Here is a 69,237-nt window from a genome sequence, read left to right on the forward strand (position 1 = left end):
ATCCACTTGAGGGTACTTAGGGAGCTGGTGGAAGTGCTCTCCAAGCCACTTTACATTATTTATCAGCAGTCCTTGTATCAGGGGAGGTTCCAGTCAACTGTCAGCTGGTAAATGTGATGCCCATCTACAAGAAGGGCTGGAATGAGGATCTGGAAAACTACAGGCCTGTCAGTCTGACTTCAGTGCTGGGGAAGGTTATGGATCAGATTATCTTGAGTGCCATCACAGAGTACCTACAGGGCAAAAAGGGGATCAGGCCCAGTCAGCATGTATTTATCAAAGGCAGGTCCTGCTTGATGAACCTGATCTCCTTCTACAATAAGGTGATGCACTCAGTGGATGAGGGAAAGGCTGTGGATATGGTCTACCTAGACTTCAGTAAGGCTTTTGACACCTTTTCTCACAGCATTCTCCTGAAGAAGCTGGCTGCTCAAGTCTTGGATGGGTGTATGATTTGTTGGGTTAAAAACTGTCTGGGTGGCCTGGCCCAAAGAGTTGTGGTGAATGGAGTTAAATCCACCTGGAGGTCAGTCACTAGGGGTGTCCCCCAGGGCTCAGTATTAGAGCCAGTTCTCTTCAATATCTTTAGCAATGAACTGGATGAGGGAATTGAGTGCACCCTCAGTACGTCTGCAGATGACACCAAGTTAGGTCCGGGTGTTGATCTGCTCCAGGGTAGGAGTGCTCTACAGAGGGATCTGGATAGACTGGACCGATGGGCTGAGGCCAACTGTATGAAGTTCAACAAAGCTAAATGCTGGGTCCTGCACTTGGAGCACAACAACCCCATGCAACACTACAGGTTGGGGAAAGAGTGGCTGAAAAGCTGCGCAGTGGAAAGGGACCTGGGGGTATTGGTCAATAGATGGTTCAATGTGGGCCAGCAGTGTGCTCAGGTGGCCAAGAAGGCCAACGGCACCCTGGTTTGGATCAGAAACAGTGTGGCCTGCAGGACTAGGGAAATGATTGTCCCTCTGTAGTTGGCTCTGGTGAGGCCACACTTCGAGTACTGTGTTCATTTTGGGCCTCTCACTATCAGAAGGACATCGAGGTGCTGGAGTGTGTCCAAAGAAGGGCAATGAAGTTGGTGAAGGGTCTAGAGAACAAGCCTTATGAGGAGCAGTTGAGGGAGTTGGGTTCTTTTAGCCTAGAGAAAAGGAGGCTCAGGGGAGACCTTATTGCACTCCACAGTTACCTTAAAGGAAACTATAGTGAGGTGGGGATCAGTCTCTTCTCCCAAGCACCAAGTGACAAGACAAGAGGAAATAGGGAGGTTTAGATTGGATATTAGGAAAAATTTCTGTACTGAAAGAGTACAGAAGATTATCTGATTATCTTAAAAATCATCTAATAATATCAAAGATCATCTAATTCGACCCCCCCTCCCCCTCCCCGCCATAGGCAGGGACATCTTCCACTAGATCAGGCTGACCAGGGCCCCATCCAGCCTGGCCTTGAACACCTCCAGGGATGGGGCATCCACAACTTCTCTGGGCAACCTGTTCCAGTGCCTCACCACCCTCTGAGTGAAGATGTCATTGATGTCAAGAAGTCATTGTCACTGACTGACCTGTTGATTATATGAATCATTTAACTTACGAAAAACCTTACTGTCCCCATTTACAACAAGGAGTGGAGATTGGGACTACCAATCAGAAGGTTTTTTTCCAAAGAACAGTAAAAAATGAGGTGTTAATCTGGAGAGAATCCTTTTTTCCAAGTGGAAGTAAAAATTGCATAAAGTTTTCTTCTTGTGACTAGAAGTCTAACATCTGTAAACAACGTTCTCCAAGCTCAGTCATGGAAAAATGTGAGACTCAATGTCATTTCTTCAGAGTTTTCCTTCAGGATAAATGGAAAGACCAAAATAAATCAAAATCTACAGAATCAGCACCAGATTATTCTCCTAATTTTAGGTTTATTAAGAGGAATCTGTGGCCAAAAATACATGTTTCAGGAGTTTACTTTTACATAAAGCTACCACTGAAATATATGACATGAGTTTCCAAAAAGATGGGTGGTTGCACAGTTATCTCCCTTATTAGGAAAACCACTTTATTTGCAGTTTCTGATCCTCACTGACCCAAAACATTTTTAAAGCCTGGGCCAGAATGTGTCATTTTAATCGATGTCACATTGGGATTTATTCTTCTACGCACTTTTCATTGCCCTCCCCAGAAACAACCAAGTCTCTTATCCTCTTCTTCTCCTACAAATGCTTGTCTTATACCTTCTGACCCATTACTTCTTCTGGCATGTATCTGATTTCAGTTGGAAGATGCAGAGCAGGGTGTTTGGTATTCTGCAAGGGCATATTCATCTGGAAAGGAAAAAAAGAAAGATGACAGTTGTATGAGAGTAAGAAATCATTCAGACCCCAGTCCCTGTGCATAAGATTAAGACATTATGCTGAATCAGAAAACGTCTTATAAATTTTGTTGTGGTCTGTCAGTCGTCAAGGCATTCAGTTGCAGTTCTGCACAGTCAGCGCCTAATGCACTTCTCTGACTGTGTTTGTGAGGACACATCATTACTGTGATGACATGCGATGTGGATTGGGTAGTACAACAGGCACTCCAGGGAGAATTCTCTGGATACTGCTGCTATTCTGCTGAGAGATAGTTCCCAAAGGTTATACCAATATTGAGAAAAGCTTGTGAGAACCTGAGGCACAGTTTTGATAACAAAACTGCCACAATTGGGTAATGCCTGATATATTTGTAGTTCCTTGAGGACATATCTAGAAAGGTGGTCAGGCTCTTAATATTCTAATTACGTGCTTAAGCTCCTGTTGAGTTCAGCAGGACTGTCATTCCTACTTAAGTATTTAAATTCCAGTATAGACTAGTTTTTTGACCACAGCCTACTGTGGTAATGTAAAGTTAGAGACAAGCTAGATGAGACAAGCTAGATTAGTGAAGTCATGAATGCTGTTGTATTTGGGTTACTGATTTTAACCATCATGTCCAAACTGGGGAAAGAAAGTGGAACCACGCTTCTTTCTGTATGTAATTTGTAAGAAAGCAACTCATGACGCATCACTTTCTAACCTGCTGTATGTTTAAATGAAGCAAGAAATGAAAAGATGGGGACATCTGCTATGTTTCTGCAAACCCTTTGCAGTCTAGTAACAAAAAGCAGAAAAATTGCTAGCTTGCTTCTCTAACAAAGAGAAATTAAAGCAGCAGAAACATGAAGAGAAGCTTGCACAGAGATAGTAAGGGAAAATCCACTGTCGTCACCTAGCAAATGCTGAGATCAGTACTTCGATTTTTTTCTTTTTTTTTTTTTCGTGCGTGTGTGTGTGTGTGTGTCTGCTGAGGTCACCTACCTGTTTCATAGTAATCATAAATATGTACTGGTGCTGGCTTGATATTTGACACAGGCAGGCTTTGCTCCACACTGAAGGAGAAGCTAATTGCTTTCTGGGAGAGCTGGAAATGGCAAGACAAAAAGATGAGGACTTTTTCTTTACATGTCTGCTCCTGAGGCTAAGGTTGAGTAGATGCATTTCGGTCAGACTAGGTGACAAAGTACCATTCTACAATTCTCTCCAGGTTGTAATCTTTATATCAAATCAGACAATTGTTTAACTGTTGTTGGTAAACATGTTTCATTGCTAAACCTGTGAGCTATTTTCCTTCCTTTTCATACTTCCATTGCCTATAATACAACCATTCTGTGATTACTGAAGCTTTCAGCACATCACCATTCTTCCTCTCACTGAAAATTACTGTTATTTTCTTTCCTTGCTCTTTCCCAGCTAAAACCACCTTCCTGTGAACCTTCCCATTTTTTTTCTCTCTAATCACATTGAATTCAAGACCCCCAACCTCCCCTATTGTTTTGTTCCTCATTCCATACTCTTGCAGCCAGACCCAAACTTTCCTCCTTGCTCCTCTTCCTCATCTTCAAGCTTTCTGCTGTATGTCTGGGACTGTGACCCTGCTTTCCTCTCCATTTCTTCTTGTTTTTATCTTGCTGATCTCTTTATAGGAATGGAGCCATGGACTGTAGAGCTTTCTGCAATACTGGTGCCCTGCTGGGTAAACCTTCCCATCTCAACATAGGCTCTCTGCGAATTCAGAATACTGCCTCTGAGCTTCCTTACTAGATCCTTGGAGACCAACTGATAATAATTATTGTATGAAAGGTAGATATAATTCATTTTGCTTCCTCACTCCTTCCCCTTTTGGTATTTTAAGATACCTTGTGTTTTGATTTTCATCCTTCTCTTTCGCTCCCTTTGTTAATGTCATTGGTGTGGGAGGATTCTTTTCATACATACCTCTCTCTAAAAGGGGATATTGACTTCCTGTGATACACTTTCAGCTTTCATCAAATGATGAAAAGTGTCACTTAGGGGCTCAGGAATATTATGTAGACCACGATTTTTTGCAACACGAAATGCAACTTTGCTATGTTTGCAAAATGTTATTTAATCACATAGCATTCTTCATGAAAAGTAGCAACAAAGCTCTTCACATTAGACTACAACTACTGTATTTCTAGGTAACTTACTTGAGGTTGGACAGGGTAAAGTCTCTTTAATTCTTTAAGGTTTGTATTCTTAATCTGTTTTTGATGTGATTTTTCTTTTATCTGGGAGCCTATTTTAAAATTCCAGTTTAACAAAACCCAAAAGAAACCTCCCAAACTTACCTTCTGAAGGTAAAAGAAGATGTGGTTGTTCTTGATGTCTACGCGATCCACAACAGAATCCTGGTATTGAAGCTATGAATAAGGCAAGTGATACCAATTTTAATGTAGGAGGTTTGCCAAGGAGACTTACAAATAGCTATACACTAGCAAAATGTTTAAGTGGTTGCTGTGCTCCTGTTGTGCCACCATGACATCTAGTGGCCAAAATGAAAAATGCAAAAAGTTGAGTGCTTTCATACGGTGGCAAGCGGAAATCAATCACAATGAAAAGTATCCTGGTTTTACTAGTCAGGTTTGGTGTGTGTGTCTCCTTATCAGCTTAAGCATAGTCTCATTTCAACGAGAATTTACAATCACACAATCATTTATGCATGTTGAACTAACTTGCTTTCTAGTGTAGTATATTTTTAAAAAAAATACAATAGCTCAAAAAAGGTTCAGAAAACCACATGAACAAAATTATTTTACAATAAAAAGACACAAAAATAAAACGTTTCAAATGTTAAAACCGGCTATTTTTGCCAAATGGATGCAAAGAGTGGGATGTCAATGATGTCATCATCAGGGGTTTTCATCTTCCAAAGAAAAGTTATGAATGTCTTACAGTTCTAGCCAAAAAAAAAAAAAAGAAATTCAGGCCTGAATGATGAGTGCTTTTAGATGCACCAAGCTATGAGAAGATTCTAAAATAAATTGCATTATTCTTTTTGTTTACATGGAGTTTAAGTTTCATGATTGCTAGTGTATATCAAAATGGACTAACAGATGAGTAAGTTATGTGGATTGGCAGCCAAGTATTGAAGCAGCCACAAGTCTGGGCCAAATACTGAAGAGAACAGAGGATCTGACTTGGAGGGACCAGAAGGTCTGGGTCTGTTACTGGAGACACTAATAAGGTCCTGGGGTCACATACTGGACAAGCCAGCAGTCTGGACTAGCTAGCAGAGAGACTTGTTTGTGTGTGTGTATGTATCTGCATGAGGCAACTGGGAAAACATACAAGTCCAGCTATATTAGTGACTATGTACCTAAGGTCTATGTATTGGAGGTACCCACCATGCATATGTGTAGGTGCAAGGGGTCTCAGTCCCAGACACTGGAGTGGCTGGAGTGGCCCTGAAGGTGTATATATGTCCAAGTGCCAGTATAAGGCAGTGTGTGGCAGACCAAGGAACCAGGGGCAACTACTGGTCAGACTGAGTGTCTGAGGCCCGCTACCAGAGGGTATTCCACACTGTGTTCATGCATATATGCCTATATCGCTTCTGCAAATGAGCTTTCATCCTGATCAGACAGAAAGAGGAACAGGATAAGGCCATCTGTGCTATATGTGCCTTTTCTGTTTCCATTGATCTGTGTGGCCAGTCATGTATAGATGTATAGATGTATTGTGTGCATGTGTGCCTACTGGGAATACATGCTCAGCCTTGCTTGCTGACTGGACTTGGGGACAGCAGTCTCACCTCTTTTGAGCTACTGAATTTGGCAGCCCCTAACAGATTTGCCTTCAGGAGATGAACAGCTGCAAATTTGACAGAGTATGTGACAGAAGACTATGACCAGGGACTTTGTAGAATCCCCATGGGTCCACAATTTGCTAATCAGTGACTATTTTTGTCAACTTCCTTTATTTTCAAGGTTTACCATTCACTTTGCTCCCATTCTTTACCTTTTTCAGGGAAGATCTATCGGGAACAAAACCTGAGAGCATCTTCACATCAATAATAGCCATGTTGGAGACATGGCGGTTCCCTGTGTAACTGAAACGAGAAAACCTCTATTAATGTCCAAATGAAGAGGAGACCGGTGAATGAAATTTTCAGCTATAACTCACAAACAACTCAGATAATCTCTATACTGGATGGTCCTGATGTTCCACTGGTTTACAGCAAGTGTGAGAAATTTAGTAGTGAAGCATGAGAGAGTTTCAGGATATTGTCTTGTTTGTCTTCCTGCAGGCGCACAATGACAATTAACTGCCCGTACTTAAATCCTCCCTTAGATATTTTACCAAACTGAGAATGCAAGAAGGTAGCTCAAGAAGAGGAAGTTACCTGGCAGAGATGACAAGGTCAAACTTTGGTGGGAAGTTGTTTGTGCAGGATACATTGGCTGGCTGTATGGAGAGAGAAAATCCTGCAAATTTGTTTGGTAGATGGACGTTGTATCTCAAGGTTGTCTAAAAGAGATGGAAAGCGTGAGATGGTCACAGATCTACAGATTTTGGTGGCTTTGGCATGAGGTATGGAAGGAAATGAGGTAAAGAGGGCCCCTGCTTAGTTCTCACCAGGGTTGTGGTGAGTTTCCAGCTTGCTTACCTGCAGATAGACACAGCCAGTGCCATTCACATCCATGCTGTAATTCCCTGGAACAGTGGGTAAGGAAGCCTGCTGCAGTAAGAAGCGGTTCTTGTCATTCACCTGGAAAGCCTTACTGGGGAACTGCATGAAGCTGACTTTGACTGTGTTATGGCTTTCCTTAGAGAAGGTCAGGTATCCATACTTGGCTAAAGCTTGGAGAGCAACAACAGTGTCCTGAAAAGAACAATAAGATCCCTAATTAGATAGATACACAGCTGTGAAATAGAGCATGAGATTAGCAAAGTTACTCTTTTCTGTTGTCAGTGATCAATCATAAAAGGAGGAGGCCTTTGTAAAGAGTTAAGGAGAGAAGCTACAAGTTCTGGGTTAATGGGATTGAATTATCCCAGAAAATCTGGTATAATGCTCTGTCAACAGTTACCCTTATCTTCTGCTAACTTGAAAATCGGGTAAATTCCCATTTCTGAAAACTAAAAAATGTATGAAGCTGCCTACAAAGACCATAATGTGCCCTGCCAAGGAGACTTATATGAGCACCATTTATCAAATATTATCCAAACAAATATGCAATGAAGAAGAAACATCATACTTTTGACATCCAGCTTGCAGGCTGGACTGTTCCCAGAATCTATTCTTTCTACCACACCCATTTGTCACCTGGCTGGACGAGAAACCTCCATATGGGTTCTGCTGTTTGACAAGCCAGTACACGATGCGAGCAATGTATGATAAGTCATCTGGAGTGAGTTCGGCTTCGTTGAGCAATGCCAGCAGCACATAGCTGGTCATTTCAATCTCAGCAGAAGGGGCACGGGAATAGAAGTCGGGGTAATGTTCTGCTGGTGGCTTATTTTCTCTCTGCCAGTGAACTGAACTACCTGAAAAGAGAAAAGCAGGATGTAAAAAGCATGAAAATGTTACTTGCTGGTTAATTCACTGCAGAATCACGTGGGAGATAGGCATACAATTCCCCATCTTCCTTTACCTAAGAGCTTTTTTTCAGCCTATAACGTTCTAAGCTGTATGAGTTTTAGTTTAAGTACAGAAAAGAACACAGGAAGGGAAGGGGAAAGGAATTAATAAAGTGGAGATGTACAAGTCAAAGTGGGGGATGAAGTGGAGGCAGTGCAGCAGTAGGATGCCAATATGGTCATGGACTGGAGCACATGACATAGCAAAGGGAACTGGATTTGTCCAGCCTGTAGAAGAGAAGGCTAAAGGGAAAATTATGTGTAGTCTTCCACTACCTTGGACTGGAGTCTTCCTGACATCGATTACCACCTAGATTATTTCATAATTCTAAGAACGTCAGGCCACAGCTCAATCTTTTGTGAGGCCAAAAGACACAGAGAGAGAAGATCATAGAGATCATAAACTCAGTAGCATAGCAGACAGGAAATGAGAAGGGAGCAACATGAATGAGAATACTGTACATCGGAATAATTACATCATAACAAAGGCCATTCTATCAGCTGTACTGCCTGCATCATGGCCGTACTTCACTTACCATCTCTCGTAGCTCTTTTATCCAACTTCTCAAGGAAAAATTTGGATTTTTCCTCTTCACCAGCTAAGCCATAAACATAGGCAAAGAGGGCCTGGTTATACAGGTTGTGGATCCCATTGCTAAATGCAGTCTCCAAACAGTTCATGCCACTCTGAACTACAGGATGCTAGTAATACAAAATATAGTAGGGTTGTCAGGTTACTCGGGTTTGTGTCTCGGCATCTCTTTAAAGATCTTCATCACTTCTTAAGCTGCCATCACTGACACTTCATGCTAAAATATACACAGTCCATTACATGTTTAAGGGCCTACAGTGTGTCTTCTATAAAATGTGATCTTGCAGTAGTGTTGCCTTCTTTCTGCATTTATTTAGAGGCGGCATGACTAACAGAGCACGGTTTCTTTTCCTGACTTGTGAGATGATCTTATGCAGGTGAATCCTTTGACTCTTGGTTGCTCCATTTATAAAACAGAGAATATTTTTACAGAGTTATGTAAAGTATATTGAGCACTCACGATGAAGTACATTCTCTCAGATGGGTGTTATTACTCATTTGCTAGCTATAGCTATCAAGATAACTCTTCACCCTTTTAGCCTTACAGACTCTCTCTATGAGCACTGACTGCTTCAGCTCAGATATCACCACCGCACTGTTAACTGTAGTCTGACTGCAGCCTTACTTTATAGGAGTGGCACCAGGCTTCAGAGATTCTCACAAAGACATTGGGAACTAAGTCCACAAGGCTGAATCATCCTGTAAAATGTTTTTATCCTGTCTATCTCAGATACAGAAATGATGCCTCATCTTGCAGCTTCTAGTCTTGTAAAACTCAGTATGCTTAGAACGCATTTGTCAGACTGGGAACAATTCTCTTCTTCCCTATTTTACAGAAGAACAAAGGTTCAGGCCAGGGTCTCAAGGATATACAGGAAGTATATTACAGAGAACAAAACTGAGTTCTCATTCCCCCATACCTATTAAGTATTCCAGCCAGCTAAGTATTTCAAACAACATCTCATCATTTCCTTCCATTGTTAACAATGACACAGGAATATAGAAACATAACTTGGATATAAAGGCACGGATAAAGTTGTAGGAGTGGAGATTTGGATAGTTTGGTCTTTGGACTGGGAAAATTCAGAGAGAATTCTAGACTGGACTCTGGATGGAGTGGGCAAATTCAGTCTGGATTTTACACCTACATAGACTATAATTGTTTAACACAGTTGGATTCCTCAGGGATTTTACACCTTCAGATGAATTTATACAAACTAGATAAATAATTAATCTATAATACACATCAAATGTTTCTGGCAGCTGCAGAGTTCTGTAGACAGATTTCCTGAGCCGACCATACTGTCCTAGAATCAATATTTAAGACATAGATAAAAAATATGGATGAGAGGATTATGACTTGCACATTATTTGGTACGTGGCTGACCAGACTAATAAAAGATAACAGAATCAAATACCTACCTCAACAGAGTGTCCAGCCTCCAGCAATGCTGCCACGACATATGCTGTGAGTGAGTATTCACCTTCTTTTCCACCCTGAAGAAAACAAAAGCAAAAAATAGGTCAGTACAGCTATCCTAGAAAGAAATGAAATATGAATTCATTCATGGTCCAGATAACAGTTAGAGTAGAGATCAGAAGCAACTTCCATCTCCCTGTGTGCACAAGAACAAGAAAAATAAAGATCACTCAGGATAAAGCCAAAATTGTAATTATTTCTTTTTTGTCTGTTTGTTTGTTTTTTTGCTTTTACATGTCTTCAATAAAGCACATTATAGCCTGGGACTAAATGCAGTGGTGGAAAATAAAAGCTGAGACTTTTAGCTTAGAAAGTTCTTCTTGTTTCTACCCAATAATCAATAGAAGGCATAACAATCTTGCCCAGCTTATAAACGAACAACACTAGAGAACGGTACTAGGGAGAGTATGGGTGTGATGATAAATTTGGGTATGGCAGAAGTAATATAAATCAATCCCAGTAGCAGGACTGGAAGTTTCGGAATATACTGAACTCAGTTACCTTCAAAACATTGTTGAAATGTGACCCAACATTTTCAAAGCAGCCATCTGATTTCTGCTTGCTTGCCAGCCAGATCAAAGTTTGTGACTGGACGTTGTTGTCGATGTAGATGTATCGTTTGGCTTGTGCAAATGACTTGTACACAAAGGCAGTGAGCCTGCAGGTGAACCAGAAAGCAAATAGTTGTGAACAAGACAAAGAAGGCTTACCAGCAATTGGATATGCATAGAAACAAACATAGAATGAAATCCATAATGTCTGTGGTAAAAGAAACAAGTACTTTATAAGTTTTAAATAAATAGTTAAAATCCTGGTATTACAAACTGACATGAGATTTCTCTATTACTGTGCTAAAGCCATTCCTTCAGAACAGGGGTAAAGCATAGACACAGCTTGATGACTGATGATAGTAATTTCTTATCATAACTAACAGAACTATGAAATAATCTGTGTGGGACGGAACTTCTGTAAGTCTGCAGTCCCACCATCCGCTTAAACTAGGGCCAACTTCAAAGCTTGGTCAGGTTGCTCAGTGTCTTGTCTAGTCCAGGGATCCAGGGATGGAGATTTCCACACCCTCCCCAGGCACCTGGTTGAGTGTTGCACCCTTCTCCTGGCAAAGATTTTTTTCATTCTGTCCAGTTTTCCCTGTTGTAAATTTTGTATGGAAAAACTCTTTTCCTTACTCTGTGTACCTCTGATGAGTCCGACTGTCTTTTCTACAGATCTTCTCCTGATCTAGGCAGTGGAGGGCTGCACCTAGGTTATCCATTAGACTCCTCTTCTAGAGGCTGAACAAATCTAGTTCCTTGTCTCTCCTTGAACATTATGTGCTCCAGTCGATGATCATCTTATCATTGTTTTATTGCATTCTCTCCAGTTTATTAGTATCTCACTTACTGGGTGATCAAATTAACTGAGCTATGTCCATTTAGATGATTAAAAATAAAAACCAATTAAAATTTTAAACATGTTTCAAAGATTCTGAGCTAAGGAAATAAAAAGTGTCACCACTTACCACACACTCCCTTCCCCATCTCTTGTCCCAAAGGAGCTGTAGGATCCATCCCGGTGTTTGTATGATAGCTGCTTTTGGTAGCCTAAAAGTACAATAAAGAAGACATTTTCTTATCACAGAAAAGGACTAGTCCTGCTGTTTATTCAACTGAAGCAGTAAGACTTTGGTATTTAATATTAAGTACTACATGTCTGGTGAATAATATCAGCCATTAGGATTTCTAGCTACTTTTGCTCCTGAGAGTACCAAATGCTTGTTTGGGGTGCTGTCATTGACTGCTTATGTGCAGTACATGTGGCGCTAGAATTCAGAGATCCGTGTTCGCTATCTAGAGCTCAGTGCGTACAATCACAGTGATCACAATGGAAGAATGTGAAAGGCTCTCACCTGTAATTAAATAACCAGTACCCTTGGCTCTAATCTCTTCAGTCAGCTGTCCAGTTTTATTCAGATAATCAAGGGCATAGATGTTGGGTGTGAACAAGGCCATGTTCTGTTCTCCACAGCCATAAGGCATATGAAGGAGGTTTTCCATATTCCTCAGGGCTGTGCCCAAGATGTCTCCTGAAGAATGAAAGATATAAGGAGTTCAGTTCAGTTCAAATGTTTATTTTCTTACACAGTTTTTTACATTGTTTTATTTTACATTATTACGAGCTCATTATTTTGACACTCTATATGACCAACACAGAGTAAGCACAGTAACCAAAGACACAGCTTAGAAGAAAGACTGAAGTACCCCTACTTTGATTTTGATTTTTGATTTTGATACTGAATGCCTGCAAAACTGCAAATTTGGGAAGGAACCAATCGCTGGAATCATTGATGCTGACTGGTATGTTTTCTGAGAATTAGCTATGAATGCTTAGAAGGGTTAGAATTCCCTAGCCTTTACAATGTGCTTCCCATTTGGTGTGTACATATGAAAATGAGGTTTGGGGGTATGTTGCTGATGGGCTACAGAGGCTGTATTCCACAGTACCAACACACCACACACTGACCCAGACATGCAAAACAATTACTTTTAGAAAGCAATCTGAGTTCAGAACCTCATTGAGGAGAACTGTTGGTGTTAATAATGACTTTAAGGTTCGCAGAGCTGATTGGGATGTGTAAGTCTCATTCTATGGGTATTTATAAACTGACATATGTTTTTCATTATGCAAAAGTATAAATTTGAATTGTGCAGTCAGCATATCTCTGAAGTCTTCTTTCCAAGAAATAAAAATATGTTGGTTTTGTTTTTTCAGGAAGTCTGCTCTGGGTTAATTTTCAGCTGAATCTACTGTTTTACTACACATATACATACACATACTACACTATATGCTAATGCAATATCACCTGAAATGTAATATATTGAAATAATCTGACTATTTTGTTCTATCCTCTTTTGATACAATATGAGATAATTCTGAGCAACTTCTGTCTTTGACATTCTGGAAAGTAGAAAACATTTTTTCTAAATCCAGATGAAGTATCTCCTCAACTTTAGTTTTGCATATGTATACATGGTGGCACTGGGTTCATCACAAGGGAAAAATGCTTTACTTTTAATTTTAATCTAGATACTAAACTTACCGATGACAGAGAAATAAGCTCTGGCAGATCCCTCCACCAGGTTTCTTGGCAGGTTGAGAGACACTGGTTCAGAAACTGTTTTGCCTGACAAGAAAATATAACTAAGAATTGTTGAAAACATTTTCCTCCCCCCAGACCTTTACTTTCTATGCATTACTACAGTTATTATTTGCTGTCTTGGTAAAGAAACCACTGCAGAGCCCATGCCCAATGAGTCTAAGGTATCTCTGAAAATTCTGAATTGTAGCCCAGCTCCTTAACCCTGAGACCGTCCTTCCTCCCCTGGGAAGATCTCTGTTTTCATAGGAGAAAATCAAGAAGGCAGTGAAGTATTTCCATCAATTCCTTGGAATGGACGAATAAACTTGCCTTACCTTTTGTGCAAACTAGGGAGCTCTGAGTCAATTCTTTTTTGATACCTTCAGGCTGTTTGATTGCAGAGAAGTTGTCAGAGAGAGAAAAAAAGTGTAAAATATCACTATGAAATCAGGAACAATTAAGCAGTGTAAAGCATTACATGGAAGTGGCTATCCAGAGAATGCACCCTCCTGTACCCTGTCCTGCCCTGTCTCCACTGGAATATCTCTTGAGCCGTGGCTTACTCTCTTTTTTACACCACAGACTGTGCTGAGCACCATCCTTTGTAGAAAACAGTTATAAAATAGACGGTTCCAGCCTCTGAGAAGGACTTGAGGACAGTCATGTGCCTGCTGCTTTATGATGCTCAAGGTAAATCCCATTCCTTTCATATCTGTCCTTTCCTCCCCAGTATTACAGTCACAGGTGAAACGCACATACAGGTAAGGAATTAAATCTCCCTTATGGCTACAGCTCTGCTGACATTCAAGGAGTGTCAGGGCATGTATGCTCTTGGATGCCATGGATCATCGTGAATTCCACTCTTGGATTCATGTGGAGAAGCCCTACTGCACATAGCTCCATCTGTCAGCTGTCTTGTCTCCTCACACTAGCTAACTGCCTCTAACCCACAGCCATAGGCACTGAATTTTCCAAAAAGAAGAAACCCTATGCAGATTTTCTACTGTACCTCAACTTGTAATGTTTGAATCAGGGTGTCCTTGCGAATTATCCTCTCTTCTGAGGATGTGTTCTTTCCGGCACCCCTAGTATCCAGTTTGGCCTCAGCAGTAATTGTGAATTTCACCTCTCCTGGAGAGCCAGCCACCAGCCCAAGAAAAAAAAAGTTATTTTCAGTGTCTGCACTTAAACCTGGCTTTCACTGCCTCCTACTAGTCTGATTGACAGCTGATAAATGTATTCGCTCTGAAGGCAATGTAAACAAATTTCTTTAAAACGCCACGTCTGTCCACTAGTGGCAAAGAGTACTTGCCTAGGGACATAGTACAAGGGATGAAATAGGGATGGATCCTGGCTAAACAACTGACAGTACTCGCTATCAGTTTTTACCATCTTTTAAAGAAAAGTCCTATCTATGGTTCATTTTGAGAAGAATCTTTGCTAATTTAAGTTTTTGTTTGGTTTGTTGGTTGGTTGGGTTTTTTTGTACTTCAGCTTTTGAGGCACTAACATATATAAACTTATAAACTACTGTGATTGCTTTTTTTCTAAAAAGACAATGTTGACTTCAAGGCAGTGTAAATAGACACAACTGTAAAACTGTGGAGGAGCAATATCCTGTGTCTATTGAGAAACCACTGCAAAATTATTAGCAAATTTTATTCTTATTGGATACATTTCATTAGGTGTAAAACTGTAAACTGAAGGATCATAGGCACATGAAACCCTGCCAGTATTTCATACATAACGAGGCAAGTAAACAGTTCTTCCTAAAATAGACAGGAAATGAACAACTCACTGCTTTTTCAGTGCATATAAGAGAACTTTAGCAGAGGTCCAATATTAAATTTTTGACACAACTAATGGAGTCGTCCAAAAATGTTTGCCTGTGGATTATTGATGCTTCATTAAAGAGTGGGAGCAACAAAGGCAGAAAGATAAAATAAGGATAAATAAGGGTAACCAAAAGACAACCTTACCAAGACTGAGGGGGCTGACAGCCCAAATATAGGTTTTTCTTTCATTGGCACACACCCTTGCTATGTTTCCCTCTGGTGAAAGGACTTCTGCCTTGTAGTCACTCGACTCTGCCAGTATGGCACTGACCTGAGAAACAGAGAGAAAGAGCAAGATTACAAATGAAGTAGACTGTCCCTAAAGTTAAGCTGCAGGTCACAGAAGATGGTTACTTGCTGGAGAAGCTATTTGTCATCTGATTCTGAAGGATGGTGCTGGGAAATAAGGATGGAACATTTCTCTAAGGAGCCTGTTTCTTTTCTGCCCACTGTTAATGGCTGTTTTTTACAGAAGTGTGCTGAGATGTCTGTGCTCGTTTTATCAGTCAGGCCTTCTTATGACTAACTGCTACATACTACATGCTCGGTATGTATTGTTTTGTACAGCACTGTACCCATACCCTCTGCTCAAGTTCTTCCCTCAAGAGCAAAAATAACCGAATTGTGTAGGGATAAGGAGCAAACTGTGGACTAGCCGGCCTTTTCTGATGAATCAAGAATGGATCCTGGCAGAGAGGGTGAAAGAGTAATGTGTCAAGCTACAGCATAAGTTAAACACTTATTTCTGTATTTCTAATGTGTTATGCAGGATACAGAAGCAATGTTAGGAACTCTGGGAAACAGGCAAACCATATCAGAATTGAAAGGAGACTTGATGTACCTGTATGCATTTGTCGAGGTAATTGAAGATGTTGGCTATTAAATTAAATTTTTCCCCTCGAATGACAGAGTATGGCAAGGTGAGATCCACAAAGAATGGTTGGAATGCTGTCAGCGACACAGGTGAGGAGATGCCAAAGCCAACATCATTCTGCAAACAGAAAGCACTGGCTTTCCATTCTGTGATAGTGTCAGGAATGGTGTAAAAGACATTAGCCTGTCCACTGGAACTAAGGAAAACAAGAAAAACAGATTAAGAAGTTATCCTTGGCACTTTCAAGGCAAATTACAGAATAGGCCCCTGGCTGAGTTAGTCCTTCTGTTTTCATCTCAGTTTTTATGATATATCTCTCCATATTTTAAAAGATATAAAGCTGGAGGTAAAGATGAAGGTGTTGGTGAACTATGTTTTAAAAAGCACTTGGAAGAATACTTGGTTTTTTAAATTTAGAAATATCATTTGTAAATGTTGAATATATTGAAAAAAACAAAACAAAACAAAAAAGCATTTAGAACAGCCCCTGGATGTATAGTTAGACAGCGATATTCTCTTTGCAGAAGCTATTATAATCTGGAAAGAAAAACAAAATAACCTGAGTTTTCTGCTGGTGGAAATAAAAAATGTAATGAACAATAACAAGTTTTCCTCCTGTGTTTGCCTAAACAAATTCTCGTATTTTATTCTTAGCACTTATTCTTTCTCCCCATCAGAAGAACAGTAGCAGAGAAAAGAGCAGATATGAGTCACGGTTCAGGTAGGCTTGATACTGTATACAAGACTGGGATGTCAAAGGTCTGTGAGTACAATGGAAAAACGAGACTCATATCTACTAAGTAGACATACATTCCATTGATTCTTCCCAAAATTAATTTCAGCAAGATGCGGCAACTCAAAAATCCACAAGAGGTAAGAAATGAAGGTAAAAATACTCACTCAGTATGAATCAGATCCCAAATCCATGTCTCAGGGAAGTATTTCCGAACAGTGTTAACAAGGCTACTAGCAGTAATCCTTGACTCATCTAGGAAGATTGTGTATGGTTAAGTATACTATTAGAGAGGTCAGGCCAGAACAAACAATTAAATGAGATCTGAACTGCAATCAGATATGCTTAAGAGCATAAATGAACACTAAGTGTTCAATCGGAGCATTTTTCCATTTTTTCCCATAAGAAAAATGAAAACTCTAACAAATATACGGCATAAGAAGGAACTTTTTTTTACCTATTCTGTCTTCCCATGGGAAAATACTGGAAAATGTAGGTATTTTACAAGACACTTCACCTTTTTTCACATTGAAAGGTCTCATCTAGTTAGAAAGGCATTTCTTCGTCCTCTATCACTAGCTCTCTTCAATTTGCAAATGTCAACAGAGGCCAGAATTGTCACCAAAGTATATATTGCTTTACAAATCTCCCTTAGAACTCAATCATTTTACCCTGCCCAGACAAGTAAACTAGAGCTGAATATCCACTCAACTGGAAAACTACTTTGATTAAGATGGCCAAACTACATGACTGAGATTAGGAACCTAAGACCATGGTTCTGTGGACTTGGATGAGATGTTAAACAAACAATGTAGCATGGAGGTGCTTTCAATTTCCTCAGACTTGCTAGTTATATCATGGAAATGATAGTACTTTGCTATTTTGCTGAAATTAGAATCATAGAATCACAGAATCATAGAAAAAAAATAGGTTGGGAGGAACTTCTGGAGTTTTCTAATCCAATCTCCTTGAAGAAGGACAAACTTCAGTCAGCTCATGTTGCTCAAGGGTCTTGTTCAGCTCAGTTTTGAAAACCTACAGGGATGGAAATCCCAAAACTTGGAGAACCTCTTCCAGTGCAGCAAGGCTCTCATGGGGAAGAACTTCTTCCAAGTGTTGAACAGTAATTTCCCTTATGGTAACCTATGACAATCACTTTTGCTCTTTTGCTGTGAAAACTTAACTAGGAGAAAAGAAAAAAAAAATCATACCATTTGCTGATATATAAAGTTCTATTGAGACTATTTGCTAAGTATGCTGAATGCTGTGTGAATTCTTAACATTGGGAATTTGCATTATTTTTCTGCATTGGCATTTCCTTTTATTTAAAAGGAATATATATATTTAAATATTTAATTGTGAGTTAGTGAAAAAAAATAAAAACCTTGAAAAACTATCAATTTTGAAAGTAGCGTCCCAATATTCTCTGTCTTTCCCATATTCACCCTGTAACTAAGTGAGAGAGAAGTGACTTCACTTCTGTGAGGACTGTCAGCAGGAGATCACCAGAGGCAAACTGTGAAACAGACCTATTTCCCAAAAAGCTCAGCATGCTATCTGTTATTTTCTACATGCAGCAGTTTTGAAGACTAGGCATACTGGGAATGGAGACACATCATGAACTTTCTTTTACCTGCGCCATAGGCACCACCACCGACACCATGTTCTAAAAAGATATGGTCATCTCCTCGATCTGACCTGTCTTCGTTGCACAGAACTGGCTTCCGCAGCACAGAGTTGGTGAAAACCTTCAGGCCCATATCCTGAATGTAAAAGAATCAATTAATTTTGTCACTCAGTGCATATACTAGCTATCATGCTATGCTATGCTATACTACGCTATGTTTCCCAGCTGGGTTATCATCCCTCATCTTTCTCCTCCCTCCTCACATGCCAGCCATTCAACCTTGAATGTCACAGGTCACTCTTCTCCCCTACCTCTATGTCATTTCTGTGATGCAGACACCTGGTGTTCTGTGAAGAGCAGTACCGATGGGGTTCATTGCAACTGGACAAGGAAAGTCATGGAGACATCCATGGAAACCAGTGGCCTGCATAATGGACTCGGATCTTTACTAGGAATGCCTGAGATCATGAGCCAAGGTCATTGTCCTGTTTAGGAAATGTGTGCTGAAACATGGGCAGGATCCCAGTGAACATATCTAATAGTGATTCTCAGTCTTCCCAAGTAAGACGTAGGGTTGAGAAGGCACGAACTGTGTGACTGGAGGCTTAAGGCAGTTCCAGGGATCAGAACCACCACCTGAGAAAGTTTAATGCTAATGTGCATGAATTCTTCTGGACTACTTCTCACTTAAAGAGCCACATAAAGCACATACCCTGAAAATCTTGTAGGCATCACCATCACGACTGACATTGACAGGTTCATAGTACAAGCCATCAAAAAAGGTGGTTTTGACTGGGGTACACTCCTGGGTCTTGTCATCTTGCAGGTTGAGTCCATTGTAGTAATAGCCATGTAAATCACTCAAACGAAGCCGGTAGTACACCTAGGAGGTGAGAACAACAGATGTAAAAACAAGGAAAGGTCCCAGGCAGGTGCAAAATTCTACTTCACCAAAGCCCTTGACTTTGGTGAGCCAGCTCTAAGACAGTGATACAGTATAAGGACTCTCTCTGTTATACCATGAAAAACTTTCATGACTGCAGACAGAAAATGTAGAAAGTCCAGTGAAAACAATGTGACAGGATTTACAGTGCAGTCCATTCTAAAGCATCCTCATTGTGCAGCATGTACCCACTCTCTCACTTCAAGACAAAACTGTCTCTGAAAGCATGAAATGAGCAGGATCTCTATAGTTTTTTGAAAGTATGGGTCTTTCTTTCTTTCTCCTTTCTTTTTCTTCCTTCCTTCCTTCCTTCCTTCTTTCTTTCTTTCTTTTTCTTTCTTTCTTTCTTTCTTTCTTTCTTTCTTTCTTTCTTTCTTTCTTTCTTTCTTTTTCTTTCTTTCTTTTTCTTTATTTCTTTCTTTCGACATACTGTTAAAACGTGTAATGCTGCCATGCATTACAAAATTAAATATTACACTACCAGCTTTGAAGTGTACAACTGCTATATATATATTTTTTTTAATCACTGAGGTGTCTGTTTATATACGAAAAAGAAAAACACAGCCAGCAACAGAGAGATTATAGGTGGGCATTGGAACTGTCATTCTGGATGTCCCTAGATTAAAAGAACAAAACCCGGGGGATGTAGCTTACGCTCTCAGCAGATAACTCTCGCTCAGGCTGAAGAAGAAAGACACTCTGATCGACAGCTCTCAGAGCACAGTAGGAGTTGGCAGCAGCTTCAAGGTGGAGACTGATATTAGAGCCTGGGAGACCCTGCTTCTCAGAGAATTTGAGCCGGAGCTGGAAAAGAATAAATCAAAGACAAATAGAAATTAGGAGAATCAGCTTGGCACATAGATCTAAATCTTGCCTTTCACCAGCACTCATGCTATTCTCTATTCTCTGTGGGGCAAAGCTCCTGCTGTTAGACAGCCCTTCTGAATCAGTGAAATTCACTGAAATTCAGTGAAAATTCCTAATCACTATAATTTCCTAGTCATCTCTTCCTCCCCACTCTATTGAGAACTTAGTCTGAGTCTAAACATATGTGTCAATTCCAGGGACAGCTTGTCAAGTTACAAGGCACATCTGTACCTTTTCCATTCCTAAATGCCATCCTGAATGCAGAGCTCATAATGAAGTCATTCCCTAACTCTTCCCTCAGGAAAAAAAAAAAAAAAAAAAAAGGACAGGTGTAACCCTTATAAGAAAGCAAAGGTTTTCACCTTGTTCTTGAAGCATATATCACTGCGTATCCAGGTGCTGTCAGCCACTATTTCCCCATGAGGATGCACTGTGTAGAGCAACAGTCTGGCACTGGGGGCAAGTTTCTCACTGACAGTCAATGTAATGGAGAATGTACCTCTGGGAGCTGTGGAAGAAACATGGAACAGGGGAAGAGAGACCAACAAAAGAGATTAGACATGCCTCAGCTTTGGTGGAAGGACTACATATTTGTTCATAACCTACCTGCACCTGCAACTTTTAAAACAGGGATGCTGGATACTGAGAGGTTGATCTTTCAGTGGCTGAGGAAAAACTCCTATCAGCAAAATGCCAGATACAAACTAGACAATGCTGAGAGCAGTATACTTTGCGAAAAGGATTCTGAGCTCAGTATAAGCTGGACAGCAAAATCTGGGCATGATTGCTACAAAAAGAGCAAAACTTTGCCTTTGGATCTCAAACCTAGAACTTCCTATATCAGATGAGATAGACCAGTTATATAGACCAGATAAGAGAACATTCTTTTAACACTAAGAACTATGAAGTTCTTGTCAATACGGATGACAGCTACTAGAGCAGGGACTAAGCTTTCAAATATATTTTGGTGAGTTACACATTATCGCATACCTTACTATTGGTTAGCCACCAATACTATGGGAAAACCACATGGCTTCAAGCTGATTTAATGAAGGGAGAACCATGTGACATGACTGCTTTTTGATGAATAGGATGCCTCTCTGTAAACTGTGGTGAAATACATACTGTGCAGCCATAGTGTCTGAGTACCCGGAGAAAGACCAAAGATGGCAAATACTAAACTACAAGTCCTATATGTAGAGTGAGGCTTACTTAAGACACCTACTGAAGACTGGAAATGGACCTGGTTCTGCAAGAAAATATGTTTTTAATAATGAAAAAAAAAAATTAGTTCTATTTGTTGCATTTGCAGGATTAAATACTTTTCATTCATTGGAGATTTCCAAAACTTCAATGAATTCCAAGCAGTTAATTGCTAAATATCCCTCTCAAACGGGACACACATTCTTTAAACTTCGGAAAGTTTTAATCTTCTAATTGGTGAAGGCTTGAATGTCACAGAGTAACTGAAATTGTAAATACTCCTTGAAATAAAGAGATAAAGGAGAAATAAAACAGAAAAGGTTACATTCCTCCTGTTTTCATCTTTCAACTAACAAGATCAATTTGATTATTATATGGAGTGTTAGTTAGAATCTGCATCAAAAGTGAATGATACTGTAAGTGGTGAAAGGAGATGAAGTTTAAGAGCTAACACCTGATTTAGCTGTAGTTTTCTGCTTTCATCCCATCTTGCATAACTTGCTAATGCTCTGCTGCTGGGAATGATGCTTTGAAGTAACAGCAGTAATACAGCCTAGAACTTACCATGAGAGATGCTGACTTGCTTTTGGCCACTGAGAACAATTTTTCCTTTTGCCGTCACCTAAGCATAGAAAAAACGTATGAGACGGAATCAAAAGCACCTCCTACTTTCCCCCACGAAATCATTGATATTGAGTGGTATTCTGAGAGGTTTCAGGGGCTATCAAGTCGAACTGTGATTTATAGCCACTGGCTGACCTGGAGATTTCTGCCTTATAGAGTGTTCAAGAGAAGGTGGAAGAAAAGAGGCATTGTGGGAATTGAGATAGCACTTACCACATAGTAGAAGTTTGTGTGGTTGGCATTCCTATACCCTTTTCTGTTCAGGACATAGTGAACGTTGACCTTTCTCTGCTGGCCACAGCTTAGTTTCTCCCCCACTGGCTCAATTCTTACAAAGCTGTTGGTCCGTGAGTAGAAGCGACGGACAAAGAACAAGGCTTGGGGTTCATTGTCATTTCTCCACATCAAGAAGTCTGCACAGTCATCTGGTGCCTGCCTGGCCTATGATGCAGAAGAGGTATACATGAGGAATCAACAAAGTGGAAAATAATAAATTGGCAGGTGAGACACAAAGGCATCTTCCCCCTAAAATATTCTGTCGGGAAATTGATTTTGTGGGGTTGTTTAAGCTAAGAGCAAGAGCTGGTGTGAAAAATTTGTGTTCCTTGAGTCCACAGTGGAAGCATTTCCGGATACCTCAATATATCTACACATCCATGGCACATTGCAGGAGGAAGGTTATTTCAGATTCTTGATGGACTGGGACAGGTTGTTAGGACTTAACGTTGAGTTGGAATGGCTTTGGTCTCAAACACCATGCTGATTCTCACCTCCTCCCATCAAAACAGAGAAAAGGCATGAGAACATGAGAAGAACATATTGTGGTAATGGGCATGGACGTCTGACAGCAGAAATGCAGGGAAGAAGGTGGGTGTGCAACCAAGCTGTGTGGGGAAGGCAGGGCAGGCTGTGAGGAAGGTCCTCTAGTCCACAGAATAAAAAGAAGGAAGACGGCAGCAGAAAGGGCTTCTGAGCTGAGGAAAAAGTAGGGAGGTGATGAAGATCACTGCAGCCAAAACGCTCCTGAGGTGCAGTCTGCTGCTTCTCAGGAATTAACATTTTCTCATACTAGTTTTGCACAAGTTGCAGGTGTTGGTGGACTAAGTGCCTGCTTTCCTCACCTGAAACAATTCTGCCAACATCCACTGTTTGCTTCTAATTCCTCTCTCTGATGAAGTATTTTTTCAGGAATTAGACTGGGGCTTATACTTACTCTCAGCTTAAAACTGGGATCAAAGAATTCAGACGTGTTGATGGAAAAGGCAGCAATGCCATTCTTGTCAGTAGTATAGTTGGCATGGTATTCTCCATTGACCTCCAGCACGACTATCCTGTTGGCAAGAGGCTTGTCATCCGTATTTGTCACACTGATCTGAACACAAAAAATACACAAAGGATTCAGGTTAAAAAATAAAAAAAGAAAAAAAAAAAAGAAAAATGGTGAGAAATTCTGTGCTCACCAGAGGATAATAACTTAAGCACTAAGGACATTTGCAGGGAGTAGAAATCAAGAGTGAAATGTATTTAAGAGGCAAATGGGTAACCTGTAGAATTCAGTAAGCTTCTGGACATCCATATACAACCTTCCTTCTGCACTGCTTATAAGGACAATTCTGAATAGCTCATCCTCATTTCTGTGCCTAGGTTTATCCTGAATGTGCAGGTTGGGAAGAATTTGGGTGTGCTCTAGCACTTGTATTGCTCTAAGTAAACATCCCCATGACTGTGTGATGCAATGTAGGGTAAATTTTGCCTTCAGTTTAGGCACTGCTGTTGCTGGGGAAGTTTCTTGCAGACCTGTCTTCACTACATATGACCTTTCACTTACCCATCTCTCAGGCATTCTCTAATTATGGCTGAGGGCATTATCAATACAATTTTCTTATTTTTTCTAGGAACATCTAATATAATGACAGAACTATGCAGCAATCATTGCTATGCAACATTATCAAGGGAAGCTATCAGTATATAGTAAAGGGGCAGACATAAACAGGGCAACATAGAAATCATGCTGGACCTGAGGGAGTTCTTTCTAAATGTATCTTCTCAGCTACTCACCTCACCAAAGTAAGGAATTCCCCTCTTGTAATACAGATCCATATTCCTGAACATCACTCTGTCATTTTCTTGGTTGACTGCAACATAGTCATAGTCTTTTATCTGGATACCTGTAAGACACACCCAGTATAAAGTGGAGGAAACAGAAATGGGCAGAAAACAGTTTCTTTTGAAAAGTAATATGGAGAAGTGGTGTTCTGGAGGGAGAGCTACACATAAAATGGTGATTGTTTGATGCACAGATTTGTGATTGTTTGATGCACATCTGTTTGATACACAGATTGGGATCCAGGAGATTCCTCTCAAGAAGTATTACCCTTTAGATTTACTCAACTACTTCTCAACCTTCACTTAGTGTTACCTGTCCCATTTTCAGTGACGATGGTTTCTACATTGAGCCTGGCATACATCCTGGCATAGCTGCGGTAGAGCTGGAAAGTTTTGGTGGAGATGACAGTGCTGAGACAACCATCCTTCCCAAGCTGAAAAAAAGAGCACAAATAGAAAAGCCCATTGTTCTCAAGGTTTGGAAAACTGCTCCTCGACCTGTATTATCAGGTCTCTGAAGAGCTTCATGCCTCTGCTCACATTTCCTTCAGCTTTTGCTTTCTACTCACTCCCCTTCTACCTTACACTTCTTACCCTCCAGCTCCCCACCATTTCATAGGGAATCATCTCTCCTCCCTCCCCCTCATCCTCTCTGCACTCACATCCCTTCTCAAACACATCTTGTATGATGCTTGATCTCTCTTATCAGAGCTTAGTTCTTTAAAGCACTTTGAACCTGATCTAGTTGAGAAATTAATAATCAGTTTAACAATGTATTGAAAAATTATTTCCTTTCTCCCCTTTTCTTGAAGGGGAATGGCAAAAGCCAGTCTCCTAATGAGGTCATCGGTAAAAACTACCTTTATGGTCTTTCAGCATTGCCTGTAAGATAGTGAGACAAAAATATGCCTCTGGGATTATCTCTCTGGTGTTCCCCAGGAAATGAATGGGGCCTTCATACACTGTGTTACATGTTGAGTAGTCAAGTTCTCTGGGAAGAAAGGCTTAGCCCTGTATCATACCAGTCCGGTGACAGCTTCACAGGTTGGTTTCTGGCTTTGCTTACATCGTGGGTTATAAAAGCGCTCCTGACACACATTGATTCGGACATTCCCCTGCACTGGTTGGCCATAAGTGTACCTAGGAGAGGAGGAGAAACAAGAATCCAATTACGTCAAATTAGCATGAAACCTGCAAAGACTGTGGGGTATTGCAGGCTCTAAATCTCTCAGAAGTGCCCAGAGCACAGTCAGAAGAGAAGCTAGGAATTAGGACCAGTTAGCCCTACCTGAATTCCCTTCAACTATTTTTAGACAGTCTTTGGCATCTTATTTAATTTAAAAAGCCCACTTTACCATTGATTTGGTGTAGCCATTCTTTAAGGTCTGCAGCTGGAAAGGGATGCTGGACTCAGGTTTGGGATATTATTCCCTCCTGCTTGCTCTTCCTCATTATTGCCTTACACAAAGCAGGAGGTATTGCAGTCCTTGGTGCTCAGGCTTATGCCACTCTGTCTTTCTGCCGAAAGACGAAAACGTTACAGCCAGAAATCCTATTGATAGACTGTCCTCCTGTACTATTTCTCTCCTTCTCTGTACTAGTGAAATCAACAGCTATTGAGCATGTACCATTTGATACCTTCAGACTGTTGAACACACTCAAATCCTGCCAGTTCTAATTCTTCTATGTAGCAGAGTGGAGTTGTTTCATGCCATGGAAGCCATAGCTAAAGGAATTCCTACAGTCCACACATGAATCAGCAGCAGGCTCCTTGTTTCACAGCATGTTACACCTTCCTCTTTCCCATGTTTCTTGTTCACAGATGTGTTATTCTCAGCTTTAATACTTACGATGCACAAACATTCACCCTGATTTCTTCATCAAAGAAAGAGATCCTCCTAGGCACACTAGTTGTCACTTCAAACTTCGGCAGCACTGGGAAAGCAAGATGAATATGATTGATCAGCAGTAGCATGCCATAGGCAGGTGTGTATGAGGAAGACAGTAAAAAAATATAGTTGGCAAAAGCATTTTCACCAACATGGGAGAGAGAAGTCTACCTAGGATTTTGCTGTAGAATATTATTGGACAATAAATTTAACTTAAGCGGTAAGATGAATAACTTTTAAATGCAATAATAATCATCATAATAATGATAACAGCCACAGTAGAAACTACTATAAATCACTTTAGTTGGGCATGCATTTTTTCAAGGGAAATGTGGGAGTAACACTGATGTCTAAATGTAGTTAAGCCCTGTATAGCAGAAGACACTATGCAATCCTGCCCTACTGAAGGAGAAAGGCCAATGATTAAGTGAAACAGTAAAACCAAACAGGTCCCACTCCTTTGTCACACCCTCTTTTCAGCCTATTCTTTGTCCCAGGTCACCAGCAATAACAAAAACACAGCTGGAACAGGCCTTTTTCTCATACACCTGTACACAGGAGACTGAAAGGTATGAAAGAACTCTGGAGGGTGAGCAGGAAAGGTGTTTTACTGTCATTAAAAAAAAAAAAAAAAAAAAAAAAAGAAAAGAAAGAAAAAGGAAAAAAGGCTGGGAGTTGTCCAAGCCTTCTCTAGGCATTACTAGGGAAAACCTGCCACAACCTATAAGATGAAAAAATTGTAAAATTAAAATGAATTGAGTGACTCCCCTGTAAGGGCATCACTATGAACGCTTTGGCACCTCCACTGCTCATTACTTTTCATCGTGCACTTCCACTGGTTATCCAGCCTCTCCCAGTAATGAACTGGTAACCATCATCTACTGTCTGACAGAAAACCTCTTCAGATTTCTGCTGCATATTTTATCCTAGTGCTCTTCATACAGTGATGGCCTCCATAAAACAGGACAGAAATGAGTCAGGCCTCATTAATTTTGCCTTTGAACAAGTGAAGAATGTAACACCTGAGTGATAGGACATGGATCTTAATTCCTGAAAAATGTTGTCTCTTTCAGCATTTCTTTTTTTCTTCTTGCCTTCACTTGCTCCACCCAACTCTCTCCATGTGTTTCTTTCTTAGACATAAACAGGATATTTCAAACATCAACACCTCCTATATGACTTAGACAGAGCCAGCCTCTGACGCAGTGAAGTTCACAGCACTTGCTTACCATATTCCTCCACTGTGAAGAAGTGGTACTCTTTATCCCCTGACTTCTTCTCCACAATGATGTGGTAGGACCCCAGGATTGGCTCCTGGATTAATGGGAAGGAAAGCTGGACAATGCCATGTGTAGATGTTACGTCCAACCACTGCAGAATCTGGTTTTGCTCTGGGTCCTGGAGAGTGGGATAAAAAGAAAAATGAAAACCTTTGTCACTCTCTTTTTTGTCTTCTTTTAAGTTTTGTATCCTGGCATGCTGGCTTAGTGCATTACTGTATGAACGGGAGTTTGGGCTGATGACCTGTGTTCCGATTTACCATTAGTTTTCCAGATCTCTTTGTGCACTAAACAAGCCTACGTTTTTTAAAAATTGATTATTAAAATTACTTGAGAAGGAACCACTCTTAACCTCTGCAGTAGTGTGTAATTATTTTCTATCCAAGGTGATAAAGTGCATGGGAAAAGGTGAAAACTACATCTTCTATCATCTAAAGATGTTAAGTCTTGTTGACCTAAATCAATGCTGACTTCCAAAGATTCTGGGAGAAAACTTTCCGTTTCAAAGTTGTATTAAATCACTTGTAATAGAGGTGGAAAGAAGACTCACATCTTCTGACTTACAAAAATTTGACACATTTGACATTTGTGATTCTTAAATCTAATACATCTCTATTAAGAATGAATGATTTGAGCTTTATTCACAATTCTGGTAAATATTCTTGCATAGTATTAGATATGAACCTTTTTCACAGAAACATCTGAAAGTGCAATACTTGCATACTAGAGCTGGTATCATCTAGGAACACTTTTCTGTGGGCCTTCTGCCATAACCTGTGTCTGATAAGTTTCCTAAATCGTGATGGAAATAGATTTCATTTGTTTTGGATACTCGGTACTCACAGCAGGGTTAGTGAGGAGTATGCATTTGAAATGGCAAATGAGAAAGCCATGTTTTAGGAATGCTGAAGCACTGGAAAGGCTGCGGCCTTTCCAAAGAAATTTGCACTTTAATGATGTGGCATCTCTTACCTCAATGATGATTCGGGGATACTGGAGGAGGAAAAAAAAAAAAGAAAAGAAAAAATGATCAGAACATCAAGAAATTAACTGTGGAGCTTGAAAAATACTAGACCATAAAGAACACTGTGAACCGCTTTCTCTGAATACAGAAGACTGTGTCAGGGAAATGATTTGAAATTCCTGTCTGTAATTGAAGAGATAATTCTAGGGGGATAACCTGTTTATGAATTTATATTTTCTACGGAAGCATCCAATCTCTTTCTACAGATCTGGGGCATGAGAAGTGAAGTGGTTACAATATCTGAGCACTGTGAGAGATTTCCAGGAGTGCTTTCAGAAACTTTGCCCTCTGTAAAGGCAGGAAAGAGATAAGGTGTCAACTTACAGAAGTTCTCCAAAAATAGCAGAGGCCTGTTCCAGTCCCTTCTTATTCAATATACAAGTGAGAGAGTCTCTGTGAAGAGGCACCCCAAGAGAAAGCTTGAAAAATCTTGACTATCACTCTTACTTACTGTCTCTTGAACAGGTCTGAACTGGCTATCCAAAGTGACCACACGAAACATCACTGAAAAAGATATATGACAAAAAATTATCATTTACTTTAGTGGTAAGTTACTTTCAATGTATAACTGAAACAAAATCTGTTCAGGCTTTTAGGAGGAACTAATAAGTACTTGGAGAACTAGAGAACTAGAAAGGATTTTTTTTATCCTAGCCAGTGAAAAACAAAACAAAACACTTATCAGCTGAAATGCCTTTAATACTGACCATCCAGGACTAAATTAACTTATAAAGTGAATACAAATATCCTATATTATCATCAGTTGTTCTTGAAGGATTCAGTACTTTGGAGTGTTTCCTAAGAAACTGCCTATACAAATCACTTCAATGAAACAATCAAAATGAGGGAAGAAGGTATCTTTAGTCTGATTTTAAACCCTGCAGCACTGTAACTTGCTTGTACAAAAGATACAACTAACTATAACACAGACAGTAGTCATTTAACTATGGTAATTAAATCAGCTCTAAGAATTAGATTAGCAGTTAACTATAAAGAGCTGTTGACAGGAAATGACATGCTCAAATTATTTTTATATGAAATTTAATTCCAAGCTTTACCTACTATTTTCTGTATTTTTAAGGATGCTCTTTACGTGATTGATCTCAGTAAATCTGGCAGAACTCAAAATTATGTAAATGAAATTAACTCAGAAAAGACACGTGAACCCTCTTTGTTTCTTGCAATTCTGTGAATTGGTTCTGTTTTTCACTGACTTTTGATGAGCCCAAAGTCAGATGACAATTACACACTATCTGATGACAATTATACACTATACACTGCCTTTGCAGTCTGTGGTCTTTTCCTCCACAAGAGAAGTCCTTGTCATTCTTGACCCACCCTTGCACTCATTTTCCCAGGTCACTATCTGAGTCAAATTCCCCAGCCACCTTTTTGTCCTGGTTTGTAGATGGGTTTGTCCGTCTGGATGAAGAGAGTGTTATCCACATTTTCGATTGCCACTGATCTTCTCTCAGCTAAGTTGACTGTGGAGCCTTTGGCAGAGAAAGAAATGAATGCCAAGGGGTCAGAACCAGCAGGAGGAACCTGGAGAGAAACAAAACCCCAAAAGAAAAGTGTTAAATGAGGCATGTTGAGGTGCCCTGACGCTTCGGATTCTTGAGTAAGATGCTGCCTGTGAAGTGAATCATTAATAGCTTGTGCTAAGTCATGAGAAACCCCACATTTACCAGTGACATAGTCTCTGGTAAACTATGCTGTGGAAATCTCTGTCGCCATGTAGCAAGGTTTTAAGTTATGCCCTATCCTAAGCATTTCCCCATCTCATGTAGCTACGTGCCTACAGGCAAGTTTCCTAGCTGTACAGCTTAGTTCTGAAGTGTTTATCCCGCTGCATTCTGGAAGACATAATCTTGGGTCTCCTCTGTCATATTTGTCTTGATCTTGCAGAGTCATAGAACAGGGAATGAGCATTTCCCTTCTGGATTCTCCAGTGACTTGACAATTTTCCCTTAGCAATTATGACAGTTCCATAGGACACATGCACCTGGGATGGCAATTAAAAGCATTTTCCTATTCGCTCTATGAATGGAGATGAAAAGCCTTTCTCCAGCTCTCCTCCACAGCCCAGATATCTTTCTTTTCTTTTTTCTTTTCTTTTTTTTTTTCTGTCTTTATTGTCAGCTTTTCCAACAGTTTATTTTTTTTTTGTCATATTGTATGCCTGCACTTTTCACCTTTATGCTCTCACTGACAAAGGCAGTGGCACTGAAATATTTCCAGCTTCTACACCCTCTTTAGTAGTCTCAAAAGAGAAAATACCTTGAACTCGCAACACTTGAAGAAATCATTCTTTGTTACAAACTCCTCAAAGAGAGTTGTCTGGATGTTGTTGTATTCCAGGACAACACTCAGGGACAAAGGCTCGCTGAGGCTGTGGAACTGCACACAGGCGGTCTGTGGAGAGTCGCTCCTCACTACTGTTGGTACCAGCAGCACATACTGACTGCAAGAAGGCAAGACCAGTTTAGAGAGTTCAGTCATAGAGGAAAGCAATAACAAACAGGACAGGAAAACGCCACAGAAATGCTATACATATGAAAGAAATAATGCATGACAGAGCTGACGATTTGGGTCTTCAACACAATATGAATCACAGTCTTTTCTTGGTAATCGGATCCATTCCCTCCTTTCCCTCCACCTCCAGCTTTGCTTACTCATATTGTCTTTATTGCTATTTTCACTTGCTTAAGTCAGAATGTATGATATTCAAAGATCAAAAGTAAACTAATAATTAAAAAAATAAAACCGACAGTGTATCTGAGAAAGCTAAACACTTCACAGTGCTTTCCTTTAGCACTTCTGAGAAGGGTTAAATCCCCTTCTCAAATGGTGTATTTTTGAAAACTGTCACTGAAATCTTTGATTTTCATAAAGCTATAGACACCGACAGTGCTGTATAAGCCCTCATAGCACAGCAAGTGTAGAAATAACAATAACAATAATAACAACAGGATTACTGTTTAGCATAGCTCCTTGGAACCAGACATTATCTGCCCTGTAGGACACTCTCACTCTGTACTGCCAATATGTACCTCTCCCTGATCGTTAGTATTACTTGCTAACCTAGTATTGAATGTCCTCTCAATGCACTTCAGACTTCACCTACTCTGGTTCTAGGTTTCTGTCACTCAAATCAGATTTTGTAGCAGTTTTATGATGGAGAACATCATTCCAAACCATACTTCAATGTTATCTACTTCAATTTCAAACACATTTCAGAATCTAGGTTACATTACATAGCGATGTTCCATGATAAATTAACTAGAAGGAAAAAAACCTGAAATATTGTATCATAAAAACACATAAGGTATTATCTCTTACGGTTCAGAAGACACTGTGGTGATCCAGCTCAAGCAGAAACTACTGAGAAGTATCCTTGACCACATCTCTGTCCTCGAGGAAGAAAGAAGAGAGACTGATCTCAAGTGGACAGCCTGTCTTCTGGCTTTTAAACTGGCCTGGGATGGTGCTCCTCCTTCACAGCTTCAGTCACATTCTAGCAAAAAAAAATCTACATAAAATTTGCATAGGTTCATCTTCCTCTCACCTGTATGTTCTCACACTCTTAGAATTCTCAAACAACAGATTAGGAAAGCTCTCATACTTCACATAGCTTTGTGAGCTAGCCAGACCGGTTCCTGCCAATCTGTTTTATTGAAGCTTAGCTCTGTGATTAACGTCATTGTGTGAAGGTTGCTTAATGTTTCAACTTGTTAATTTTTGCCATTGCTAAAGTATTTCCTTGTTCTGTGAAGATTTTTCCCTAGAAACATCTCACCAAACAGAAGTAATCATAACACAGGGCTATTGTATGCCTACATAGGGATCTGGGCAGTAAAAATACAGCATTCAGTACGACACAGAAGGAAACTTCTATTCCTAATCTGTCTTTGTTACTGCACACGGTACCATTCAGGAATGGTGTTGGCTAAATGTCTACCATTGTCTACCTGTCAGCGGACAGGACAAGTATATCTCTAGGGAAAGGAATTTTATAACCTTATTTTATTCGTTCACTCATCTATCTGTCAGTCATCTTTTTCTTCCACTCCTGCTCCCCTCATCATAGAACATTTAAGCCTGTTGGTGAATTTTAAGTAAATCTGACCAAGAAAGAGAAATTTTAGAATAATCAAGCTATATATATATAATCATAACATAATTTTCATTGAAAAGGACCTCCTGATATTGTCTGGTCCAATAGTCCATTTTAAGTAAGGCTAACTTCAAAGCTTATCCAGTCAAGTTTTGAGTATCTCCAGGGATGAAGAGTCCACATCATCTGCTCCCATGCTTGACCATCCATTGTTGTGAAAATATATATTTTTTTCTTTAAATCAGAATTTCTGTTACTATATTTTGTGTCTTGTCCTTTCACTGTGCACCTCTGAGAAGAATATGTCTTCTCTATAATCCCACTTTACATAGTGGAAGACTGCAATTATGTTCCCTTTTTGTTTCTCCAGGCTGAGTAAACCAGATTGTCTCAGTTTCTCTCTTTGTTCCAGACTCTAACCATCCAAATTACTTTCCACTGGACTCCCTCCAGTCTACTAATGCTGTTCTTGTACTTGGGAACAAAATCTGAAAACAGAACTCCACCTGTGGTCTCACAGTTGCTGAGTGGAGGGGAAGAATGAATTTCCATGATGTGTTAGCTACACTCTTGCTAATACAGCCTGAACATAGAAAACTAAATAACCTGTGGTGGTAGGGGACTGCATTCACACTCTCCTGTATGAAAAGAAAAACCAAACCAAACCAAACCAACCAACCAAAAACAACAAACAAACCACAACAAAAAACAACAACACGGTATCCAATCAACATGTGTGTAACTGCAGCCTACCCTAGGTAGTTTCCCCACTTTTTCCTCTTCTTCTTCCTCTTCTTTAGACAACTAAGTGATAAAAGGGGAGAGAGAGCTGAGTATACTGTAGGAATAATTAGGGACACAGAAGAGAGCTAGGGGCAATGAAATAAAGGTTAGGCAGTACAGGGTGGGCCTGCAATTATCTAAGGGCTGTAAGAAGGAAATGAGAACTATTATAGTGATGTGGTACAAATAGATGTAGAAATGCTGAAAGCCCGACTATCAATTTTATTTCTCATGATATAATACATGCTTACTAATGACTCAGCCATACAGGGGTTATTATTTCTGTCAGCACAGGCAGTACTCTAAACTACTCCTGTCTAACCAGCTCCTCTTTCCCAGAAGCTTTCTGATGACAAAGTTAGGACACAAACATAAGTGCCTAAGGTGCTGCTGGAGCTACTGTCTATTCCCAGTGAGTTCCTAGCAAGAAACATTGCACAAAGCTTCCCCGAATGTCCTGTCACTAATGTGACAATTCTGCGTGGCAGGTGGGTGTTGTGCAAACAGGGCAGAAACGTTGTGAGGAAAGCAGCTGCATTGTTTACAATCAGGGCAGAAGGCAGCTAAGTGTGTTAGAGATGTGTTTGCATTTGCAGCTTTGAAATACCTCAGATCCCATGTATTACTTCTAGCAGTCCACAGCTACTAAGCAATAGACAAAGAAGAATTAAGGAAGGAAAAGGAAATGGCAATCAATTCCTAGGCTTAGGTGTAAATCATTCCAGAACATCACCTTTTATTTAAGTGCAGCAAGCCTCTAGAGTTCTTGGCAGTAAATGAATAGACTTCAAAAAAGGGAAAGATAAGGCACTTGAAAAACTGAAATTTTATGACTTTATGTTCGGTTCAATTAAAGGGCACCTGCTTCTCTGGAAGCTTGACAATGAACCCATTACATTAGTTAAGTTACTGATCCCAGAAGACCACATATTCCAACAGCGGAGAATTCAAACTCTCAGTCAGTATAGATCTGAAGTCATGCCTGCTTTCTGTTATGTCAGAGAAAAAACAGTGTGTCCTGGTTTCAGCTAGGATAGAGTTAATTTTCCTCCTAGTAGTGGGTAGGGTGCTGTGTTTGGGATTTAGGATGAGAATAATGGTGATAACACACTGATGTTTCAATTGTTGCAGAGCAGTGCTTACACTAAGCCAAGCACTTTTCAGCTTCTTGCTCTGTCCTGCCAGCAGGCAGGCTGGGGGTGCAGCAGGAGCTGGGAGGGGACAGACCCAGGACAGCTGACCCAAACTGGCCAAAGGGGTATTCCATACCATATGGAGTCATGCTGAACAATTAATATGGGGGGGCTGGCCGGGGTGGGGGGACCGGCTGCTCGGGGATAGGCTGGGCATCAGTCAGCAGGTGGTGAGCAATTGCATTGTGCATCACTTGTTTCGTACAAATTATTAGTAGTACTATTATCATTATTATTATTATTATTTTCCTTTCTTTTCTGTCCCAATAAACTGTCTTTATCTCAACCCACAGATTTTCACTTCTTTCCAATTCTCTCCCCCACCCCAGAGAGGGAGGTGGGAGGGTGAGTGAACGGCTGTGTGGTGCTTAGCTGCTGGCTGGGTTAAATCACAACACAGTGAAAATATGTTCAGTGGAAAAATGAAAGGCTTTCAGCAGTTCAATAGGAATGAAATAGGAATGGTTTTCAGCAGTGAAGTCTTGGATTTTCCAAAAGAATGAGTAATATGTAGTTACTGGCTTCTCTTTGGCAGTTCCACTTTGCATTTGCATAACACTCAAGAACTGGGAGTACTTTCTAAGTTGTGACTTAACCTGAGATGAAGGACAAACAATCCAACCTACACTGCATTACTTCTTCTCCTCCTCCTTCTCCTTCTCCTTCTCCTCCTCCTCCTCCTCCTTCCTCTCCCTCTTCTCCCTCTCCTCCCCCACCTCCTCCTCTTCCTCCTGTCCTCCTCCTCCTCCTCCTCCTCCTCCTCCTCCTCCTCCTCCTCCTCCTCCTCCTCTTCCTCCTTGTTCTTGTTCTTGTTCTTGTTGTTCTTGTTCTTGTTCTTGTTCTTGTTCTTGTTGTTCTTCTTCTTCTTTAAACATTTGCCTCATTTTTGTCTCTAAAAGAGGTACATGAGGAGTCAGACCCCAGCTTCCATATCACTTAAGCAAATACCTTCATCAAAGGTTCCAGACTATTTGCTAGCTTTCTAAAGGAATTCTGTTGTAATCTGAGAAATGCTTTCCCATGACACATTTATCAAACCCTTTCTGACAAAACATATTTTTTTAAAGCCAACATGTCTCTTAATAGTATTTTATATATCTCAGAGATTAGATACTTTGGATGAATTTGCCTTCATTGCCTTCCACTCTTCCAAGGCCTATCCTTACCTGTAAGGTTTTAGACTATCAGCTGATGTCAATATGTTTGCCAGCAGCAGGCAATGTGTAGTGCTATTGATATAGTACGCTGCATCATTTCAGGTTGAATGATGGAACATTTTCTGATATTGGATGTTTTCTGTAATAACAAAGATCAGATAACATTAAGCATGGTACCACTTATATATGGAAAAGTAAACAGAACACTGTTCAGTTCCCACAAGATCTTTGTTATAGGTAGGCTATTAGTAAATATACTAGCATGCTATCAACATCATCTTTCTGGAACATTTTTTAGACCTGCTTATTAAAAATGAGGTTTTACAACCTCATATGGAACAAAACACTTGAAATACCATTGATTTTTCTTAACTATAAAGTTTAACATATAAGGGCATCTCAAAAAAATCCTTCTGTGTCCAAAACATGAAAATAGGAGGACATTAAAGTAGCAAGACAGGCCAAGAGAGAGTTTATAAAAGAGTAACAAAGGCATTCAAAACTAATAACAAATCTTTCTTCAAAAACAATAGGAATAGGGAGAATTCTTTTGCCAGAGAATCCACAGGGACTCATGACAAAAAGGATAGAAGATAAGGTCAAGAAGAGTGCAAGAGCAGTACAATTACTGTTACTCACTATTGTTTTAGTTAATCTAACACGTGTTAAATATAATTGTATTTAAAGAAACTATTCTATATAAAAAAATCCATTTCTCAAATAATAACCAACAATCTATGGACAATGTAATTCTGATGCTTTAGTTACGTCACTGCCATTCTGAATTAGCTTAAAATCTTCAAACAAAAGCATACTGATTTAACTTAAGGCTTGGTTATTACAGACTTTTGCCATAAAGGACCGTGAACATGTATTTCACTTGATCACAGAGCACAAAAACAGAACATTTTGAAGGGCAAAAACCAAACCAAACCAAACTAAACCAACCAACCAACCAACCAACCAAAACAAACAAAGAAACAAACAACAAACAAACAAACAAAACAACCAAAAAACTTCCTTCAACAGAAAAGTTTTCCAGTCTTTACTATATCCCTTGTTCTTTTACTCAAATTGTTCTTTGTTTTAGGTGGAGATAGACGAAAAAAGGCAAAGAGTAATTGAGTTAAAATAAAGAAACAGACTTCAGACTTTCCTTTTTGAAAAAACAGCATCTCAGATTTTGTATTCTATTATAAAGAAAATGTATTAGAATCAGTTCCTCCAGATTCAGATTTTAAATAACCTACCACTCTCTGTGGTTAAAGGAGTTAATTTGGGGTCTATATCTAATTTTTCAAAGAGAACAGTAAGTCTGCCCCTACACTAGCCCATTCAGCAATCACCCATTTCATGAGATACCCTTCTTTTCACTCTCCTGGAAACTTGCAAAGTCTGTAAGTCAAAAGAATATTTTGCAATTCCAGGAAAGCAGAGCTTGACACATGAAAAAATTGCTGTTCTTACTGCTTTGAGATGATTCTTGGTAATAGAGATTTCACAAGGTATGCTCAGTGTGAAGTTGTAGCTGAGCCATGAGCCAGAACAGACCCTCACTCCTTAGTCTGTAGCATCAGCTAGAATCAAGTCAGAACAGACACCAGACAGCAACAGTTTCCTAGCTCTTTGGTCCAATGGATCACTACCAAAGAATCACAAAGACAAGTGAACTACCACATGCAGGTAAACAGGCATCTTGATCATGAAACTGCTAATTGAAAACACTACAAAGACTATATGACATCATGGATAAGCTAAGAACTAGTTAATAAGTCTTATGAGATGCCAGTGGTTCAGGCGAATCACTAGTTTAAATAAAAGATACTATTTAAAGTGATGACATCCCACTTTGTATTTTAAGACCTGCTTTTCCCAGTCTTTTGAGTAATGTGTGAGTAATGGCTACAGCACGCCTCTCAACTCAGACTTCCATTTAATACAAGATGTTTTTTTCAAGCATGTTATTTCCTATAGCAAAGGCTTACAGGCTGCTGAAAATGTCTTCCTGATGGTATGACCTAACTGCAGTTTGCCACATGTACCTCCTGTGGTACCCACTGTAACTTTGTAAAGGGTGACACTAAGCAAGCTAACCTGTAAGTGACCAGAAACTAGAAAATACTTCAAAAGCAATTCTTCAGGCAGCAAAAACAAGGCTTTTGCATCTGCCTGAAGAGCTTGTCACTCTTGCAAGGATCAGGGAACAATGATTACCCAGCTCAAATTATTTTGTCCACCTCACCTTTTCTAAACAATGGGATCACCCTGCACTCATCTTCTTGAAGAACCTTTATTTTGCAGGAGAAACACCTTAAATGCTACAAAGCCCCAAGAGAGTTTTACAACCTTTCTACACCTGTATATTCTCACACATCACCACTGCCACAGGTACACATCATGGGGTCATGATCTGCTCTTTCACCAAAATCTCATTTTCTGTGTATCTGGGTATCTTCTGCACTATCAGATCACCTGGCTCCCATGACCTGGTTCCTAGTTTGTCCACCTTAGATGATATCAATTCACCCCAGTGAACCATTATGGAATGAACTAACCAGTTCTGTAGATAATTCATGGCAGGTACCAATACTTGAGTCATGAGGGGTTGGACCCATCAACATTAGGTCTGCTTTTTGTTTTGCCAGTAGGCTTTGCACTTGCAGTCACCTCCACATGCCTCCATTAGGCATGTCAGGACATGTAACACATAGACCTGTGGATTGCAGCAAAGTCCTCATGTTATTTCTGCATTTACAGAGGAGACGTGGCCTAAGACTGTGCAATTCAGACACCAATTTGTTCTAGAGCCCTGAGTTGGTGGACATAGGACATTTATCATCACATGGTTTGATCAGAGAGCCCTCCCTAAGGAAGATACATTTAGCAGTGGAGATACTGTCTCTGTTGTCTCCTTTTGACTGTCCATTAGTTACAGCAGGAAATACTGGTGCAGGACGTGTGATATTGAGGAAGGTCACTTTTCTCTGGTGAAGTGGAGGCAATCTATTTACATCTCTCAGTGGAGTCTCTCTTTCTGATTGCTGACTTGAAAATCTGTAGTTCATACTGAGTAATTTGAGCCCTACAGATCTGCTTGTGGGGTAGTGACCAGCAGCAGCAGATTAAAAATTACTTCAGTGTGAGATGCTTAGATAACACACAAGCTCCAAAATGCAATACAGGCCATCCTATTTTCATTGTCTAAAATAAAATATTCAGCCTATAGAATGAAAGAAAATGAAGCACGGTACAGTCAAGGGTTGGGATCTTAATCACAATGCGTCAGAAATAAAATGAGCCAGAAATAAAATGTGAAACACATTTCCGTGTTTTAACTACCAGATTTTTCTTTCTCAATCAGCTTGTTGATAGGACCTGATGTTTGGGAAGCACTGGGTTGCATCACAGCTGATCAGATGCAACAACAAAAACTTGATTAATAGCTGCCTTCACTCAGTAACAAAAGGAGCTCAACACTAAAACTCATCTGATGTCGAAAGCTGGATATTTTCACTGTTATGAGGACAAGAAGCTACTTTTGACAATGAGATCTCAAACCAAATGACAGAAATATGTCAAAAGCAATTTTTTAATTCCAAAGTTACTTTTGGAATTTCATCTATCTTTATATAGCATATCCAAGCCATGGAAATCATTGCCTATCTTTATTAAGTGACTTGATAATATTTTGGATTTCAAGGGAGTGGTAAATTGAAGGAAACAAATAAAAGTTAACTAGTCTTACATGTAAGTAAACTGTCTAAATGAAGTGAAGGCTATCTTTGCTTTCTAGGCATATTTGTTCTTGGTTCCTTCTGTACAGAAGCTTAAAACAGTTGCTCTTTCCTAAGCTATTAATGATCAAAATTATATCCACATTGTCATGGAGAACAGCTCTTGGATTTATCCAGAGAAAATTAAGAGGAGAAATCCTTTATGAGAGTTTGGAAACTGAAAGATCAACGTGAAAACATTATAACAATCAGAATATTGTGTTTTAAGATGAACAGCAGGAAATGGATATTGTTAGTTTATGTGACAAAAAGCTCCTCTGCACATCCATAAAGGAGCAGAGAGAAACAATGGCAGATGGAGGAACCTAAATAATACTGTATCCCAGCTAACCCTTGGCCCATCAGCTCATTAAAGGCCGATCTCCAAGGGTACAATGGCATCAGGGAACCCAAATTAAGGACTCAGAAGAATGGACACCCTTCCTGGGCCCCTCCCAGGGCTGTCTCAGCCCCCATGTTCCAGGTGTGAAAACCATCACTAGACAAACTGAGTTTCCAAGCCCAGCTGCTGGAGGTACCTTCTACATATGCTTATGTGCTTCCCACCAGTGGACCTCTATCCAGCTCAGCCAGAGAGGGAAGCAGGAGGGAGGCTGTTGGTGCTGTTTGTATTCTTGTGAGTGCTCCGTGTGTCTGTGTAGATCTGTGTGGCAGCCATGTATTTTTATATATATATATATACACACATATATGTGGTGTTTGTGTGTGTAATAGGAATAACATGGTCAGCCTTACTGCTGGCTGCACCTGAGAGTAAGGAGCTGCAAGAACTTCACCTCTGTTGGGCTTCCAGATTCTGTCCTCCCTAAGAGAGATCTTTTGCAATGTATCCAATATGCGGTATGTTAAAAGACTGAAACACAACAGAAAGCTCTGTATACTGATTAGGGAAAGACACGTCATAAAAGATGTCAAAGACATGAAATACCTATCTTAGGAACTGCTGAGAGTAGTGACATTTGTACAGAACTCAGTGAAGATTAGCAAATTCATCCAAGACAGCAGGAAAAATAGAAATGGAGCTAAGTAATGTGGCTCTGTGCTGCTGTGGCTATTTAAGCAGAAGGTGGGGGTCTGCATTTCAGTTTTAACTGCAGTACATATGATACATTGTCTACTGCACAAAGCATGTTTCAGAGTGTTAATCATGTGGTCTCTGCAAAATATAGTATATTGAAAGACAAGCTATTGCAAGTTTGTGACAAAAAAGCATGTTATGTGAAATTCACTTCTGTGTAAACTTGAACTTTCCTAATGGGAATGGAAGATGGACAGAAGCACCAGTGTTCCAGCATCTCTCTGCTCATCCCTATAAATATAAGGAATTTATTAACACTCCTAGCTGCTGAAAGCAAATGTTTAGGGACACTGACAACTGAAAGAAAATCTGAAGATCCCCAGAACTGAGCTGTGTCACCTTCCAGTCTGCAACAGTATGCCTAGGGACTGGTGCTACTGTGGAAAAAGCTACTGAATTCGGACTGCTAAGACTCAGACAGTAAAAGGATATCCTGCATCTGAAGGAATAAGCCCTTACCACCACAGCGACACTGATCACTACATGGTTTCCCCATACTAAAATCAATGCCATCCTCACCATGTGTATAATCATTATAATCCTGGTTACACTGTTGTGTTGTAGCCATCTGCCCTTTGCTCTTCAGGCTGCAGAGAAGTAAGTAAAAATTGTAGTTCCTGAGTGAACACAAGAACTAGTCCTGCTGCATGTCAGCATGGACAGAGAGGAATGAGACCCTCCAACCACAGACTAAAGCTACGGTGGTGGTGCTGCAGCCATAGGATCTTCCCCTGTGGCTCTTGGACAACAGTGCCAAAATACCCTTACAATATGTACAGAGTGGCATCATTATAAACCATGATTACAGTTTTCATAATCTGGGAATGATTACTCAGTAATTAAGGAGCTATCACACACAGCTCTCTGGATGACGTGCTTGCGACTGCCAGGAATTGGGAGTGGTGAGCACAGGCGTGGCATGAAGTTCATGGATGAGCAAACAGGAGGCAAAGGGAAACTAAATAGAAAGCTGACATTGGGTAGATGCTCCTGTGTCAAACAGAGCAAGGCAAATACTGAAAAATGCTGAAGATAAATGCTGAAGAAGAGGCAGATGGGGAAGACTGCTAAGGAGAGAGAGGAGATGAACGAGCAGCAAGTTGGTGGGGGTGACTGTAGACGTATCTCCTGTCAGCAGGCTGGAGCTGGGCAGCGGGCAACCAACTTCTCAGGGACTCCAGGAGCTGCCTGAAGACCTGCTCTGCAAGGCTATGACACCTGCAACCTCCTTGCATTGTGCTAATGGAGAAGCTCTGGCTTTCCAGGCAGCAGGCAAAGCTTTTCAACCAGAAGAGGGGAGAAGGTCATACCATAGTACTATGTGGAGTCAATAGTCTCTGTAATTCATCTACTTCTTTTCTGTATTGCCCCAGAAGAGAGCTGTTGGGCTGTGGGGAACCCCTAGCTTTGTAGTGCTGTCCCTCCCAGTGGGTGAGGAGAGCTGAGGGGACAAATCCCAGTGGAGCATCCCATGGAGTTCATGGGAAAAGTGGCCAGGCCACACACCCCCAGACCCTGGGCTGGACTGCCATGACTGCTACAGAGGGGAAGTGCCCAGCCCTGGACTGGCAGGGAGGGATGTACTGGGGATAGGGCTGGGGGTAGCACAGTCCGTGAGTAGTCTGCACTCTGCATGTCCTGGTCCTTTGCACTGCTGACAGGACAGGGCCATCAGGAGCTGGCATGTTCCCGAGCTGCACCCTGCCCATTGCCACCCTGCCAAACCCTGGTGGGATGAGCTGAGAGGCTCAGTCAGAAGCAGGAAGCAGCTGTCATGGTGGGGCACCAGCATTGTGGGACTTGTAAGGTGACTGAGAGTGGCAAGGTAACTGCAGAGAGACAAGGAGGAGGTTTACAGCATCAGCATCAACCCACAGAATGGAATCATCTCACTGCAACTTCAGATATGCTGCCCTTCCACAAGGAGATTTAAAATAGCTTTTGTGCCTCCACTAACCAAACCATAATGAAAACCCAAAAGTGCTGGCAGTGAGGTTACAATACACCTTTCTGGCACAAGTGGGCAAGTTGTGCCCCACAGGAAAATGCTCTGTAAACTCCCAAAAAGAGGTACCGAAGAAAGAAGTAAGTAAAATTTGTTATCTGTGTTAGGGAGTGTAACAAGCACTTCAGTGAAAAGCCTGAGAACCAAGCAGACCAAAACTTCCAAAGCTGTGAGTGGAGTAGGAAGCATCAGCTCCCAGATCATTTAAAATTTTTTCTTGCTATTGGTGTACCTTTTACTAAATCTTTCTGGCAGCGTATTCAGACTCTCACAAGACCTCCTTTATGTCACCTACTCTCAGAGAAGGGCAGCTGATTATTAATTCATAATCCTGCACTAAAATGGGCTGGCAGGCTAAAAGCAGGCCATTAATAAGAAAACAAAAACAAAAATTAAAAGTGGAGAGTAGTCTCTGCTGCAGTGTACTGAAATTAATAATCTTCAGTTGAGTTAGGCAATTAGTGTTTCCACGTGTGCATTTTTTCCTGAAGCCTAGCTCTGTACTGTTGGGCCTCCTTTAAAGGACACTTGGTTCCTTCTGGGTCACAATGGTTTCCCTGCTTTCACCTTCCACAAGCAGAGATTGTTCCAAGTGAATGAGTTTTTTCAGGCCTTTGCTGACTCAGAATTTACATCAGATTTATTTTATTTTATTTTATTTTATTTTATTTTATTTTATTTTATTTTATTTTATTTTATTATATATATATTTTTATGTTTAATATCTTGCAAAGACCTTGAATTTTAGATTTTGTCTCTTGCAGATGGTCTCCTTCTCTTGCTGAGTTAGCACAGTGGTGTCTCTCAGATGAGATAGAATAATGCAGCCTTTGCCAAGCCTGCTCTGAATTTTTTATTGAATGTTGAATTTGCAACTTGATATGAGCTGCAAGTGTTCCTCTATGCACTTGAATTGCAATGGGATGTGCTACTTCTCTGGAGGAGTGAGCAGTAAAGTGAACTATATCAAAATGTACCTTTTGGTCCCATGGCAGGGCAGATATAATAAGCAGGCCAGTTAGTTTCTCTCAAGATTTACAGCACAGCCTTTCTTATTAGCAGTGTTTTGAGGGAAGATGGTGAATTCTCTTTCCAGCTTAGCAGCTTCCTGTAGTTTGTAAGAAATGTTGACTTCTTTGTTTTGGACAGCTTGGATTCTGTTGTGCTGTCTTATGGCTGATTCAAAGCATATTTTAATTAAAAGCTACTTGTGTAATCTGTTTAACGTGCAAATATGGTTTCCGAGGGACTTAATGAAACTGCGTTGCGTTCTAGAGTTCAATCTCTTCAGCCTGCTGGAGAAGGGAAACTTGCATGTCAGTTAGTTGAGCTCTGATGTTTAAACACCAGCTGTAAGAAAATGTGTCCAAGTCACTGTACCTGTTTTCAACACGTAGCACTACTTGACAATTAGTTGACATGTGGCATTGAATGAAGTCGCAGTCTCTATGAACTAGAGAGTAACTGCAACAAGGTTATGGTAACTGCAACATACTGAGTGCAATGACACTTCTCAAATACGTGGCTCATTTATTGAATGTCAGGTTTTCAAATCCCTCTCATGTTTCAGATTTTAATTAAAGTAACCAGTTATCTAAAACTGTCAGTTTTTTATCAATAAATGAAAGAAATATGTTCTGTATGCTGTCTATATCTGCTGAATGTAAATCTGCTGTGTCTGATTCAATCTCTATGGCACTGACTTTGGATTTGTTCCTTTCTGTATTTTGCATAATTGCAATATTGTCTGCTTTGAAATGATTTCACAGTGATAAAACTACCCATCTGACTTCTCTTTATCACTGTCTTAAAGTACTAGCATCCAACAAGGGAGGCTGTTCCACTCTGCTACTGCTTGACTTTGGGGAGAATACAGATCAACACCTGAGTGATGCTTACTGTCCAGGGCTTGCAGTCTGAGCTGCACTTGTATTTACACAAGTCAGGAGGAGCATAGCTGAGGATATCTGATTCTTCAGTGCACATAGATGATCCAGCATTCAGCTACTATCTCTGCATCAGCATGACCTGTAGGGGCAGGATGTGACTACAGTAGTTTTGTCATATCATATGCTTTTATTCCTTCTGAAAACATGTACTATATTAAATCAGACTTTGAAGATGTCAATCTCCTCTTTTCTTTAAAAGGGGGATGTAGTATTTACAACGGAGTCCCACCTTTCCCATAAGTTTGTGAAAATCATAGTGCTGTAGGTAAAATACCTGCAGCAGGCCAGCAGATGAGCATTCTCATCTTAATTTCTTTCTTGGTGTAACAGTTTCTTTGCTGCAAAAACCTAGGTGGACACTGCCATTATATGCTCTGTTCTGCCCTCTTGGCTGTCTAGAAAGTTTATGATGAGGTTTGGAAACAAGTCTAAAATTGAAGACTATGTTCTGTGTGACCTAACCCATCATTGCACGGAGAATCTCTAAACTGCTGGAGATCACTGCCGCTAGGGTGAAGTACCTGACTGATTGTTTTGCAGTTGTCTCCCTACAGATGTGCGTTTGCTAATGCTGAGACAGTAACCATTTCTTTTTTCCTTGTGTAGTCCCTTTGTATGACAGAGAAACAGTTTGAGCTGAATGATAGAAGAATATTCTTGCAGTGATTTTTTTTTGCAGAGTTCCACAGTGATTTGATACCACCTGCAGTCTTGATATCAGTGATAGACAGGAATTATGTTTATTCTTGGGTAACAGGTGGTCATGTTGGAAGCCTGCCTGAGTATGGGAAGGTTTTTCTCTCCCTTGAAGATAGATTTCTGTTATCCTGATTTCAACATGGACAAGAGAGGCTTTGTTCCACCTTACCCAAGAGGATCAAATGCTGGGTGAGACAGACCTGTTTTTCCACATTGGCATTGAAATGCAACCCTCAACTCAAGCTTCATCTCTTCTTCTGACAAGGCAGGTTTAAAAAAGAATTGTCTACTAACACTCCTATCCTAGTGGAGCAGGTATTTCACAGTTGGGGGACACTGAAAGACTGTTTGGTTTAGAATAACTGCTGACATCCAGGAAGTGAAATAACAACATGTATGTACAAAGCTCAAATATATGATACCTCTTGTGCTGGTATATTTTGATCCTAGAGATACTGCCTCCTCCCTGAGTGACTGATGGAACTGAATCACAACATGATTTAAAATTGGGAGCTAAGATTTTTGAAAACTTTGCATTTCAATTGGCTCTTTAGTTTCTCAATCATGACAAACATAGGCTGCTGTTCAGAAAACATTCTTGAGTCACTCATCTCATTCAGACAGAAATTAAAGTGTTAGATGCAGACTGATATTTCTGTAAGTCGTGTTGGTCTGATGTGCTCATTAGCAACATACAGTACATCCTAAATATTTGCACATTCAAATACTGTTCTTAAAACAGCCTGTTTTAAACTGAACCATCTATTTATGCATCAAGCTGAGGGAGAGAGCAGAAATAGAGGTACCAAACCCTTCTGATTCCCTGGACCTGGTCTGCTTAACATGTGATTAATTAAAAGACCAGTGTTTTGTATAAAATTTCAGTGTAAGAAGTTTCAGTTGTTATCTTGGCCTATAGTACAAATTGGCATCAGCTTCTGGAAAAAAAATGGCAAAAAATGACTGGAGGAGGAAGGACATAAAGTTGAAAAGGTGAGGGACTGTCTGTTACATCTAGAGATAAGTGGCAAGAAACCTCTGATTTCTTTGCTCTTCTTTCATGATGAAAAGGTTATTCTGATGGACAGAGACTGCCTGTTTTTACCCCGGGGCCAAGAACAATAACAAGACTCACAGGAATGGCGTGTGCCAGGTGCTTTTTGAGATCAGACTAACTGGGATTATTGTCACTGATGCTAAGTGGATGGAAATATTCATTTATATTGACTATCATTATTGACTTTTTCTCTTCCTCCTCTGCTCTAATACAAAAGGAAAATATTATTTTCCAACTTTCCCATGCTCTGGGTATTTTTCCTACCTGAATAGCAGACCATTCATCTAAAGAAGTAAGCATATGTGGCAATAATCAGTTGCTAGATTCGGAAAACTTTTAGAAAGGAACTCTGTAAGTGAAATGGGTTCCTTTGAAAAGGTAGTTGGGCTCCTCAGTCATTTCAGTACTCCAGAAACTGCTGCCCTTGGTATCTAGCTTTCTGAATGCAATTTTAAAAACGTTTTGGCAGGGGACATGAATGTACTGCTCCCATGTGAGGCAGCTGTTCTCAGGACAAGTTGAGGCAGAGCTAGGCTTGTCCTGCCCTGGATTGCTCCAGGCCTTCTCTTGGCAGTCAAACACTGAGCATTGCTAATGACGTAGGCTGGGTTTGCAGTCTCAGCTGAACTGGAAGAAGTAAAAGTATTAGGGCACTTGGGTGCTGCAGATAAATCAAATATACCTGTCTTATCATATTAGTGGGGGATGAATAATTTGGAAAGGTGGTCAATTTACACTGTGCCTGAATTTCAGAGGCAGATTCTGGACTTTAATGCTGTTCTTCTGATTTTCAGCTGAAAAAGGGGCACATTTTTGCACGGTTCAAGTAGGAATGTGCATATACATGCATGATTTACACCAACTAGAATTAGCTGGAATCATGGTTTTAAATAATAATAATAATAGTAGAGATCAAATGCTAACAGTTTTTAACCTTGTTTTCAGTGGAGAAGAAAGTTCATTTATTCATTTATTATATTATTCCTTGAGTGTTCTGACCATTTTTCTTGAAAATCTGAATCCATACTTCCAAATGTGCATCCAACTTTATTGAATGGCTTGAATTTGATGTCTATAATAGCACCCTGCTCTTTCGTGGGTGCTAGTTTCAGTCATAGCTGAATACTGCTGCTGTGCTCCAAACATAACTCTTCAATCACGTTGATGTGACCCTCAAGAATCAAAATATTTCTGGTGAAATGACACCTTGGGTATCAAGTTTTGTGAAGTAACTTCTGATGTGAGCATTGTGACCAGAACTGACCTGCTGACCTTCTCCTGTGTATTTGCATGTATGTGCACATGTATTTGCATATGGCCAAGCAGTTAGCCAAGTGGGGTGATATGGAATGAAATTAAATCTTGTAGCTTAGTTCTATGTTGAATCAGATCAGCAATACAGCATGCAGTTAATTTTGTAGTTTTGTGAAAGTTTGTGGAGGTACACAAGATGTTGTGGTTTAACTCCAGCAGGCGGCTAAGTACCACGCAGCTGCTCTCTCCCTCTCTCTATGGCAGGATGGGGGTGAGAATTAGAAAGTTAAAAGTGAGAGAACTCACAGGCTTAGATAAAGATGGTTTATTAGGTGAAGAAAAATCTGTGTGTGCAAGTGAAAACAAGATATTCATTCACTACTTCCCATTGTCAGGCAGATGTTCAGTCACTTCCAGAAAAGCAGGGCATATCACATGTGATGGTTTCTTGGGAAGATAAACACCAACACTCTGAATGTGCCTCCCTTCCTCTCTCTTTCCACCAGCTTTTATTGCTGAGCACAACATCATATGGTATGGGATATCTCTTTGGTCAATCTGGGTCAGCTGCCCTGGCTGTGTCCCCTCCGAGCTCCTTGTGCACTCCCAGCCTCCTTGCTGGTAGGGCAGCATCAGTAGAAAAGTCTTTGACTCTCTGTAAGCACTCTCTGCAACAGCTAAAAACATTGGTGTATTATCATCACTATTTTCATCAAAAATCCAAAACACAGGATTATGCAAGCCTCTACAAAGACAATTAACTCTTTCAAACAAAGCCATGACACAAGAGTAAGCAGCAACTGCTTTTTGTGATTTAAATTGGCCATGGGATGGCAGCTTTCTGGTGTTAATCCACAGTGGAAATTTGGTTATTAAGTACGTTATATATGTGTCCGTTTTCTGGCTCATTACTATTGGGTTACGTAGCAAGAAGATTTTTCAAGCACAGGCTACTCAATGTCAACCTCCACCTGTTCTGAAGAAGTCTGCTAAATGGAGTATCCTGGAATATCAATATGGATTACAGAGCTGTGGGAGCAGCAGTTAGGGACTGAAGAGCACAGGCAGTTTTTTCATCAATCCTCCTGGTTAAAGGGAAACAATTTGAAAGGGCCAATTGAACCTGGCAAATCAACAGATGGTTAAAGGACTGATGTCACAGACAGGAATTCAGCTACACAGACCATGGGACTCACTTTGAGAAACCTGGTCTGCTAGGGGCTGATGGGGTCCACCCATCAGAAAAGAGGAAGAGCATCTTTGGTCATAGGCTTGCCGAACTGGTGAAGAGGTCTTTAAAGTAAAGTTGCTGGGGGAGTGGAACCTCAGTCCATACCATTCATGCCAGTTTGATGCCAGTGTCAGTGACAAAGGGGCCCAAGAAAGCTGGTTAATATCCAAGGATCACCTCCACCAAGCTCAGGAGCAAAGCATCACAAAAAGGATGAAGTCAGGCAAAAAAGCCAGGAAGCATGCATGGATCAACAAGGAGATCCTGGCCAAACTCAAGCAGAAAAAGAAGGCCTACAAAGGGTAGAAGCAAGGACAGAAAGCCTGGAAGAATACAGAGAAATCATCTGAGCAACCAGGGATCGGGTTAGGAAAGCTAATGTCAAGGACAAGAAGAAGGGGTTCTATAGGTACATTGGTGATAAAAGGAAGACTAGGGAAATTGTGGGCCCTCGCCTGAAGGAAATGGGAAAGCAGATTTCCTGGGATATGAAGAAGGTACTCAATGGCATTTTTGCTTCAGTCTTCACTGGCAAGACTTCAGCCCAAGTTACAGAAGGCAAAGGAGGGACTGGGAGAATGAAGAACCACCCACTGTAGGAGAAGATCAGGTTTGAGACCATCTAAGGAATGTGAAGGTCCATGGGACCTGATGAGATGCATCCATGGACCCTGAGGGAACTGACAAAAGAAATTGTTAAGCCACTGTCCATCATATTTGAGAAGTCATTGTAGTCCGATGAAGTTCCCCCTGGCTGAAATAGGGGAAACATAACCCCCATTTTTAAAAAGGGAAGAAGGAAGACCTGGTGAAGTACAGAGCGGTCAGTCTCTCCTCTGTGCTCAGCAAGGTCACAGAGCAGATCCTTCTGGAAACTATGTCAAGGCACATGGAAGACCAAGAAGTAATAGGTGAAAGCCAATGTGGCTTCACTAAGGTCAAATCATGCCTGAGAAAACTGGTGGCCTTCTAGGACAGGTTTACAGCATTGGTGGATAATGAAAGAGCAACTGATGTCACAGAATCACAGAATCACAGGATCAAAGGGGTTGGAAGGGACCTCGAAAGATCATCGGGTCCAACCCCCCTGCCAAAGCAGGTTCCTTAGAGCAGGCTGCCCAGGTAGGCGTCCAGACGGGCCTTGAATATCTCCAGAGAAGGAGACTCCACAACCTCCCTGGGCAGCCTGTTCCAGTGCTCCGTCACCCTCACTGTGAAGAAGTTCTTTCTCATGTTGGTGCAGAACTTCCTGTGCTCTATTGTGGCCATTACCCCTTGTCCTGTCCCCACAAACCACTGAAAAGAGGTTGGCCAAATCCCTCTGTCTCCCACACCTCAGGTATTTATACGTCATCTACCTGGACTTCTGCAAAGCATTTGACACTGTCCCACATTATATCCTTGTCTCTAAATTGGAGCAACGTGAATTTGACCATTCAGTGGGTAAAGAGTTGGCAGGATGGTCACACTCAAAGAGTTGTGATCAATGGCTCAATGTCCAAGTGGAGACCAGTGACAAGTGGCATACCTCAGTGGTCAGTATTGGAACTAGCACTGTTTAGCTGTGAGGTGCTGTCAACATGCTGGAGGGAACGGATGCCATCCAGAGGGACCTTGGCACACTTGAGAGGTAAGCCTTTGTGAACCTCATAAAGCTCAACAAGGCCAAGTGCAAGGTCCTGCAATCCTTAGAGACCTTATAGTGGTCTTCCTGTGCCTGGAGGGGGCCTACAACGTAGATGGATGGGGACTTTAACAGGAAGTATAGTGATAGGACAATGAGTAACAGCTTTAAAATAAGAGAGGGTATATTTAGATTAGACATTCAGAAGAAATTCATTACTCTGAGGGTGGTGAGGCACGAGAACAGGTTGCCCAGAGAAGATAAAGATGCCCCATTCCTGGAGGTGTTCAAGGCCAGGTTGGATGAGGCTTTGAGCAACCTGATTTAGTGGAAGGTGTCCCTGCCCAGGGCAGAGGGGGTTGGAACTAGATGATCTTAAACATCCCTTCCAAGAAAAATCATTCTATGATTCTATGATAAATCTAACAACCAATTTCAGGCAACCTGATATTTTGTTGGTACGATATCCACAATCCTGTTGCAGGATCTACATTTTGCACACAGAACTATAATGCACGATTACCTGCTCAACTATGTGTTTAGGAGGAAGACAACATGCAGTCTGAGGCTGTGTTTTCTCTCAGGCAGAAGACATTACTGAAAGCAACAGTGAAATACACAATATTATCTGTTGTCCTTCCATTTCTTTTTCCACATTAGAATAAACGAAGGAATTTATTCTCCTACAGTTTGTAATACTTTGCAGTACCTTTAAGGCTGGGTCTTGTACTATGTTTGCACAGAAGTTTATTGCATAATAAAATAAATATTTGCTTTTAAGAGATATGTCCTGTTATTTATTTGGATTTCCTTGATGTAATATCTTTCTGAGCCTTTGTGGTGTATGGCACGGAGGCACAGAAAGTTGAAGGAGAAATTAGGTAAAATGAGGGGAGTGAAGATGGATTGTTTTAAGTTTTTTTCCAGAGAAGAATACATTTTAATTTATAAAGGTGCATATTGGTGAGTAGGTTTTTAAAATGAAAACACATGTAGTGGTGTAGGATACAACAGAAAAATCAAAGAAAACATAAGAGAATTATGGGGTAGAAGCAGTGCTCTAAAACCTTATGCTATGCTCCTTGTTCTCTAGATACGAAAAAGAAAAAATCTACGTTCTTTACTATGGTTGTTGTAGGTAAGCTCAATGTGACTCCTTCTGAAAGTGGGAGGTGATTCCTATTTTAAGCAAAACTAACATAAATTATGCTCATTCTGTCATAGATTTCACTCTCTCATTCTCTCATACTTACAAATGCAAAGATATATATGTGTCAAAGTATTCTGGGAAGGAACAGTAGTGCCACAGGTGAGAAGTGACAGAAGATGTGGGTTCCTCATCATGTCTTCAGAGCTTCTTTTTGATTGGCAATAATTATTAATCTTTATTAACTGAATTTTAGTTGTGCCATTTACATCTTCCACAAGTAGAGATTTCCTGAGATATACGCATGACTATTCTCTCTTGCCCCTTGAAAATATAAGGAAAAATTACTCAGTCTCAGCATTCCTTATTTTCTTACTTGAGTATTTTATGGCTGCAAGACTGTTTCTCATCTCTTTCTCACTGTATCTTTATGGCGTTAAGTTACTGGCCTGGTTGTTTTCTGGGTATTTGAATGATAACATTCTGCAACAATTAATTTATTCCTTGTTCTAACTCTTTAATAAGCTGCCTCTACATAAAAATTTCCATTCAGATACCATTTATACCAAACTTATTATTTCTGTTACAATGCTCTGCAGTTTAATGTAGTATTTACCTCAGAAAAATACATAGCACAAACACAAACAGATTTTCACTGCTATGGAAGCCAACTGTAATGTATGCTGAGAACAAATGTGGTCCAAGAAACCAATGTTTACCAGAAAATGCACTTTTTCTGACATAGAAATTAAACCAGTAGGATTTTATACTTAAAACCAGCACCCTATACTCAACAATTCTTAATTATTTTAAAATTACACTATAGTATAAGTATCCTAAGTAAATTTAGGATGAAATCTTTTTACTAGAATGTTATCAATCAGAACCTGAATACAGTACGAAATCTCATCTGATGACTTTAAACCGATGTACATTCCTCCGTAGGTAGTCAGTGTAAAATTCTCATTTAGATAAGAGCAAGAGAGTACTAAAGATGAAATAGATGTCTACAACTTGTGGTTCGGTAAAGATGGGTTTTAGGGCTCTCATTTACCCTAGTCATACAGGTCTATGCAGTTGTTTGTGCTTAAAATGGATCATGAATGTCATGAATCTCATAGCCACACATTAAGACTCCTTTGTGTGCAGGTGAAACCTTCATAGAAAGAGCAAGGCAGCAAGGCAAGAAAATCCTGAAATGCAGTCTGTGTTGCTTCACGGTGTGGTCTCCATGAAAGGGTGCAGGGAGTTCCAACATCGTAGAAGTGTCATTGTATGCAGATGTTCCTGGGCAGAGCGTAGGGAGTATTAAACCTTAACACTGTAAAAGATCTCTCGAAGGCTTTATCGCTGGGAAAAAGCTAAAAAATTGACGTAACTGGTGGGCAGAAATTGGCTATTTTAGTGTAGAAGTCACTAGACTTGAGGTCAGAGTGTTATTGTTCCCAGAATCGCTGTAGTTCCCAGAATTTCCTTCAGAGGGTGAAGGAGAAGGAATTGGACTTCTAAGATAAGCATTTTCTTTCTCCGTGTGTCCTGCTTACAATTGCCTGTAGGAGAAAGATCAATAAAGTTTTCTGTTTAAGCACAACGAAACAACTGGGCATCCCTGAAGGGAATGTAGCATCCCTGGATGCTCTCAGTGTCACCTGCTGCCATCTTCTGGTCGTCGTGCCGCAAACAGCTCACAGAGGTTCGCGTGGGACAAGGTTTTCCCCCGAGCTGTAACCGTGAGCAATGCCATCCACTTCGTATTTCAGAACACCCGTAATGCTCTCTGCCTTTCTTTGAGGGCTCTGCATGCAGACTTTTAAGATTTTTTTTTTTCGTTTATTTCTTTTCCCCTCCATAATGATTAGTAAAACGGGAAGTCTTAACCCCCGTGCCCCAGATTGGAAGGGGGTTCATTTTCCCAGAGCAGATGGTCAGGTCCCAGCTTTCTTATATGGAGAAGTAGCACTGTCTTCCTACTGTCGCCCTGTTGTGCTTTTTACTTACTCTGAAGCTACTTTTTGACAAACAAGTGCGCTCAGTTCTGTGAGAGCTGGGGCAAAAGCGCAGTTTCAGACCTTTATCTTCCCAACAGCAAGAAACTCGCAATAACCTTAATAGACAAGAGACCTTGATGGCAATTCAAGAACAGCATTTTGATTTCTGCTGTTGCATATGAAAACTCCTACAATATTGAGTCTTTCACCTGAGCTGTTTGAATTGGGAATCCTGACTATGAATTTTAAACATAGATCTCTATTTTTCAATATGCTAAAGAAATCCAGGAAAACCAAATCCAATGGATCTGTAAAATACTGCCATCCAAACACTTCTTATGCTAAGAGGTTCCTGTCGTTCGAGAGAAGACCATGTAGTCAGAGACCTCAATTCATGGAGCCCTTGCAAGCAGCAATGCCACAAAAGCAGCATACTTCATAGATACTAATTTGGATCCATGACTGCTTACAGAGATGGAAGCTTTAAAAATCACATGGCATTGATGCTATGAACTCAGGGAGACTGGAAATCAACAAGAATTTGCTATCAATACCAGTAGACAAATATAAAATTGAACGCATTCCTGCCAGTGGTACGGGCATCTGAAAACACACTGTTTCTGAAGTGACCTCATGCATGAAGGAGAGTCGACTTCCCATCATCTCAGAGAGTGGTTCTAAAACTCCACAACTACAGCAAATGCAATATTCTCAGAACAGAAACAAACAAACAAACAAACAAACAAAAAGGCAAAGCTCTGGGTCCATGAGATATTGCTTCTCTACTAAGCAGCATGATTTAGCTCCTCCACACTTCTGCTAGAGGTGACCTGGAGGGAAGGAAAGCAACTCCAGCTGCCACCCTTCTTTGGCAGGCACTGCCTCTGCATTTCATCAGGCTGCCAGGTACACTGACAAAGCTATCCCGAAATCCCTTGATTTGTGGGAGAGTAAATAGCACATAAATAAAAAGCAGGGAAACAGGAGAGGTTGGGATTCACTTTAATTGGCATCTCTCTGGCTACTTAGAGACCTGAAGTTTCTTCAACTAGGGGAGGAATATGGGGCCAAGGGGAAGACCTGCCTTTACTGTTTGAGTTCATAGAATCATAGAATCATAGAATATCCCGAGTTGGAAGGGACCCATAAGGATCATCAAGTCCAACTCCTGGCACCGCACAGGTCTGCCCAAAAGTTTAGACCATGTGCCTAAGTGCACAGTCCAATCTCTTCTTAAATTCAGACAGGCTTGGTGCAGTGACTACTTCCCTGGGGAGCCTGTTCCAGTGTGCAACCACCCTCTCGGTGAAGAACCTCTTCCTGATGTCCAGCCTAAACTTCCCCTGCCTCAGCTTCACACTGTTCCCACGGGTCCTATCACTGGTGATAACAGAGAACAGGTCGTCTGCCTCTCCACTCCCTCTCGCGAGGAATTTATAGACTGCGATGAGGTCCCCCCTCAGCCTCCTCTTCTCCAGGCTGAACAGGCCCAGTGACCTCAGCCGCTCCTCATACGTCTTCCCCTCTAGGCCCTTCACCATCTTCGTTGCCCTCCTCTGGACACTCTCCAACAGTTTAATGTCCTTTTTGTACTGTGGTGCCCAGAACTGCACACAGTACTCGAGGTGAGGCCGCACCAGCGCAGAGTAGAGTGGGACAATCACTTCCCTCGACCGACTAGCGATGCCGTGCTTGATGCACCCCAGGATACAGTTGGCCCTCCTGGCTGCCAGGGCACACTGCTGGCTCATATTCAACTTGCTGTCAACCACAACCCCCAGATCCCTCTCTGCAGGGCTGCTCTCCAGCGTCTCATCGCCCAGTCTGTACGTATAGCCAGGGTTGCCCCGTCCCAGGTGCAGGACCCGGCACTTGCTTTTGTTAAACTTCATGTGGTTGGTGATCGCCCAGCTCTCCAATCTGTCCAGATCTCTCTGCGAGGCCTTTCCACCCTCACCCGAGTCCACAACTCCTCCAAGTCTAGTGTCGTCGGCAAATTTGCTCAGAACATCTTCTAGTCCTACATCCAAATCATTTATAAAAACATTGAAGAGGACTGGCCCTAAAATGGAGCCTTGAGGGACCCCACTAGTGACCATCTGCCAGCCAGATGTGGCCCCATTTACCACAACCCTTTGAGCCCTGCCCGTCAGCCAATGGCTCACCCATCGTATGATGTTTTTGTTTAGCTGTATGCTGGACATTTTGTCCAGTAGGATCCTATGGGAAACCGTGTCAAAAGCTTTGCTGAAGTCCAAAAAGATCACATCAGCTGGTTTCCCTTGATCGACTAGATGGGTGATCTTATCATAAAAGGAAATCAAATTTGTTAGGCAGGACCTACCCCTCATGAACCCATGTTGGCTGGGACCAATGACTGCAAGTGACTGAGTTGGAAGTGTGAAGCCCACTTTGGGCAATGTGAGCAGGGGGACTACCTAAACAGTGATTAACTGACACCTTGGTATGAGTTTCTTAGTTTAATAAAAATGAAAATAATAATAATAACATCAACTACAACAACAACAAAAAGTGCCACCTGGCAAGCTCCCTGTCTTGCTACGAAAACCCAAGAAGGCTGAACTTGCAGAAATCACAAATAAAGGTCTCTGAAAATTTTCAGTCTTGAAGGAAGGCACTTGAAGAGACCTCGGGATCCACATCCAGGCAGAGCACGTTGCCTGCATTGCCTCTGGAGTGAAGCACAGCAGACACAGTGCCCCAGCCAACAATATCCTGCAGGTGTTCTTGAGATGTTCTCGAGGCATTTCTCCCTCACAGCCCTGCCCAGACGAACCTGTCCCAGGCAGCCACACCCCAGGGACCTGTTTCTTGCTTAGCCACAGCAGGCGTCGGGCTGGGATTGGCATTCCTTCCGTCTGGGTCACTCTCCACCTTGACATGCCCAACAGGGAAGGAGAGGGAAGGGGAAGAGAACGAGGAACCGGAAGATGCAAGAAAAGTACGTGGAAGGCTAGGGAAAATGCGGGCTTTGGTTGGAGGGAAATGCCGAGAGCATTGGGACTGTTGAGCCTGGAGGAGGTGCAGTGAGGTCACCCTGAGAGGTTGTGGAGTCTCCAGCCACGGAGTTCTTCCAAACCCAACCGGACCCAGGCCGGGGCAACCTGCTGTAGCTGACTCTGCTTGAGCAGAGGGTAGTCTGGATGAGCTCAGAAGGCTACTTGTGACTTCAGAGGTCCTGCTGTGGCATGGCCCCGTGATCCTGAGACATGGGGAAGGGCAAGGGGAGGGAGGTTCTCTCCCCAGGAGTGGAAATGAGGGTTTGGGCTGGAGGCGGGAGGCAGCCTTTGATGCAGAGAGGTCACAGGGCAGGGCCAGGCTGGAGAGCAGGGAGGAGGCTCATCCTGGCAAGGCCAGGTGTGGGGACAGCCTCTTCCATAGCAATGGGAGGAGCAGGAGCAGGGTGGTCCCTGAGCCCCCTGCTGGGTGAGGTCACAGGCAGGGGGGTGAGGTCACAGGGGGATTCCTGCCTACTGGTCCCCTCCAGGGGATAAAGGACCAGAGCCTGCGCAGGAGAGGGCCTGGTCCGGAGCCCATCTCCAGAGGGGTGGGCACTGGGCAGTGCACGTGGAGCCACCCTGCTACACGCAGCGCTCGGACAGGCCGTCAAGGACGGGCACAGGCACGGGCAGGGGCACGCAGGGCCTGTGGACGGAAACCAACCGCGAGGGCCAACAAGGACAGCAAGAGCAGGGGCAAGGCAGTCAGGACACAGGGAGATCCGCCCGCGCAGCCTGGAGACACCTCGGGATTGAGCCGCGAGCAGCATGTCCGGAGCAGAGGAGGTCTGCGCGGTGCCTGAGCAGGAGCGGGAGCCTGAAGCGACGTGCTCTGGGGGCCCCTCCACAGGCAGGGGAGCAAAGGCCAAGAAGAGCCGCTCCTCCCGCTCCTCCCGGGCTGGGCTGCTCTTCCCTGTGAGCCGCATAGACAGGCAGCTGCGCAGAGGCCACTTCGCCGAGCGCCTTGGAGCCAGGGCCCCCGTCTTTCTGGCTGCTGTGCTGCAGTGGGTGACGCACAAGACCATGGACATGGCTGGGAAGATTTCCAAGAAGAGCAACCAACAGCGCATTTCCCCGGGCCACTTGCAGATGGCTGTGCGGAACAGCCCTGCGCTCAAGCAGCTCCTGCTAGGCAAGCCCAGGCACCACAGCAGGGCTGTCCCCCACAGCCAGCGCGTGGCCTCACCCTCCAAAAAGAAGAAGGCCAAGGATAGGAGGAGAAGGCGCAGGCAACGGGCTGCACCTGCCCATGCCACCGCTGCTGTCGCTGCCAAGTGAAAACAGACATTCCTGTCCCAGACCAGCATGGCAAGGGCTGTCCTGTTTGCCCGGCTCTTGACAAATCCACCGCTCTGGTCTAATGGTCCAATAAAAGCCCTTGAAATGCCATGTTGTGCCTGGGGCATGCCTTGTGGATGCTAGGCAGTGAAGTGAGGAGAGGGAGCATGGGGGACAGCAAGGAGGGGACACCCCGCCAGTGGACTGCTTTGTTAAACAGTGACATCTGGCAGTGTCGCAGCGGGGAAGAATCTGTGGAGGAATTGCTCAGGGTCCCAGTCTGCCTTTCAGCATTTTGCCAGCAGATGAGCTTCCAGGGCCTTCTCACTGCACTGCCTTCCCTGTCCAGGAGAGAACGGTTCCTGCACAGGAGCCTAAGCATGACAGCAGAGAGAGGGAGAGCATGTGGGGCAAAATAGGGGGTCACGTGGGTTATCAAAGCGGCACCTGACAGTGACCAGAGAGCAGCAGGTCCTCCCTCAGCCCCTTGTCCGTGTGACAGGGTTGTCCAAGCATGGTCTCTGCACCGCATCCCTCATTCCCTTCAAGGGAGGACCAGGGGATGCTCATGATGATGCAGGGCAGCTCTTGGGCCAAAGAAAAGGCACTTCTCTTCCACAACGTTGCTCCATTCTCCCTCCCTTCTCTTTCTGCCGGGGGAAGGGCCACCTGCCCATGGGGTCTATAAGAAGGCCTTTGGGACCAGGCTTCTTGTGGGAGCTTCTTCTCAGAGGAGCTCCCGCCTGGGGGTAGGATCTGTTTGCACCGTCTCAGAAAATCTCCTCCTGGCTGGTCAGATGGAGAGGTGCGTGTAACAGGCCTGGCAGTTGTTGCTCTTCTTCTGGTGGTGCCTTGCCTGACACTAGAAGAAAAAGAGGCTGCTGAAGCCCATGGAGGCCAGTGCTGGACATGCTCCAAGGACTTGAGCAGCCTCTTCTCATTTAACAGGCTCCCCACCCTGTATGCTCCCTGCCAGACACCTGCTCACACCCCAGTTGGAGCACAGGCAAATACTCAGGTTCCTGATCCAGCCTGAGCAAACTGTCAGCCTCTCTTCCAGGGTGAAGGACACAAGAGACAGGCCTTCCTGTGGGGTATCCCATTATCCCCCCGACAGTGGAGCCTGGAAAGGCAGGGTAAAGAAGAGAAGGGAAGGGCATACTTGCAAGGGGGAAGTCGTGGTGGTTTTACCTTGCTGGGCAGCTGAACTCCACCATTGCTCTCTCACTTCCCTTCCTCAGAAGAAGAGGGGGAGAAGAAAGTAAGAGGGAAAAAAATAAAAACGAGCAAAGACCCTGCAGAAGCACAGAGAGAGGAAAAAAATTTACTCTCTACTTCCCATCAATGAGTGACGCTCGGCCACGTCCTGGCAAGCAGAGCCTCAATACACATAGGACAGATGTCTTCATAACGAGAGCCCCTGCTCTCCTTCCCCTTTCCCACCTTTTATTGCTGAGTGTGACACCATATGGCATGGCATATCCCTTTGGTCAGCTGCGCTGGTGATGTCCCCTCCCCACCTCTTGCCCACCTCCAGCCTGCTGGCTCTTGGGGGGGTTGGAGGGAATCTCGATGCTGTGCCAGCACTACTCAGCAATAGACACAACACTGGTGTGATACCAGTGCTGTTCTAGCTACATGTGCAGACAACAGCACTGTATGGGCCACTGCAGGGAAAGTTAACTCCATCCCAGCCAGACCCAGAAGTGTGTTTTCTAGTTTCCATAGACAAATGCATTCCATTCAAAACTTTTCAAGCAAACTCAAACTTCAGAGAAGGGCAGGGGTGAGGTATTATTTGGAAACCATTCCTGAATAAAGAGGAATGTGCAATCTATGCCTATGAGAGGAATCAAAATCTGCAAACAAAAGTACAGATATACCTCCTTTTTTTTTTTGTTTGTTTGTTTTCAGAAGCATTGCCACAGAGTAGACCTAGAGGTGGCCTAGCACAGTGCTCAATTTTATAGAAAGTGTGAAGCACTTTGCTCAAGAAATTGTTAACTGTTGAGAGTTCAAGGAGATCTTTATGTTTGACCCATGCTGAGGTACATTATAAAAGAACTTGTCCTGGTTTCAGGTAGGACAGAGTTAATTTTCCTCCTAGTAGCTGGCAGGGTGCTATGTTTTGGATTAGAATGAGAAGAGCGCTGATAACATGCTGATGTTTTAATTGTTGTAGAGCAGTGCTTACACCAAGCCAAGGACTTTTCAGCTTCTCGCTCTGTCCTGCTAGCGAGCAGGCTAGGGATGCAGCAGGAGCTGGGAGGGGACAGACCCAGGACAGCTGACCCAAACTGGCCAAAGGGGTATTCCATACCATCTGACGTCATGCTGAACAATATATAGGGGTGGCTAGCCGGGGTGGAGGGGGGGGGGCCGGCTGCTCGGGGATCGGCTGGGCATCGGTCAACGGGTGGTGAGCAATTGCATTGTGCATCACTTATTTCGTACACATTATTACTATTAATACTATTATTATTATTATTATTGTTATTATTTTCCCTGTCTTAATAAACTGTCTTTATCTCAACTCACAGACTTCACTTTCCCGTTTCTCTCCCCCATCCCGGAGAGGGAGAGGGGAGGGTTGAGCGAACAGCTGTGTGGTGTTTGGCTGCCAGCCGGGCTAAACCACAACAGAACTGCACTAGACTTTTTCCAAAATTTCCAAAAATTTCCAAAATTTTCAAGGGTGAGCATCTGTCTGACCATTCATTTCTAACAGGGATATGTTTTCTACTTTCATTTTTCTTTCTTTCTTTCTTTCTTTCTTTCTTTCTTTCTTTCTCTTCTTTCTTCTCTTTCTTTCTTCTCTTTCTTTCTTTCTTTCTTTCTCTTTCTTTCTTATCTTTCTTTCTTTCTTTATTTCTTTCTTTCTCTTTATTTCTTTCTATTTCTTTATTCTCTTTCTTTCTTATCTTTCTTTCTTTCTTTCTTTCTTTTCTTTCTTTCTTTCTCTTTCTTTTTCTCTTTCTTTTTCTTTCTTTCTTTCTTTCTTTCTTTCTTTCTTTCTTTCTTTCTTTCTTTCTTTCTTTCTTTTTCTTTCTTTTTCTTTCTTCTTTCTTCGCTCTTTCACTCTTTCGCTTTCTTTCTCTCTCTCTTTCTCTCTCTCTCTTTCTCTCTTCCTCTCTCTCTCTCTTTCTCTCTCTCTCTTTCTCTCTTTCTCTCTCTCTCTTCTTTCCTTTCTTCCTTCCATCCTGCCTGCCTGCCTGCCTTCATTCCTGCCTTCCCTTCCTTTCTTTCTCTTTTTTTCTTGTCTTTCTCTCATACTTTTAACTATGTTCCCCATTACTTTAGTCACAAGTTTTTGTTTCTGCCTGTGGGTTAAGACTGCACTGGGGGAAGGGAGAATGGACGTTGAATATGAAACTTCAAAATTACAGGCCTCCTCACTGCTTACAACGTCTCTGCTAATGAGCAGGTGTCTCCAGCTCTAAGGTGGGAAGAAGACCACCTTGAAGTACAAGATCCTGCAGCTGAGCAGTCATACACACAGCCTGTGTCCTTTTTGCTGTCCTCCCCAGAGCTGAACTGATTCTCAGACCTTTGCGCTAGGACTCTGCAAGGCCCCAGAGTAAGGGCACAGTGTTGCATCAGGCCCTTTCTTTGGCAGTCTTTGGCAAGCTTTTGGGTGGTGGAAGGAAGACTGCTAGTCCAAACGAGGGAGGTTGCTTCCAGTGCACAGGGCATTAAGGGAGAATCCTTAGCAGTCGGATTGAGGAGGGAACAGGAGATGTAGGCACAGGCAAGCTTTGGAAGAGCAGAGGGACCAAGAGAAGGCACGTATAGACCTGCTGTAAATTGCATCAGATGTTTTCAGAGCCTTCAAGGACAATGAAGGGAGAGAACGTGAGTGCAAAGAAAGAAAGGAGAGGAATGCAGGAATGCAGAGAGGGAAAGGTTTCAGCAATGGCACAGGATTGCAGCTTCAATACTTTGGAGGAAAGGGCGTGCTGGAGCTGTAGAGGATATTTCCACGGCCAGTGTGGGAAATTGAGAGAGGACAACAGCACATATTTGCTGGGCAAGACCAAGGAAGAGCTAGATGCAGTGACTGGGAAGAGCCCTCTGTGTTACGGCTCTCGTGCACGGGAAAATAAAAAGGAGCCATTCTGGTCCTCCAGAAGCTCCAAGTGACCCTTGCTTCTCAATCCTGGTTGCAGTTTGTTGGCCCTAACCAGAGTACCAAATCTTTGGATTCAGAATAACACCAGCGCGAGTTGAGCTTTTATTCCTGACAAGTAGCCATTAAAATAAATGAGATTAAAGAAAGCAAGAGATGAGGTGTGTTTTCCAGAGAAGTTGAAATGATTCTGCTGGAAACAAAGCCTTTTGCACTTCTTCAAGACGGCACGGAGGTGGTGTAGAGTGGTGGTGGTGGAGGTGTAGAAATACCTTTATACTAATTGGGATTAATAATGAGATGCAAAACTTTTTGTGATCCCTCTACTGAATAAGAACCAGAGGTTGTTTTCATGTATTTTTGCACTGAACTGTCTGCATGTGTTCCTGTGGTGCACTTTTGTTAGCATGTGTCTCATGAAGGGCTCATTGAGCTCTGGAGGCAAAAGGGAGTGCTGCGCACCAAACATGCATGTAGAACCTAAAGGCAGGCTTGGCTTAACCACTGCAATTCCTTTTTGCCTATTTCCAGGAAGCCAGAGAGGGTTTCTGAGTGCTGAGAGTGTTCCTTCAGCTTTCTCGGGCACACGCACAGATTTGAGTGTACAGCTTTGTAACTGAGCTTTCCCAAGAGCGAGAGACCTTCTGCCTCTCCAAGGGTGCCGTTCTGCCTCCTCCTGTGGGTAACGCAATGCGCTCTTTGTCTTCCGATGATGCTCAAGCAGTGGCACGGTTGCACTGTGTCCAGGCCTGTGAGAGCAGTGCAACTGGAGGGCATGGCCGTATACTTGTGCCACCTCCAATCCATGTTGCCTGAGCACAAAAAGGAACACAGCCTATGCACGGGCAGTCCGTGCCTGACGAGGGGCCCTGGGTGGGTGCCCAGGCTCCGGGCTTCTGCACAAAGCCACGTGGCAGTCGATTCGCTAATGCCATTACTCACTCCAGCAAGACAGCCAGTGAGGAAGCGGAGGAGGCAGGCAGACTGTAGCGTGGTTGATTTTCCCACCATTGAGAAACGTGTGAGTCCCTCACCAGGTGGTGAGAGTCACAGCTAAAGCTTGGGGTCTTCTTCCCCCGCTACATCTGCCATGCTGCCCTTTGGTCTTTGTCTTGAGGGAGGGACTGTGTGCTGCTGCGTCCACTTTGCTCACAGCCCTGGGGACTTCATGAAGTGTTCCTTGGATGTTCTGTGTGGCTAGCCCCCAACATCATCCCCAGCAGACAGAAAGGCTTTCCAAAACAAGAACTCTTTAACAACCTCCACCGTGGCCTTCAGGTGCAGCACAACAACGACACAGGGAGTTTATCCTCAGAGCCCCCTGTGTGATTATCAGAAGCCCTGTCAGGCTTGTTATCATTTATGCTCCGACTCCTTAATGATGCCTCATGCGGCTCATCTCTTGACACAGGCTCCGTTACCCATAGCACTGAGTAGGGCCCTGTGTCCCACTGGCTCAGTTCAGGCTATGGCAATGCATTGGCTTTTGGGGAGGTCAGGCACAGTCGCTGCTCCTGTAGCATTTGTTGTTGGTCACCATCAGATAAAAGTTGGGGTTTCCCCTGTTCTCAGCTTACCTTTCGGCTCCCCTTCTCATCCATTTCCTTCCCCATTCTTCCACCTGTTTCACAATCCACCCCTGCTCGCTGGAAGAGAGCCATTTTCACCCTTCTTTCGTACCGTGCAGCAGTGCTTCTTTTGCCATCTTAGGGCTCAAGTGAATCTGACTTGCAGCTGTACAAACACTCTGAAACCCCTCTCCAAATCCCAGAGGCTGTCAACTAAGGGCCAAACCAAACAGAGATCCCTGTTGAGAAAACTGCCAGAGACTGTGCGGGACTGTAGATGGGGAGAAAGAAATGCTCTTCTGAGCACCTCATTGTGCAACATACCAAACACTGGCTGCAATTCAGATGCTTAGATGCCCTGGTGTCCCTGGCCTTTGTTGAGCCGTGAAAGGTGAAGCTGCTGAAGTCCTGGCCCATGACGGCAATGCAATAATGCCTTGTGATTAGAAGGAAGGTCTTGAAAGAAAGACACCCGTATCTTGTTCACTTGGTTTGGGTCAGCTGTGTAAAGTCTAGGGGAAAATAACAGTGGGGTAGAGTGCAGGTTCACGCTTGTGTGGCCAAACGGAGTCATATTAGCAAGGACTTGCGCTCAGGAGGTTAAATCCAAATAATTTCAAAAGCAAAACATGGCTAAAATCTAATCTTCCTCCTAGTGATTCCCATCAATGTCCTAATGAGGAAGGACTTGGGGGGAGGAGTGGAAGTAAGCCTCAAGCCCGCGGAGAAAAAGCCCTTGAGCAAGGCGTTGGATGAGCATACCGGAGATATACACCATTCCCTCAAGCCCCAGTATGGGTGTGTCCAGCCAGCCCAGGCACTCGGCAGGACAGTGTTTTGCTGAATTAAAAAGCTCCCTGTTGCTACTGAAAGCTTCTGGTTCTGCTGAGCTGAAGCAGCGCCAGGCTCCAAAAGAGTCCTTCTCCATCTTCGTTGAACCCCTGTGTAAAGCAGAAGGGAGTAACAGAGCCAGTGTGTTTCCCGGCATTCAGAGAACCAGCATACTCCAAATGAACATGGGTGTTCCTCAATCGCACACCAAGTGGCCAAAAGGAGTAGAGTCACACGTCCAGCTGTGCTCTCTGACAGTCTCAGCTTTTAACAGAGCATTGATGGGCATGGAGCTAATGGGCATGGAGCTAATGGACACCAACTGAGGAGCCCAGAGGCACCTTGTGCCACAGGTCCAAGGGAACTCCAGGAGCTTTGTCGCTGGAGGAAAGGTCATCCACAGGTGGGCACAAGGAGACTCCTACTTTACTGAAGGGCTCTGCACCCACCTGGGTCACGAGGATAAGACCATTCTTCCCTCCACAAGGCGGTATGAAAAGAGAAACTGGCAAGAATGATGCGGAGGATGTGCAAAGTACCTTGTGTCTGGAGTTACCGTGCTTCAGAAATGGGGAGCAGGAACACAGGAGCCAAGAAGCCCCTTCCAGTCTAACTTGTTCTATGACTTGGTGCATGCCAAAATTATCTCTGTCTCCGAACTGCAAGCAAATGGGAGGATAACAGTATAATAAAGGCTGTGCAGCTGTGTTACAGACCCAGATACTCAAACGCTGTAGGTAGCACGCTAATCCTTTGGTTATCAGTCCTTCACAATGTTCTCCTCAGCTATGTCCCTCACCATGTCACTCCCATCCACTGTGAAATGGTACAGCAACATATAGAAGTCACTTTGATGGTGACTTTTAATGGGTTAGAGATTTGTTTGTGGCATAGGTGCCTTGGGAGAGGGATTTTGCTTCCTCATTCATCTCTGTGTTCTAGAAACAGCCGCACTGTCTGGCTATAACCATCCTGAGTCTATAACCTACATCCGGAATCAGGGCAAATGTAGAGTGCAGGAATCTCCACTGCCTCAGTCAGACAAACTTCTGTGAGTACCAGTTCTCTCCCCCTTCCTGCCATGGGAGACCTGAGTGAGTTACTGTGTGGTACTTAGCTGCCTACTTGAGTAAAAACACATCAGCAGTGTTCAGTGAAAATACATATTAAAATTTTCTTTCCATGCAGTACATCTCTGAATTTATAAGCATAAAAGTTCTTGAGCCAGAAATGACCATGCAAGCCTGCTTTGCACACCTGACCCCTCTCTGGTGCTATTGTGAGCATTTGCAAGGCAGTTCAGAGAGGCAGAACAGAAAATGAGCTGGCTAAAAGCCAAGCCATTTACCACGATGTAGGTTCCACTGGATCACTTCCCTGATGCGTCTCCTACACAGTTGTATGCCTGCTACTGTGGGCAGAACAAAGCTGGCACAAACAGGCCATGATCGCTGTGGGAATGATTGGACTTCTCCATAAAGGGTTGCCTGGACATGAAACAATAGCATTGGATAGTAGTCATTAGGCTGTACGAGGCTTGGTAGTCTCTTGGTTACATCCTGGATATGAGTCCCTGATGTAATGCATGTAGGAGGGGAAAAGTTCTTTCCCTTTTCTACAGTCATGAGTAAGTGGCACAGTGCTCACCCAGGCCTAGCACCCATAAACTACTTGCTGGGAGGAAAAACTAATGGAATTTAAAAGAAGTTTTCTCCACCTTCCATTTTGACTGTGGCTTTTATTGCTGTTACTGTGCCTCACTGTAACTGTTTACAATATACATATTGATAGTTTTAAAAGGAGAAGAAACTGGAACCTTGGCAGCCAGAACTGCCTGCAGCAGAATGCTGAATCAGATGGATCTGCAGCTGGGAGGAATCCAAAGGGTGTTTCAGACAAATAAGGAAGTTTCAGACAAGGCTTTGTATCTTCTGTATTACAGTCAGAATGTATTTTAGCTAACAAACATTAAAAATAATCTAATCTTACTTTATCTGCAGGAATAGATATCTGCCTTCCCAAGACAACATGTTGTAGCTCTTATAGTAGAGGTGGGAGAAGAAGCCTTTGTAAGTACAATGCCACATCCAATTCGGAATAAAGTGTAAAGTGTTTACTTTCAGAAAGGATCCCTAGAGTTCAGGCACTGAACCCTGGGGATTTCTACTTGAGATTCCTTTTTGTGCTTCCTGTTGGCAATCAAAACAGTGTCCCTTCAGACATTTTGCATAGAAAACTTTGGCTTTAAAAACAAGTGAATTAAGGAAGCTGAAAGGAATGGAACAGCCTGGTTTCACCTACTGCCTGAGAAGGTACTCAGAACCTTCTAACAAGATTTCCCTAATCAGAAACACAGAGCTGAAAAAAGCACATTTGTTTGGATATTATAGGTAAGGAAACTCCTTTGTATAAATACTAGTAACATTTTCTTAGCAATAACTATGTACTGTACCTCCAAGTGTAGCTCTGTTTGTTCAGTAATCTGAAGTGAAGTTAGATATAAAATTACACATCAAGCAACTGCAGGATTCAATATGAATGCACTTCACTAACTTAAAGGACTCACAGCAGTGGATCAGAAACACTGTTCTGGACTAATAACAAAAACAGAATTATTCTGCGAATGATGCATTTATTTTCATATTGACTTAATTTAAAATAGCTGCTATTAAGATGTTCTACCTTCATCTTAATCAACATCTGCCATCTTCATCATGATAAAGAGCTGTTATTTTCTCCAACAGAGAAATCACACACACACCAAAAACAACAACAACAAAACCACCCAACAACAACAGAAAAAGAAAAATATCAGGGGAAAGCTAGACAATACAATTGTGCAAGATTGCTTAAAGAAGTTTTAAGTTTGTGCAAAGTCTAGAGCTTGCAATTCAAATCTACATTGCTCAGCATGGTTAGAGGATTATGCACCTTCCAGTGAAGGAGGAGGGAAAAGGGGGGGATGGAAGCTGTAGTGGAAAGAAGAAAGGACATGACATTCATATGAAAACTCTCAATTTTCTTTTCTTTCCCTCATTCCTTCCCTTCCAGGTCTTAGCGGTCTTGGTTTGTGCTGTTGCACCTTTAGCACAGCATGCAGAATCAAACAGCTGTCACAGAATTTATCCTCCTCGGGTTCTCCAGCAACCCAGTCCTGCGTGTCTCTCTTTTTGTCCTTTTCTCTGTCCTCTACTCTGCCACTCTGATGGGAAATGCACTCGTCTTTGTGCTCATCTGCCTGGACTACCGCCTCCACAGCCCTATGTACTTTTTCCTCTGCCACCTCTCCATCGTAGATATCTGCTATGCCTCCAACAATGTCCCTCATATGCTGGGGAACCTCCTTGGACAAGGAAGAACCATCTCCTTTGCTGGGTGTGGGACACAGATACATCTTTACTTAATCTTTGCACTTACAGAGTGCGTGCTGCTGGCTGCTATGTCTTATGATCGCTATGTGGCAATCTGCCATCCCCTCCGCTACTTCCTCATCATGAACTGGAGGTTGTGCCTCACCCTTACAGCAGTTTCATGGGCTTTTGGGTTCACATTTGGTACACTACAAGCTTCTCTGGCTTTACAGCTGCCATTCTGTGGCCCCTGCAATGTTGACCACTTCTTCTGTGAAATTCTTGCTGTCTTAAAGCTGGCCTGCACTGACACTACTGTCAATAAAGTCCTGATCTTTGCTGTTTGTGTGTGCTTCCTCCTCTTCCCCTTGGTCTTAATCCTCATTTCCTACCTGCACATCCTGGCCACTGTTCTGCACATCCAGTCTGTGGCAGGATGGCATAAAACCTTGTCCACCTGTGGCTCACACCTGATTGTGGTGGGGCTGTTTTATGGAAATGCCATTTTCATGTACATGGTTCCTGGGAGTGGAAATGCATCTGGGAGGGAAAAAGTTCTTTCCCTCTTCTACAGTGTCATCAACCCAAGTTTGAACCCCCTGATTTACACTCTGAGGAACAAACAGGTGAAGGAAGCCTTGCTGAATCTCCAGGGAAGGAAAAGAGTCTTTCATTCAGTGTAGTACAGGCTCTAAGGTTTTACCTGTCTCTTGTCTTTCTGCTGTTTCTTCTTGAGCTCTTTTGGTATTTTAAGCAGTTAAAATGAAACAAAACAAAACAAATGCATTTATTTCTGTTTCTTTGTACAGTCTAATGAATACCACAACATGATGACTAATTATTATTCATTTTATTAGAGATAACTAATTGCTCTTCATCATATACAGCCATTCTAAGCAGGCAGTAGGTTTTAACTGGGCTATTGAGACAGATGGAAAAAGATAGTCTGTCTTCATTTTGAGTAGGAGTCAGAATAAAATACTTTGTAAGAGTTGTGTTTTTTTTTCTTTTTTTTTTTTTTTTCTGAGTATTAGTAAGATGTGATTTTTCCCTACCACAATTGTATTTCCTGTATCCTTAGGATACTAGAGATTCAACTCAGTTATTATAAAGAAGAGAGAAAATATGTTGTTAAAGGGCTTTGCTTCTTAGCAAGGTGAATCAGCCTGTGAAGAGTTTTGCTTCTGCACACCTTTAGCTCTGAGACCTCCCATGCAGGAAGTGAACATGATGACAGCTGCAGTGCAGAAAATAGCTGTGGGTGGTTTTGCCAAGCTGGTGCCCACAGAAGTTCGTTTGACTGAGCCAGTGGAGATTCCCACTGAGAATTGGCATTGGCCCCGACTCAGAATGTAGGTCCTTAGTGCTTTCCTGTTTAACCATATTTCAAATATCTTTCTTCCTGCAGATCTCTTTGCTGACAATCATGCTTTGGAAAATCTTCCTCAGTCCCTGTGTTTACACATCTAACTAGTGCTAGATATTCCACTGTTCTACTGGCTCCCATTAAATTAATTGCCTGCAGGATCATCCCTCCAAGAAAACAAGGCCGCTAACCGGGATAAGGTTTTCAAAATGATGGAGCACATTCAACACAAAATTCCTCCAGAAAGGCGATTAAATCTGCATCGTTCTACTTGGCAAGAGTATGGAGGATGTAAAAATAAATCTCCCTACCCCTCATCCGAAGCAGGTCTTTGTAGGTTCCTTCCTTATATGTTCATTCAGGAGAATAACTGCAGTTGCCTATTCTTGAGACCTTCCTTTGAAACATATAGCGATTGAGATATCTGTCGTCTTTCAAGATAGGAGAAATGGAAG

At 42.2% G+C, this 69,237-nt stretch overlaps 3 protein-coding genes across 4 annotated transcripts; 2 read left to right on the plus strand and 1 right to left on the minus strand.

Annotated features, from left to right (window-relative positions):
* Positions 1-1,665: 1,665 nt before the first annotated feature.
* Positions 1,666-31,731, minus strand: LOC121078597 (ovostatin-like). Of its 2 annotated transcripts, XM_040574959.1 has the most exons (36): positions 31,510-31,731; positions 30,448-30,631; positions 29,556-29,712; positions 28,619-28,671; positions 28,116-28,136; positions 27,093-27,261; positions 25,825-25,909; positions 24,997-25,114; positions 24,288-24,408; positions 23,927-24,036; positions 23,082-23,240; positions 22,082-22,309; positions 21,809-21,866; positions 20,404-20,549; positions 19,829-19,978; positions 18,944-19,114; positions 18,238-18,367; positions 16,772-16,859; positions 15,839-16,067; positions 15,142-15,268; positions 14,172-14,293; positions 13,498-13,549; positions 13,124-13,207; positions 11,933-12,109; positions 11,546-11,627; positions 10,528-10,684; positions 9,969-10,043; positions 8,491-8,656; positions 7,641-7,861; positions 6,981-7,196; positions 6,717-6,841; positions 6,332-6,422; positions 4,663-4,734; positions 3,332-3,434; positions 2,231-2,320; positions 1,666-1,842 (listed from the first exon to the last, which is right to left on the minus strand). In XM_040574959.1, exons 1-35 carry the CDS (start codon positions 31,572-31,574, stop codon positions 2,268-2,270), a joined length of 4,365 nt encoding a protein of 1,454 aa, XP_040430893.1. In that variant the 5' UTR covers positions 31,575-31,731; the 3' UTR covers positions 1,666-1,842; positions 2,231-2,267. The 2 variants fall into 2 exon arrangements, with proteins under 2 accessions (XP_040430893.1, XP_040430884.1); XM_040574950.1 differs by lacking the exon at positions 1,666-1,842 and having other exon boundaries at positions 1,863-2,320.
* Positions 31,732-56,194: 24,463 nt separating this feature from the next.
* Positions 56,195-57,650, plus strand: LOC121073450 (protein H2A.5-like). The gene is given in 2 exon segments (XM_040564364.1): positions 56,195-56,205; positions 56,761-57,650. Coding segments are annotated over 2 exon segments (792 nt in total). The 3' UTR covers positions 57,542-57,650.
* Positions 57,651-67,160: 9,510 nt separating this feature from the next.
* Positions 67,161-68,099, plus strand: LOC121073513 (olfactory receptor 2A2-like). Its single transcript, XM_040564484.1, has one exon. The coding sequence runs from the start codon at positions 67,161-67,163 to the stop codon at positions 68,097-68,099; it is 939 nt and encodes a 312-aa protein (XP_040420418.1).
* Positions 68,100-69,237: the final 1,138 nt, after the last annotated feature.

This window comes from Cygnus olor, chromosome 1 (genome assembly GCF_009769625.2).
Source record: "Cygnus olor isolate bCygOlo1 chromosome 1, bCygOlo1.pri.v2, whole genome shotgun sequence".
Classification (NCBI taxonomy): domain Eukaryota; kingdom Metazoa; phylum Chordata; class Aves; order Anseriformes; family Anatidae; genus Cygnus; species Cygnus olor.

Bases quoted from the DNA above. Each gene is read 5' to 3' on its own strand.
- LOC121078597 (XM_040574959.1), bottom strand. From the start codon at position 31,574: ATGTGGTCAAGGATACTTCTCAGTAGTTTCTGCTTGAGCTGGATCACC. The intron at 28,672-29,555 runs GTGGCTGGGGAA...TATCTTTTTCAG, and splicing joins CTACAAACCAGGACAAAAAG to TGATGTTTCGTGTGGTCACT. The intron at 7,862-8,490 runs GTAAGTGAAGTA...TTCTCTTTTCAG, and splicing joins TAAAAGAGCTACGAGAGATG to GTAGTTCAGTTCACTGGCAG.
- LOC121073513 (XM_040564484.1), top strand. From the start codon at position 67,161: ATGCAGAATCAAACAGCTGTCACAGAATTTATCCTCCTCGGGTTCTCC.